The 70,959-nt window shown below is 50.3% G+C and overlaps 3 long non-coding RNA genes across 5 annotated transcripts; 1 reads left to right on the top strand and 2 right to left on the bottom strand.

The window, feature by feature from the left end:
- The first annotated feature begins 24,637 nt into the window (after nucleotides 1-24,637).
- On the top strand, nucleotides 24,638-51,512 carry LOC135988026 (uncharacterized). Of its 2 annotated transcripts, none has more exons than XR_010606102.1 (3): nucleotides 24,638-24,934; nucleotides 44,734-44,857; nucleotides 49,578-51,512. It is a non-coding gene; the product is annotated as an uncharacterized LOC135988026 (long non-coding RNA). The 2 variants fall into 2 exon arrangements; XR_010606103.1 differs by having other exon boundaries at nucleotides 44,731-44,857.
- LOC135988022 (uncharacterized) lies at nucleotides 27,669-41,023 on the bottom strand. The gene is made up of 4 exons (XR_010606101.1): nucleotides 40,896-41,023; nucleotides 39,625-39,737; nucleotides 36,992-37,160; nucleotides 27,669-29,590 (listed from the first exon to the last, which is right to left on the bottom strand). It is a non-coding gene; the product is annotated as an uncharacterized LOC135988022 (long non-coding RNA).
- Nucleotides 51,513-54,255: 2,743 nt separating the features above from the next.
- On the bottom strand, nucleotides 54,256-58,287 carry LOC135988032 (uncharacterized). Of its 2 annotated transcripts, none has more exons than XR_010606105.1 (3): nucleotides 58,151-58,287; nucleotides 56,880-56,992; nucleotides 54,256-54,415 (listed from the first exon to the last, which is right to left on the bottom strand). It is a non-coding gene; the product is annotated as an uncharacterized LOC135988032 (long non-coding RNA). The 2 variants fall into 2 exon arrangements; XR_010606104.1 differs by lacking the exon at nucleotides 54,256-54,415 and adding an exon at nucleotides 56,453-56,630.
- Between the last annotated feature and the right edge of the window lie 12,672 nt (nucleotides 58,288-70,959).

Here is a 70,959-nt window from a genome sequence, read left to right as displayed (position 1 = left end):
AGTTTCCTTCCAGGATTTGACCAGGACCCAATTTCCGGGCTGAAACTTGTGAGCTGCAAACTCTAATGGCAGAGTTTGTGCTAGAAGCCCTTGGTGCTTGAGAGAAGCTAGAAAAGAAGACAAGCCGAGCATATAGTTTTTGAGAAACATATCCTTAGTTTCGAACTGTGGGGGTCCAGTATTTCTGCCCAGGTATGGTAGCCCAAAGAGCATTTCAGAAGGCGAAACTCCTATATCCTTGTGAGAAGCAGTTCTGGTTCTCCCTAGGGCTAGAGGTAGACATCTAGTCCAGGGTAATCTAGTTTCTAATACTAATTTTGACAATTGCTTCTTTGAGATCTGGTAGAGGTGTTTCTACAAGAGCTTGGACCCATTCAGGGTCTACTAATTTTTCCTTTTAATATGAATCCTAAATATTTTATTTCTTTCTGACACAGCTGAAGCTTAGAAAAAGATTCACGCTGATCTTTTTTTTTGCTAAATGTAAGGAACATTTAACGAAGGAATGTTGTTTTTACAAAACTAAGGAGCTGGTGCCTGACCCCAGCTGGGGGGAAGGACCGAGACACATCTGGCTATGAATCCTTATTGTAAAACAAAGCCTCTTCAAACTAATCCCGCAATGCATGCTGATACCTGTATTTAATCTAGGGGGAAGGGTAGCCAAAGAGCCAGGAACCCATATTTTAATTAGATCGATAAGGGGAAGGGCACCGTTCGAATGAGATGAATGAAATATGTAAACTGAGGCAGGCGTCGGGTAGTCGGTAAACCCTGCAGTACCCAACCAATGGGGAACAGGGGAGGGAAACTGCGGCCGGGATTTGGGGGGATATAGGCAGGGGCTTTTTGCCTTATTATGTGTGCCTACCTTTAGGTAGAACACCCGACCTTGCAAAATCGTTATTAAAATATACTTTGCTGAGAGACCCTGCCTGGGCCCATTATACTTGCAAGGTAAGTGTTTCCTACACTGGGGCGATATATAGATAAACAGAGTATCCTTCAATCAATCTTTGTTTGGGTCAGCTGTCCCAGCTGTGTCCCCTCTGCCAGCTCCCTGGCCCCCCAGCCCACTTGCTGACAGGACGGTGTGAGAGGCAGAACTGGCCTCCACTCTTTGCAAACGTTGCTCAACAATAATGAAAACATCTCTGTATCTGTTTTTAGCATAAATCCAAAAGCTAGTCCCATACTAGCTACCATAAAGAGAATTAACTCCAGCCCAGCCAAACCCAACACAAACTTCTTGGTAATGCCTTTCAAATTTTCTCCTTGTCACCCCTCCCCCCCAGGCAATAACTGTGTTTCCACACCTAGAGCCCGTAAAAGATCTCTCCCTAATAAATATGCTGGGGACTCTTCCACTAATACAAACCTTCCCCATACACTTTTAATTCCTATAGTCACAAACAGGAGTTTATTCAGAATTCTCTCTCCTTCCCTCTGCTACCCACTTAATTACAACTCTACCTCGGTCGGTCTTAGATCTCTTTAGGATAAAATTTAAAAGGGATAGGGTAGTTTCCATATCTACTAAAAATTCGGCGTCATGGCCTCCTGCTTTACCAGTTATGTGCCCTTTTGCCGTTTAAACAAGTTTCCCCACATGAAAAAAAAAAAAACAAAACACAAACAAAACCCACGAAACACACAAGCAAAAAAAAACCCCAAACCACAACCCACAAACATTTTCAGCCCCTCTGATTTTCCAAAGTCTATTGAGTTTTCCTCCTTCAGTCATTGCGAATGGTTGCCACCTTAGGGGTAAATATTCCAGATTTCCACAAAAATAGCATTCTGTTTTCTCTCAATCTTTCCCTTTTATCACCTGTCTTCACTCTAAATCCTCCAGGTTTTCTTTTCTTTTTTTTTTTTTTTTTAATTTTCCCCTCCAATCTTTGTCTCTCACATGCAAATTTCTAGCTAAAGCTGCTGCTACAAACCAATCTCCTGTTCCATCTTTCTTTCATTAGTTCAACTTTTTGCTTCTCTTCCGAACCATCATAAACAAACACAGCCACACTCAGAATTTTTGCAAATTCCTCTTGCCAGCCTGGCACATGCTCACTGAAATACTTCCATAGACCCACAACCACACTTGCTACCAGTTCATTACAAAGCCTTCCAAAATCTTCCCCAGTCGACGCTGGGGTGCTGCTCTGGCTTCTGTCTACATTCCCGCGCTTCCATTCAATTTACTCTGATCTCCTCAAAAGCTCTAATCACTTTTATCAGATTTTTTTTTTAACTACTGTTTGGCAATTTTCTCCATTTGTTTGATTATTATCATCTCAATTAGAATCACCTTGAGGCCAGGCAGTCCAATCTCCCCCTGTCTGTAGGGCTAATTCCACATTCTGCTTAGTTATCTTTCTGGACCGGCCAACTCTCTCAATAAGAGGGTAACATCGGCACAGGATGGATTGTATCCCGAAAAAAAATATTAGAAAATAAAGATCCACATCAGTCCCCATCTTCCCTTAACGTACGGGTTTGATTTCCTTACAGAACCAAATCCCCAGGGTCCCAGAGCTGGTGGCTACATACATGTAACACTGGAGGGGAGAAGAGCATTTCATACCCCTATCCACAGAATCACAGAATGTTAGGGATTGGAAGGGACCTCAAAAGGTCATCTAGTCCAATCCCCCAATTCTTCCCCTACACAAACACACACACACGCTCCCCTGCCGGCTGCATTGGAAAATAACTTGGGCAGTCCCAGGGTATAGCCCAACAAAGGCAGTAAGGACAGCAAAGACAGTTGGGAAGGGAATCAAGAAGCGACACACAGGGAGGAGCGTAGGATGCTGCAGAGACCAGCTCCACAGGCGCCTTAGTTAACTTACACACAACTGCAGCTAAAATTCTTTCTCAAGGATTTCATACTCGTTTCCAACCATCCTCTTTATGGTGGTTTTTCCTTTATCCTCCCTAGGCCTAGCATTTTTCCTTTCTATTTCCCATTCTGAGTCCCGGGGCTTCTCCTTCAGCCTCGTCCCTCCTCTCAGAACGCCCCCGGCCACCAAGGTAGCACTTAACAGTCTGTTTTCTTACCTTGGTCCGTGCACAGAGCTGCCCGGTAGCTCGTATCGTGCCCCCCACTTTTTCCTTTATCCTTTCCCCTGTGGTTTTCAGGGATCCGCCTTCTTCCATACAGCCTCGGGCTTTCTGTCCGGCCCTGCTGGAGTCCCCACCGACCATTCAGAAGACCATTGAAATCAACGGGGCCCCCGCGCCTTCCCGTCCTTTGGCGATAGGGACCCCCGAGATGACGACGTCGAATCTCGGACGAGCCCCCAGACTTGTAGGAAACGACCATCTTGCCAATAGAATAGGCTCAGGCAGGATCTCTCAGCAAAGCATATTTTACTAACGCTTTTGCAAAACGGAGTGTTCTACCTAAAAGTTGGCAATAGGGCAAAAAGCCCTGCTTACATCCCCCACCAAATGCCGGCCGCGAATGCCCTGCCCTGTTCCCCACGAGCTGGGTACTGCAGGGTTTACGCACTGCCCGACGCCTGCCTCAGTTTCCACGATTCATTCATGTAATCCTAACAAGCCCCTTCCCCTGATCGATCTCTTTAAAAGATGGGCTCCTGGTTAGCCTTCCCTCTAGATTTACTTGTTTTTTAAATGCAGGAACCAGTTTGCATGGCAGGATTAGTTGGAAGAGAGTCGTTTTCTGTGAAGGATTCCTAGTGTGCTGTCTGTCGGTCCTTCCCCCCGCTGGGCTCAGGTGCCAGATGAGCTGCAAAAACAACATTCCTCCTTGAAGGGCTCCTTGCAGGGCTCCGGCAAAGGCGAGAGAGCGAGGCAGGGGCGCGGGGGGGCAGGAAAAGGGCGGGGTGGGGATCGAACCGGGTGCCCTGCGGACCAGCGTCCCGCGACCTGGCCGCTCCTCTACCGCGATCCCCACCGCCGGGGGGCGCCACAGCGCCCCCTACAAACCTCGACCCGCCCGCTCAGGCCCGAGCAGGCAGCTGGCAGCAGCGGGAGGTCTTGGGCTCGGGCAGGCGAGGCAGAGTTGGGCGCAGGGAGGGACGGAGGGAGGGAGGGAGGGGGAGCAGCGGGCAGGGGAGCGGGGAGGAAGGCTCGGGGCCGGGGGGGCGGGTGGGGGAGTGTGTGTTTGGGCGGGGGGGCAGGTGGGGTTGTAGCGGGGCTGCAGGTGGTGTGCAGAGGGGGAGGAAGGGGGGACAGGGCCGGGGGGCTCGAGGCTGTTGTTTGTGTGCGGGAGGAGCATTTGGGGCTGTGAGGCGGGCGGTGTCGGCGTGGCGCGCTGGTGGGAGGCAGCGAGGCGGTGGGTGCCCCCCGGACTGGGCGGGCGGGTCGAGGTTTGCAGGGGGCGCTGTGGCCCCTCCCGAGCTCTCCCACAGCCCCAGCCTCAGCACAGCAGCCCCGGGCCGGGCGGGCGGGCGCGCAGGGCGCTGTGAGGCCTATAGGGGGCGCCGTGCGTTCCCCGGCCGTGGGATCTCGCTGGAGGAGCGGCCAGGTCGCCGGAGAGCGGTCCGGAAGGTACCTGGTTCGATCCCCGCTTTTCCCACCCACAAACCCGCCGGCCCCGCGCACCTGCCTCGCTCTCTCGCCTTCGCCTGAGCCCTGCAAGGAGCTAGTGAGGGAGGAATGTTGCTTTGGCAACTGATTTGGCACCCGAGCCCCGCAGGGGGGAACGACTGAGAGACATCAGACTAGGAATCACAGAACGGCAGCGATTGGAAGGGACCTCGAAAGATCATCCAGTCCAATCCCCTCGCCGGAGCAGGAACACCCAGATGAGGCTACACAGGAAGGCGTCCAGGCGGGTTTGGAATGTCTCCAGAGAAGGAGACTCCACAACCTCCCTGGGCAGCCTGTTCCAGTGCCGTGTCCCCCTCATTGTGAAGAAGTTTCTTCTCATATTTAAGTGGAACCTCCTGTGTTCCAGTTTGCACCCATTGCCCCTTGTCTTATCACTGGTTGTCACCGAGAAGAGCCTGGCTCCATCCTCCTGACACTCACCCTTTACATATTTATAAACATTAATGAGGTCACCTCTCAGTCTCCTCCAAGCTCAAGAGACCCAGCTCCCTCAGCCTTTCCTCATAAGGCAGATGCTCTGCTCCCGTCATGATCTTCGTGGCTCTGCGCTGGACTCTCTCTAGCAGCTCCCTGTCCTTCTCGAGCTGAGGGGCCCAGAACCGGACACAATATTCCAGATGCAGTCTCACCATGGCAGAATAGAGGGGGAGGAGAACCTCTCTCGACCTGCTAACCACCCCCCTTCTCATACACCCCAGGATGCCATTGGCCTTCCTGGCCACAAGGGCACAGTGCTGGCTCATGGTCATCCTGCTGTCCACCAGGACCCCCAGGTCCCTTTTCCCTACACTGCTCTCTAACAGGTCCTTCCCCAACTTATACTGGAACCTGGGCTTGTTCCTGCCCACATGCAAGACTCTACACTTGCCCTTGTTACATTTCATTAAACTCTCCCCCGCCCAACTCTCCAGCCTGTCCAGGTCTCGCTGGATGGCAGCACAGCCTTCTGGCGTGTCGGCCACTCCTCCCAGTTTGGTGTCATCAGCAAACTTGCTGACAGTCACTCTATTCCCTCATCCAAGCCATTGATGAATATACTGTATAGTACTGGTCCCAGTACCGACCCTTGAGGGACTCCACTAGATACAGGCCTCCAGCTAGGCTCTGTCCCATTGACCACAACTCTCTGGCTTCTTTCCTTCAGCCAGTTCCCACTCCACATCACTACTCCATCATCCAGACCACACTTCCTCAGTTTAGCTGCGAGGATGCTGTCGGAGACTGTGCCAAATGCTTTACTGAAATCAAGAGACACCACATCCCCTGCTTTGCCATCATCTGTCCACCTGGTTATGTCCTCATAAAAGCCTATGAGGTTGGTTAAGCATGACTTCCCCTTGGTGAAGCCATGTTGACTGTCCCTAATGACCCACTTATCCTTGATATGCCTTCAGACGGCGCCAAGGATGAGTTGTTCCATCACCTTCCCGAGGATGGAGGTGAGGCTGACCGGTCTATAGTTACGCGGGTCCTCCTTCTTGCCCTTTTTGAAGACGGGAGTGACATTTGCTTTCCTCCAGTCCTCAGGCACCTCTCCCGTTCCCCACGACTTAGCAAAGATGATGGAGACTGGCCTAGCAATGACTTCAGCCTACTCCCTCAGCACCCATGGGTGCATCCCATCTGGACCCTTGGATTTATGGATGTCCAGATTGCTTAATCGGTCCTTCACCCAGGCCCTCAGCCTTCCCTAGCCTGGAAGCACCAACACCCATGAAGGAGTGAGCTGTGGGCAATGTCCTGCTTTGCCTTCAGTGTCTCTCCCAATTTTAACTTGCAAATTTGTAGTGGATGAGGGTGTGTAACTGCGAGCTGGGGATAACTGTTTTCCAGTGAACGTGAGAGACAAGGACATCGAACTGCTGCCCATGCAAGCTGGTCTCCGAGGACACCTAGCAACTATTCACCTCACACCTGTCAATGCAGTCGTTTTAAAAAAAAAACCCAAACCCACTAAGGCAGGGCTATATTTCTCACCTTCCTAGATGTCGTCCTTTCCTGACTTGAACCTTTGGCCTCTTTGTGAAGCCTTCGGTTTCATTACTGGGTAGCAGAGGTTTGTTATCGGTCCTTGATTTGGCTTTTCGTAAGTGTATATTGAATCCTGCAATATTCTGAAGATCCTCTTTGGAACACCTTCAGAAGTCTGCAATGAAAGGAAAGAAACGTTTGTCTGCAACTGCAAACACAGAAGAGCAGTTCAAAATCTGGGCTCAGGTGTGTTGAAGAGGGACGGCATTACCGACTTCCCCCTGGTGACAGAGCGCAGGGTTCTCTAGGAAATCTATTTTAGCCTTCTACTGCACCACACTAGTATGGATGTCAATGCCTAAAGTCTGTGTTGAACTTGTATAAGGAAAAATGGAAAAAAAGAATAAGCCAAGAAGTGCCATCATTATTTTAAAGAAAGATGAGAAAGTCATTTTGCTTATGTCTCCAATAGAAAAGAACCACGGGAAATTGACCCCCAACCCTTCTCTACTCAGTGCTCAGATCTGACAATAGCTCCTCCTTCCCCTTCCCCCTCCTTTCTTCCGAGGTAAACAGTGTCACATTCAGTGCCATGTAGATTACTTGGCATTTCTGAACTGAATCTTAAGTTACCTTTGCACTGATTCATGAAGAGAGAGGAACTGAGCAGCTCAGGCATGGATGTGTATGAGTATTCAAGGGTCCTGGCCTGGCATCAAGATCAGTGGCATTTTATCGATTTATCTTTTCATAGACTGAGCTCTTTGTCGGCCAAAGCTCAGGCAGCTTACCAAAAATCCAACTACAGTCCTCCTGTGTTAACAACATCCAGATTATCGAAGGAAGAACGCTCAAATGTTAAAGTCATCCTTCGTTTGCAGAGAACAGCTGCAGAAACGGAATGCCTGACACAAGCTAGTGCAACAACACAGAAACGTAGGGAAGGAAAGAGAACACCCAACCGCCTGTTCTACTGGTTATTTTCTCCAGTACAGGAGAAACAACCCCCAACTCCAGAGAACAAGCAGGTCGGGGTCATTGATCCCACAAAAACGAGCATAAGAAATACGAAGGTGATTCCCCCGAGTCCAGTAACTCTCTTGCCCTCAAGCCAGACTCGTGCCACAAAAACAAAACTCTTCCCAAAGATTTTATCTTAGTTTGAACGGGTAAGTTGTGATGACAGAGATTCGCCAGGAGTCCTAACCACGGTATCGTTACCTCGTGTTCTGTGGATTGACTGAAAAGTCCAGAAAGTCAAACAATGACTTTTTATTAAAGCATCCAGAAATTAGTTACAAGAATTTGGGGCTTGAGGGTGGGGTGCTTGGGGGACTCTATTTTGTTTCTGTGGCGGGAGGCGGGGGGGGTGTTTTGTTTTTTAACTAGGCACCATTCTGCCAAGCCAAGCAAAATTCAGATTGCAATCCCCATAGTGTGGGCGGTTTTTAACTCAGCACATCTGTAAAAAAAAGACTATCAGGCACCAGCACTATCAAAGGTCCTTTATCGCAGGTGCTTTTAAGAGTCACTAGATCTCTTACAAGGAGCCTTGCACAAAACTCATTTTAATCTAACATAAGTCTGTTCCTGATGACAAGCATGAATCTTCCCCTGCTGCTTCTCTTTGACAGCTCCCGGGGGCATGGGGGTGGGCTAAGAGGCAATTAATATCCAGTCACTCAAAGTCCCACAACCACTGCATTCGACAGGCTGTAACAACATGGTTTTCAAAGAAAAATCTCTGCTTACTTCGGAGTAAAAATGCCAAATTCATTCATAACGAATGTAATTTTAGGACTGTGTACATGTAGGAGTAGTCACATTTCTAGAGTCCTAAAATTACGTTTGGCCCTTTGAAGGCAACCGCAAGGCTGAAGTGTCCCTCGCTGAAAATGAGTTTGACACCCCTGGCTTAGAGGAAAACAAGTTTGCTGTAAAGACTGCCAACAGGTCTAATGCTAGATAAGTCTTTCATACAGCATACTTTCAGCACTCAATGTAATTGAGTTAATATAAAGTTATTATGCACAATTATGACAAAAATCACAGCACAGGATAGCACCTGAAACCAAATCTCATCATATAAACATGTGACATAAGAAATTAAAGGTCTTATAATTGGATCTACTTGGTGACTACAAAATCTCTCCCACTGACTGGCAAGTCACCTGGAGCCCTTAGTCTTCTCCTACTCCAGGTGCCTGGACAAATACACAAACTGTGACAAAAGTGTCCTTTACCGGATGCCTGACTCGTTTTCCACAGATCAAGGGCAACAGAACTGCTGGCAAATTCATTTTCTGTCTTACCTCCCTCTCAGAAAAGACATGCGACCACAGGCAGCCAGCAAGTACTTGCTGAAAGCTCAGAGCCCCATATGAGGAAACCCGTGCATATTAAAATACATTTGTTTCAATTAGAGCAGGTGAGAAGCTCAAGCACGATTAAAGAGAGAGTACAAAGAACTCTAAGCAGCATTAAAATGCTGTCCTACTAGCCGCGTCTAGCAAACAACACACACAGCTAAGACCAACACACTATTTCAGATGGAGCTTCTAAAGAGTTCTAACATGCATGCAGCATAATAGACACTACCTAAGAGCAGACAAACATAGTTAAGCACTAGTTCCTGTTACCTGTGATATGACTGGGCCACTGACATTAGTAGAGCTTCGATGAACCACTCCTGCCAGCACGCTGGTCAGATTGTAGGTATCCTGAAGAGCTTCTCTAGTCTCACTGTCTAAAGCTGGAATTTAAGAATTGTTAACAAAAACCCCTGTCAAACAGCAAAGGCAGCTGTTGTATTAGCTCCCAATCTAAGCAGAAGCCAAAGTCTTTGACCAGTTTTTCACGTCTGTTTCACAAACAGCTACAAATAAATCACAGCTCCTATGCACTTGCGTCTCTACCTTACTTCCCAGCTTGGGGTTAACTGAAACACTAATGCTTTTCCTCCAGAGGCTTGAACACTGAAGGAATGGCCTACCTCCTACCTACAAAGTTGTAGTTCTGTTTGAGACCACAAAACCTGCACTTGAAAGGCTTTAAAAGCTTAAAAACAATTCTCTCCCTTTCTTGCTTCACACTAGAGTGGGCAAGTAGACTAAAACTGACACCTTGATAGGGTTACGTAGGAAGAGTTAAATAAAAAAAGCCGATTCTGCTTAGGGAGCCCTGAAAAAGACGTAGCAAACAAGGATGACAGGTAAAGCGCCAGATCAGTTGGAGAGGGACTAATTCTTAAAACTTTCCCGACCCAGCAGGTTGGAGAAGGTAGTTACGGACCCCAGCAACCACTATAATTTAAAAAGTAACTGTTTCAAAAACCTGAAAGAAGCTCAAAGAGGCTAAAGTCTCCAGGAACCAGAGCAGATAAACAGGAGGTCATCAAAAAGGACTCAAATCTTGAATAAGCACTCATACATTATGAGAAACTAGACAGTGAAGCGATCAATTTTTCCCCTGTACGGGTAACCTACAGGTTCTTGTGAGCACAGAGCTCCCTAAACAATGAAGTCCCAATTCCGTGAAATGGGTACAAAATGCATCTCAGGAAACAAGTTAGAGGCACTACAAACTATTTCCGAATTGGGAAGCTTGATGCACACAGGCCCAGGCCACTGCAAAGCCCAAACTGCTGCCCGGCAAACACTCCAATGGGAGAGGTAACTGAGGCGATGACGCTTGTTGATGTAATGTGGCTCCTCCCTCTCTTTGCATCCCCTAGGCAGGTTCCTTCACTTCATTAAAACAGGTAGACCCTTCAAGCTCCAAAACTCAAGGAAAAGAGAATAATTCCTCACCCCACCCGGCGAGGAAGCAAATTCTGACAAGCACGATCGTTGCCATTTCACAGAGGCGACTTCAAATCTGCCTCTCACGGTGATTTCAGCATCTTATCTGGCCTTGTACGTACTGCCAGTTGGCTCGGCCGAGCACTCCTCTCCAAACACTCTGTCTGTCTCACCTGCTGCTTTTCCCAAGAGGTTCATCACCCGTTGCACAGAATCTGCACCTGTCTTGTCTTCCCTTTCCCTGACCAAAGAGAAAAAGTTCAGATGCAAACCTTACCCAGCTGTGGTAGCAAAGTAACCACAGACGAGGTGAGAGATGGGGCTGTACTGGCGTCCTCAGGGAGTTCTACCAGGCAACTGAGACATTCAGCAAATAATGGTGTAAGCTTCGGTCCAGAGATAACCTGGAGAGGAAGGGAGAAAAACAACCTTAATTATTCAACTGCAACAAAGTATTTAACACAGACAAAAATGTGTTGAAAAAAATCTGTTTTTCATGAATATATTGAACAGTATTGGTCCCAGTACTGGACCCAGTATTGGTCCCAATACTGTTCAATATATTCATCAATGACTTGGATGAGGGAATTGAGTGTACTATCAGCAAGTTTGCTGATGACACCAAGCTGGGAGGAGTGGCTGACACGCCAGAAGGCTGTGCTGCCATCCAGCGAGATCTGGACAGGCTAGAGAGTTGGGCGGGGAAAAATTTAATGAAATATAACAAGGGGAAACGTAGAGTCTTGCATCTGGGCAGGAACAACCCCAGGTTCCAGTACAGGTTGGGGAATGACCTATTAGAGAGCAGTGTAGGGGAAAGAGACCTGGGGGTCCTGGTGGACGGCAGGATGACCATGAGCCAGCACTGTGCCCTTGTGGCCAAGAAGGCCTATGGCATCCTGGGGTGTATTAGAAGGGGGGTGGTTAGTAGGTCCAGAGAGGTTCTCCTTCCCCTCTACTCTGCCCTGGTGAGACCTCATCTGGAATATTGTGTCCAGTTCTGGGCCCCTCAGTTCAAGAAGGACAGGGAACTGCTGGAGAGAGTCCAGCGCAGGGCCACAAAGATGATTAAGGGAGTGGAGCATCTCCCTTATGAGGAAAGGCTGAGGGAGCTGGGTCTCTTTAGCTTGGAGAAGAGGAGACTGAGGGGTGACCTCATTAATGTTTATAAATATATAAAGGGTGGGTGTCACGAGGATGGAGCTAGGCTCTTCTCGGTGACGACCAACAGTAAGACAAGGGGTAATGGGTTCAAGCTGGAACACAAGAGGTTCCACTTAAATGTGAGAAGAAACTTCTTCTCAGTGAGGGTGACAGAACACTGGAACAGGCTGCCCAGGGGGGTTGTGGATTCTCCTTCTCTGGAGACATTCAAAACCCGCCTGGACGCCTTCCTGTGTAACCTCACCTAAGTTTTCCTGCTCTGGCAGGGGGATTGGACTAGATGATCTTTTGAGGTCCCTTCCAATCCCTAACATTCTGAGATTCTGTGATTCTGTGATTCATTCCTGTGGATGCATTTCCCTTATTCTTGGAAAGTACCAAGTTTGCAGTGTGATCATTTATACCATATTGGAGCTGCCTTTGCTTGCTGACAGCATTCATAAGTAACAGCATTCTTCTTAATCTCATAGCTCTAGCAGAGGAACACCAAACGGATTTCTCAACACAAACATTTCACAATCAGCCTTCAGCTCCGCCCAACAGCCTGCTTTCCACAGACACGGACAGGAACCCAAAGGCGCACGAAGGACAGGCTGTAACAGGAGCTTTCAGAGCACTCTCTGCTTGAGACGAGAAGACAGAACCCGAGTTCAGGGAAGCCTCTGTAAGAAGATGCTGAAAATGATACACCCGCCCATCAGTACAGGGAGGCACGAGTTACACTTGCCTCGTAGAGGAACATCATGTTGATTTGGCGTATCCCTGTAGATCTCTTTACAACGGATACAGGAGAAAGCTCGGCCGAATACTAACTCTAATATGAATGTTTGAGCAATGAACAAGTAAATCCGTATCTGAACAAGGTACCTGGCAGATGAAGCCATTCAGTCCACGTGTCCATCCCTCACCGCACCGTGGTGCCCAGGCCGAGGTTGTACACAAGGCTCTACCTGGAGCTCAGACCCCCCTCAGCAGCAAACGCCTTTCATTACGTGTTGCATGAAACTGGCAAACGCCCAACACAAGACCAGCTCAAACTGCAGATTTAAAGGTGTGAAAGTAAAGGATCCTTGTGGGTCAGAAATCGGGAATACGAAGCAAAAAGTCCCCCAAAGGGGGAGCACACTGTGTGCTTTACCTACGTCCATCTGAACACATTGCACGTCTCCATGAGCACACACGAACACCAGAAACCACTCTAACAAACACAGAGTGCCAGTCCAGGGATAGGCCTAACACTGACCCGGCCACCAGCTCCCCTGCCAGCCGGGCACCGGGCCAGTGTCCCCGTCTGCAGGTGCTGGGCCCGGGGGAGGCCGCGGAGAGAAGCCAGCCGAGGCCGGGGCCCGAAAAAAGCCACCCGTGCCCACGGGCGCGAGGGGACACCACGGCATCCATGGCGCCCCAGCTCTGCTCTCAGGCCGGGCAGCCACAAACTCCACTCGCGTTTCCCGCCGCCGCTCTTTGGGTGGGAGCGTCCACGGAAAGGCAGCGGGGCCTGACGGGAGAGGCCGCGGCCGCCGTGTTGCTGAAGGGGGGGAGCCCCGGCGGATGGCGCTGGGCAGCCGGTACCCGCGCGTCTGGGCTGCGGAACAGGAGGAGCTGCTGCTTTCCCACCTGAACAACTCAGGATGTGCATCCGCTTGGGTGGGTGCCTCCGGCTTCAGGGCTCCCGTGGGGCCGAGGTAACGCAGGAACTTCGGGAGTGAGACCTTTGCCAGCTCTTTTCCACCTCTGGCAGACAACTTCAGGAGTGAAGATGCTGTGGATTCCATCTGCGCCCAGAGCCCTGATCTTCCTTGCTGCTGCTGCCTTTGTGGTGCAGGTCAGGGTTTCTGGGCGCACGCAGCATTTGGGGCGGGCTTGGGGGTGGGTTTAGGGGGGGGTGTGTTTAGGGGTGGGTTTAAGGGGGGGTGGGTTTAGTGGGGGGCGGGAGGGCAGCGGCCCAGAGGGCTCCCCTCCTGCGGTGCTGCCGGGGTGTCCCTGGCTGTGTGGCTGCCGGGGGCCGGGGAGGCGAGAGCAAGAGGGCCAAGCGGGCGGCAGCCAGTGCAGGCTGGTGAGCGGCAAGGAGGAGAGGCGAAGGGCTTTGGGCGCTTGGTGGCGGGCCAGGGGGGGCTGAGGCGAGAGCGAGAGAGCGAGGCAGGGGCGCGGGGGGGCAGGAAAAGGGCGGGGTGGGGATCGAACCGGGTGCCCTGCGGACCAGCGTCCCGCGACCTGGCCGCTCCTCTACCGCGATCCCCACCGCCGGGGGGCACCACAGCGCCCCCTACAAACCTCGACCCCCCGCCCAAACACCCCCACACACCCCCACCCACACCCACCCCCACTCAGCCCACCACAGCCCCGAGCCTTCCTGCCCGCTGCTCCCCCTCCCTCCCTGTGCCCAACTCTGCCTCGCCTGCCCGAGCCCAAGACTTTATACTCATTTGCCACCATCCTCTTGATGCTGCTCGTATGCCCAATCTTCCTGTACATACCAGGAATTCATTTGTCCAGGACATCTGCTTTCTAGCTGAGTTTTAGTTACAATTTGCCAATCTTCTCCACATAAGATCATTGCATGCTTTTCTTGACAAACTTGCTGGATCTTTTCCCAATTTTGCAATACCTTGGCCAAGGGCGTCCCCTTTTCTATACCGAGTTTATTTCACATCACTCAGAAAAATCACTCAGGGAGACCCTCCCGTTGAGTCACGAGGTTCAGAAAGGACCCCCTTGCTTTCTAAACTCCTTCAGAGAGGAGTTCAGGTGCGGCTGGATCCAATCCTACTCTCACCCTTGGTCAACGGTTTATGCCTAAAGGATATTTTCCCATTCCCAATAGCGGACTCAAACCCCACTTATGTGCGGTTTCAGCTGATCAGGCCACGCGCTTTGTACTCATACATTAAGGATTCATAGTCCCATGTCTCTCAATCATTCCCCCCTGCTGGGGTCAGGTGCCAGATCAGTTGTAAGAACAACGTTCCTCCTTCAGTGGCTCCTCCTTACAATTTCCTCTACTCCTTGTTTTTACTTTTGTTGTTTTGGAATTATTTTATGATACGGTCTCGTAGGTGGCTTCAGGCCTAGACAATATGATTTCGCACTTTTCTTCGTGAGTTACGTATTTAGTATTGTTCTCCCTGTTCTTTTAGCAGCATCATTTTATCAGAGTACAGCGGTGGCCCTAAAGGCATTTTCTTTGCTAGAGCCGTCTCGATAGCGCATGGAACACGTCCTCGGACACAGAATGCCCCCGACCACCAAATCTGGCCGAAGCTTAGTTTCCTTCCAGGATTTGACCGGGACCCAATTTCCGGGCTGAAACTTGTGAGCTGCAAACTCTAATGGCAGAGTTTGTGCTAGAAGCCCTTGGTGCTTGAGAGAAGCTAGAAAAGAAGACAAGCCGAGCATATAGTTTTTGAGAAACATATCCTTAGTTTCGAACTGTGGGGGTCCAGTATTTCTGCCCAGGTATGGTAGCCCAAAGAGCATTTCATAAGGTGAAACTCCTATATCCTTGTGAGAAGCAGTTCTGGTTCTCCCTAGGACTATAGGTAGACATCTAGTCCAGGGTAATCTAGTTTCTAATACTAATTTTGACAATTGCTTCTTTGAGATCTGGTTGAGATGTTTCTACAAGAGCTTGGACCCATTCAGGGTCTACTAATTTTTCCTTTTAATATGAATCCTAAATATTTTATTTCTTTCTGACACAGCCGAAGCTTAGAAAAAGATTCACGCTGATCTTTTTTTTGCTAAATGTAAGGAACATTTAACGAAGGAATGTTGTTTTTACAAAACTAAGGAGCTGGTGCCTGACCCCAGCTGGGGGGAAGGACCGAGACACATCTGGCTATGAATCCTTATTGTAAAACAAAGCCTCTTCAAACTAATCCCGCAATGCATGCTGATACCTGTATTTAATCTAGGGGGAAGGGTAGCCAAAGAGCCAGGAACCCATATTTTAATTAGATCGATAAGGGGAAGGGTACCGTTTGAATCAGATGAATGAAATATGTAAACTGAGGCAGGCGTCGGGTAGTCGGTAAACCCTGCAGTACCCAACCAATGGGGAACAGGGGAGCGAAACTGCGGCCGGGATTTGGGGGGATATAGGCAGGGGCTTTTTGCCTTATTATGTGTGCCTACCTTTAGGTAGAACACCCGACCTTGCAAAATCGTTATTAAAATATACTTTGCTGAGAGACCCTGCCTGGGCCCATTATACTTGCAAGGTAAGTGTTTCCTACACTGGGGCGATACATAGATAAACAGAGTATCCTTCAATCAATCTTTGTTTGGGTCAGCTGTCCCAGCTGTGTCCCCTCTGCCAGCTCCCTGGCCCCCCAGCCCACTTGCTGACAGGACGGTGTGAGAGGCAGAACTGGCCTCCACTCTTTGCAAACGTTGCTCAACAATAATGAAAACATCTCTGTATCTGTTTTTAGCATAAATCCAAAACATAGTCCCATACTAGCTACCATAAAGAGAATTAACTCCACCCCAGCCAAACCCAACACAAACTTCTTGGTAATGTCTTTCAAATTTTCTCCTTGTCACCCCTCCCCCCCAGGCAATAACTGTGTTTCCACACCTAGAGCCCATAAAGGATCTCTCCCTAATAAATAAGCTGGGGACTCTTCCACTAATACAAACCTTCCCCATACACTTTTAATTCCTGTAGTCACAAACAGGAGTTTATTCAGAATTCTCTCTCCTTCCCTCTGCTACCCACTTAATTACAACTCTACCTTCGGTCGGTCTTAGATCTCTTTAGGATAACATTTAAAAGGGATAGGGTAGTTTCCGTATCTACTAAAAATTCGGCGTCATGGCCTCCTGCTTTACCAGTTATGTGCCCTTTTGCCGTTTAAACAAGTTTCCCCACATGAAAAAAAAAAAAACACAAACAAAACCCACAAAACATACAAACAAAAAAAAACCCCAAACCACAACCCACAAACATTTTCAGCCCCTCTGATTTTCCAAAGTCTATTGAGTTTTCCTCCTTCAGTCATTGCGAATGGTTGCCACCTTAGGGGTAAATATTCCAGATTTCCACAAAAATAGCATTCTGTTTTCTCTCAATCTTTCCCTTTTATCACCTGTCTTCACTCTAAATCCTCCAGGTTTTCTTTTCTTTTTTTTGTTTTTTTTTAAATTTTCCCCTCCAATCTTTGTCTCTCACTTGCAAATTTCTAGCTAAAGCTGCTGCTACAAACCAATCTCCTGTTCCATCTTTCTTTCATTAGTTCAACTTTTTGCTTCTCTTCCGGACCATCATAAACAAACACAGCCACACTCAGAATTTTTGCAAATTCCTCTTGCCAGCCTGGCACATGCTCACTGAAATACTTCCATAGACCCACAACCACACTTGCTACCAGTTCATTACAAAGCCTTCCAAAATCTTCCCCAGTCGATGCTGGGGTGCTGCTCTGGCTTCTGTCTACATTCCCGCGCTTCCGTTCAATTTACTCTGATCTCCTCAAAAGCTCTAATCACTTTTATCAGATTTTTTTTTAACCACTGTTTGGCAATTTTCTCCATTTGTTTGATTATTATAATCTCAATTACAATCACCTTGAGGCCAGGCAGTCCAATCTCCCCCTGTCTGTAGGGCTAATTCCACATTCTGCTTAATTATCTTTCTGGACCGGCCACCTCTCTCAGTAAGAGGTTAACATCGGCTCAGGATGGATTGTATCCCGAAAAAAAATATTAGAAAATAAAGATCCACATCAGTCCCCATCTTCCCTTAACGTACGGGAATAGGCTCAGGCAGGATCTCTCAGCAAAGCATATTTTACTAACGCTTTTGCAAAACGGAGTGTTCTACCTAAAAGTTAGCAATAGGGCAAAAAGCCCTGCTTACATCCCCCCCCAAATGCCGGCCGCAAATGCCCTGCCCTGTTCCCCACGAGCTGGGTACTGCAGGGTTTACGCACTGCCCGACGCCTGCCTCAGTTTCCACGATTCATTCATGTAATCCTAACAAGCCCCTTCCCCTGATCGATCTCTTTAAAAGATGGGCTCCTGGCTAGCCTTCCCTCTAGATTTACTTGTTTTTTAAATGCAGGAACCAGTTTGCATGGCAGGATTAGCTGGAAGAGATTTGGTTTCTGTGAAGGATTCCTAGTGTGCTGTCTCTCGGTCCTTCCCCCCGCTGGGCTCAGGTGCCAGATGAGCTGCAAAAACAACATTCCTCCTGGAAGGGCTCCTTGCAGGGCTCCGGCAAAGGCGAGAGAGCGAGGCAGGGGCGCGGGGGGGCAGGAAAAGGGCGGGGTGGGGATCGAACCGGGTGCCCTGCGGACCAGCGTCCCGCGACCTGGCCGCTCCTCTACCGCGATCCCCACCGCCGGGGGGCGCCACAGCGCCCCCTACAAACCTCGACCCGCCCGCTCAGGCCCGAGCAGGCAGCTGGCAGCAGCGGGAGGTCTTGGGCTCGGGCAGGCGAGGCAGAGTTGGGCGCAGGGAGGGACGGAGGGAGGGGGAGCAGCGGGCAGGGGAGCGGGGAGGAAGGCTCGGGGCCGGGGGGGGGCGGGTGGGGGAGTGTGTGTTTGGGCGGGGGGGCAGGTGGGGTTGTAGCGGGGCTGCAGGTGGTGTGCAGAGGGGGAGGAAGGGGGGACAGGGCCGGGGGGCTCGAGGCTGTTGTTTGTGTGCGGGAGGAGCATTTGGGGCTGTGAGGCGGGCGGTGTCGGCGTGGCGCGCTGGTGGGAGGCAGCGAGGCGGTGGGTGCCCCCCGGGCTGGGCGGGCGGGTCGAGGTTTGCAGGGGGCGCTGTGGCCCCTCCCGAGCTCTCCCACAGCCCCAGCCTCAGCACAGCAGCCCCGGGCCGGGCGGGCGGGCGCGCAGGGCGCTGTGAGGCCTATAGGGGGCGCCGTGCGTTCCCCGGCCGTGGGATCTCGCTGGAGGAGCGGCCAGGTCGCCGGAGAGCGGTCCGGAAGGTACCTGGTTCGATCCCCGCTTTTCCCACCGCCCTCAGCGCCCCCCACCCAAAGGTATCACTAGGAAAGGCTGACCTGCACCGCAAAGGCAGCAGCAAGGGTCGCCAGGCCTGTGGGCGCAGGTGGAATCCCACAGCATCTTCACTCCTCAAGTTCTCGCCAGAGGTGGCGGCTGGAAGAAGGTCCCGCTTCCCAATTTCCGGCGTTACCTCGGCCCCGCGTGAGCCCCGAAGCCGCAGCCACCACCGGAGTTGATGCAAATCCTGCATTTTTCACGCGGTAAAGCAGCAGCTCCTCCCGTTCCGCGGTGCCGGTTGCCGAGCGGCATCCGCCGGGCTCCGACCCCGCAGCGACGCGGCGGCCGCGGCCTCTCAGTGGCTGCTCCCGGCAAAGCGGCGGCGGCGGGACGCCCGAGCGGAGTTTGTGGCTGCGCGGTCTGAGAGCGGAGCTGGGGCGCCGCGGCTGCCTCGGGCCGCACGAAGTCCCTGCTCCCGGCAGCCACGCAGTCCCGGGCGGCCAAGACCCGCCCAACGCGGCGCTGCCGCAGCGCGGGCTGGAGGTGCGAGCGGCGCCGGGTCGGGTCGGGGTTCCCGGGCCGCAGCGGCAGCGGGCCGGCGCGGCGGGGCCTGTGCGGGCAGCCGTGGTGTCCCCTCGGGCCTGTGGGCACGGGTGGCCTTTTCGGGCCCCGGCCTCGGCTGGCTTCTCGCCACCCCGCCGCTGGCTGCGACTTGCAGTGACTTGCACCTGTCTGTAGAAGAAGCACATACATCACACTAATTGTTCTACTGACCTTGTGTGCTTGGTGAGTAGAACCTCTGTGTTAGATAACACAGGCCTGTGAGAAACTCCAGGCACCGTATCCCTATGTCTGAGATTCCTGCTTTGTTGTGGGAAAGAGCGGGAGGCTGCGCCGGCCTGAAGCCTTGAAATGCAGGCGAGCTCAGCAGGCCCAGCGATCTTCCAGCAGGGCTGAACTCACCAGCGCCTGCGTCCCCGCTTGTGTCACCTCTGCCTGGCAGCTCAGGTGCGACTTCGGAGACCCCCCAGTGGAGAGGTAACTGAAACAAAACTTGCTCTTTGCAATGCATTCGTGGCCTCTGGCTCTTCTTGCGACGTGCCTGCGTATGTGTACACGGGGACACTGGCCCGGTGCCGGCGGGCAGGGGAGCTGGTGGCCGTTTCGGTATCTAGCCGCATCCCCAGAGTATCACTGTGTACTTCGTTGTAGTGGTTTACGGTGTTTGTGTGCGCTCATGGAGGTGTGCAACGTGTTTACATGGACGTAGGCGAAGCACATAGTGTGCCCTTTGGGGAACTTTTTCCATCTTCCCGAAATTCTGACCGACCAGGATCATCTCCTTCCACATCTTTAACAATGGAGCTTGACCCGTCAGCTGGTCTTGTGTTGGGCGTTTGCCAGTTTCATGCAACACGTAATGAAAGGCGTTTGCTGCTGAGGGGGGTCTGAGCTCCAGGTAGAGCCTTGTGTACAACCTCGGCCTGGGCACCACGGTGCGGTGAGGGATGGACACGTGGACTGAATGGCTTCATCTGCCAGGTACCTTGTTCAGATGCAGATTTACTTGTTCATTGCTCAAACATCAATATTAGAGTTAGTGTTCAGCTGAGCTTTCTCCTGTGTCCATTGTAAAGAGATCTACAGGGAAATGCAAAACCAACATGATGTTCCCCTATTATGCAAGTGTAACTCGTGCCTGCCTGTACTGATGGGCAGGTGTATAATTTTCAGCATCTTCTTACAGAGGCTTCCCTGAACTCGGGTTCTATCTTCTCGTCTCAAGCAGAGAGTGCTCTGAAAGCTCCTGTTACAGCCTGTCCTTCGTGCGCCTTTGGGTTCCTGTCCGTGTCTGTGGAAAGCAGGCTGTTGGGCGGAGCTCAAGGCTGATTGTGAAATGTTTGTGTTGAGAAATCCGTTTGGTTGTTCTTTCAAAATAAACAAATCCTATCATTTACCTATACTATATGTAGGAAGAGTAACCTGATATTAATTCTGTTCAGTGTGTGAAGAAATACAAAGTGTTCCTCTGCTAGAGCTATGAGATCAAGAAGAATGCTTTTACTATGGATGCTGTCAGCAAGCAAGCAAAGGCAGCTCCAGTATGTTATAAATGATCACAAGGTAAACTTGGTACTTTCCGAGAGAAAGGGAAATACATCCACGGGAATGAAAACCAGATTTTTTCAACATTTTTTTTTGTAGTGCATGTCCTTTTAGAGTGGCACTTAACATGCTCAGTTTGTCCAACAGGGCAAAATCTGTTTAATATGACTCTGTGCTTGGATGTTTTTGGTAAATGCTTTGTTGCAGTTGAGTAATTAAGGTTGTTTTTCTCCCCTCATCTCCAGGTTATCTCTGGACTGAAGCTTACACCATTATTTGCTTCAAACCAGATTCTACCAAGTGAATGTCTCAGTTGCCTGGTAGAACTCCTTGAGGACACCAATACAAACCCATCTCTCACCTCGTCTGTGGTTACTTTGCTACCACAGCTGGGTAAGGTTTGCATCTGAACTTTTTATCTTTGGTCAGGGAAAGGGAAGACAAGACAGGTGCAGATTCTGTGCAATGGGTGATGAACCTCTTGGGAAAAGCAGCAGGTGAGACAGACAGAGTGTTTGGAGCGGAGTGCTTGGCCGAGCCAACTGGCAGTATGTACAAGGCCAGATAAGATGTTGAGTCACCGTGAGAGGCAGATTTGAAGTCGCCTCTGTGAAATGGCAACGATCGTGCTTGTCAGAATTTGCTTCCTTGCCGGGTGGGGTGAGGAATTATTCTCTTTTCCTTGAGTTTTGGAGCTTGAAGGGTCTACCTGTTTTAATGAAGTGAAGAAACCTGCCTAGGGGATGCAAAGAGAGGGAGGAGCCACGTTACATCAACAAGCGTCATCGCCTCAGTTACCTCTCCCATTGGAGTGTTTGCTGGGCAGCAGTTTGGGCTTTGCAGTGGCCTGGGCCTGTGTGCATCAAGCTTCCCAATTCTGAAATAGTTTGTAGTGCCTCTAACTTGTTTCCTGAGATGCATTTTGTACCCATTTCACGGAATTGGGACTTCATTGTTTAGGGAGCTCTGTGCTCACAAGAACCTACCTATGTAGGTTACCCGTACAGGGGAAAAATTGATCGCTTCACTGTCTAGTTTCTCATAATGTGTGAGTGCTTATTCAAGATTTGAGTCCTTTTTGATGACCTCCTGTTTATCTGCTCTGGTTCCTGGAGACTTTAGCCTCTTTGAGCTTCTTTCAGGTTTTTGAAACAGTTACTTTTTAAATTATAGTGGTTGCTGGGGTCCGTAACTACCTTCTCCAACCTGCTGGGTCGGGAAAGTTTTAAGAATTAGTCCCTCTCCAACTGATCTGGCGCTTTACCTGTCATCCTTGTTTGCTATGTCTTTTTCAGGGCTCCCTAAGCAGAACCGGCTTTTTTTATTTAACTCTTCCTACATACCCCTATCAAGGTGTCAGTTTTAGTCTACTTGCCCACTCTAGTGTGAAGCAAGAAAGGGAGAGAATTGATTTTAAGCTTTTAAAGACTTTCAAGTGCAAGTTTTGTGGTCTCAAACAGAACTACAACTTTGTAGGTAGGAGGTAGGCCATTCCTTCGGTGTTCAAGCCTCTGGAGGAAAAGCATTAGTGTTTCAGTTAACCCCAAGTTCAGAAGTAAGGTAGAGATGCAAGTGCATAGGAGCTGTGATTTATTTGTAGCTGTTTGTGAAACAGACGTGAAAAACTGGTCAAAGACTTTGGCTTCTGCTTAGATTGGGAGCTAATACAACAGCTGCCTTTGCTGTTTGACAGGGGTTTTTGTTAACAATTCTTAAATTCCAGCTTTAGACAGTGAGACTAGAGAAGCTCTTCAGGATACCTACAATCTGACCAGCGTGCTGGCAGGAGTGGTTCATCGAAGCTCTACTAATATCAGTGGCCCAGTCATATCACAGGTAACAGGAACTAATGCTTAGCTATGTTTGCTTAACTATGTAGGACAGCATTTTAATGCTGCTTAGAGTTCTTTGTACTCTCTCTTTAATCGTGCTTGAGCTTCTCACCTGCTCTAATTGAAACAAATGTATTTTAATATGCACGGGTTTCCTCATATGGGGCTCTGAGCTTTCAGCAAGTACTTGCTGGCTGCCTGTGGTCGCATGTCTTTTCTGAGAGGGAGGGAAGACAGAAAATGAATTTGCCAGCAGTTCTGTTGCCCTTGATCTGTGGAAAACGAGTCAGGCATCCGGTAAAGGACACTTTTGTCACAGTTTGTGTATTTCTCCAGGCACCTGGAGTAGGAGAAGACTAAGGGCTCCAGGTGACTTGCCAGTCAGTGGGAGAGATTTTGTAGTCACCAAGTAGATCCAATTATAAGACCTTTAATTTCTTATGTCACATGTTTATATGATGAGATTTGGTTTCAGCTGCTATCCTGTGCTGTGATTTTTGTCATAATTGTGCATATTAACTTTATATTAACTCAATTATGTTGAGTGCTGAAAGTATGCTATATGAAAGACTTATCTAGCATTAGACCTGTTGGCAGTCTTTACAGCAAACTTGTTTTCCTCTAAGCCAGGGGTGTCAAACTCATTTTCAGCGAGGGACACTTCAGCCTTGCGGTTGCCTTCAAAGGGCCAAATGTAATTTTAGGACTCTAGAAATGTGACTACTCCTACATGTACACAGTCCTAAAATTACATTCGCTATGAATGAGTTTGGCATTTTTACTCCGAAGTAAACAGAGATTTTTCTTTGAAAACCATGTTGTTACAGCCTGTCGAATGCAGTGGTTGTGGGACTTTGAGTGACTGGATATTAATTGCCTCTTAGCCCACCCCCATGCCCCCGGGAGCTGTCAAAGAGAAGCAGCAGGGGAAGATTCATGCTTGTCATCAGGAACAGACTTATGTTAGATTAAAATGAGTTTTGTGCAAGGCTCCTTGTAAGAGATCTAGTGACTCTTAAAAGCACCTGCGATAAAGGACCTTTGATAGTGCTGGTGCCTGATAGTCTTTTTTTTACAGATGTGCTCAGTTAAAAACCGCCCACACTATGGGGATTGCAATCTGAATTTTGCTTGGCTTGGCAGAATGGTGCCTAGTTAAAAAACAAAACAACTCCCCCCTCCCGCCACAGAAACAAAATAGAGTCCCCCAAGCACCCCACTCTCAAGCCCCAAATTCTTGTAACTAATTTCTGGATGCTTTAATAAAAAGTCTTTGTTTGACTTTCTGGACTTTTCAGTCAATCCACAGAACACGAGGTAACGATACCGTGGTTAGGACTCCTGGCGAATCTCTGTCATCACAACTTACCCGTTCAAACTAAGATAAAATCTTTGGGAAGAGTTTTGTTTTTGTGGCACGAGTCTGGCTTGAGGGCAAGAGAGTATACTGGACTCGGGGGAATCACCTTCGTATTTCTTATGCTCGTTTTTGTGGGATCAATGACCCCGACCTGCTTGTTCTCTGGAGTTGGGGGTTGTTTCTCCTGTACTGGAGAAAATAACCAGTAGAACAGGCGGTTGGGTGTTCTCTTTCCTTCCCTACGTTTCTGTGTTGTTGCACTAGCTTGTGTCAGGCATTCCGTTTCTGCAGCTGTTCTCTGCAAACGAAGGATGACTTTAACATTTGAGCGTTCTTCCTTCGATAATCTGGATGTTGTTAACACAGGAGGACTGTAGTTGGATTTTTGGTAAGCTGCCTGAGCTTTGGCCGACAAAGAGCTCAGTCTATGAAAAGACAAATCGATAAAATGCCACTGATCTTGATGCCAGGCCAGGACCCTTGAATACTCATACACATCCATGCCTGAGCTGCTCAGGTCCTCTCTCTTCATGAATCAGTGCAAAGGTAACTTAAGATTCAGTTCAGAAATGCCAAGTAATCTACATGGCACTGAATGTGACACTGTTTACCTCGGAAGAAAGGAGGGGGACGGGGAAGGAGGAGCTATTGTCAGATCTGAGCACTGAGTAGAGAAGGGTTGGGGGTCAATTTCCCGTGGTTCTTTTCTATTGGAGACATAAGCAAAATGACTTTCTCATCTTTCTTTAAAATAATGATGGCACTTCTTGGCTTATTCTTTTTTTCCATTTTTCCTTATACAAGTTCAACACAGACTTTAGGCATTGACATCCACACCAGTGTGGTGCAGTAGAAGGCTAAAATAGATTTCCTAGAGAACCCTGCGCTCTGTCACCAGGGGGAAGTCGGTAATGCCGTCCCTCTTCAACACACCTGAGCCCAGATTTTGAACTGCTCTTCTGTGTTTGCAGTTGCAGACAAACGTTTCTTTCCTTTCATTGCAGACTTCTGAAGGTGTTCCAAAGAGGATCTTCAGAAAATTGCAGGATTCAATATACACTTAGGAAAAGCCAAATCAAGGACCGATAACAAACCTCTGCTACCCAGTAATGAAACCGAAGGCCTCACAAAGAGGCCAAAGGTTCAAGTCAGGAAAGGACGACATCTAGGAAGGTGAGAAATATAGCCCTGCCTTAGTGGGTTTGGGTTTTTTTTTTTGAAACGACTGCATTGACAGGTGTGAGGTGAATAGTTGCTAGGTGTCCTCGGAGACCAGCTTGCATGGGCAGCAGTTCGATGTCCTTGTCTCTCACGTTCACTGGAAAACAGTTATCCCCAGCTCGCAGTTATACACCCTCATCCACTACAAATTTGCAAGTTAAAATTGGGAGAGACACTGAAGGCAAAGCAGGACATTGCTCACAGCTCACTCCTTCATGGGTGTTGGTGCTTCCAGGCTAGGGAAGGCTGAGGGCCTGGGTGAAGGACCGATTAAGCAATCTGGACATCCATAAATCCAAGGGTCATGATGGGATGCACCCGCGGGTGCTGAGGGAGTAGGCTGAAGTCATTGCTAGGCCAGTCTCCATCATCTTTGCTAAGTCGTGGGGAACGGGAGAGGTGCCTGAGGACTGGAGGAAAGCAAATGTCACTCCCGTCTTCAAAAAGGGCAAGAAGGAGGACCCGCGTAACTATAGACCGGTCAGCCTCACCTCCATCCTCGGGAAGGTGATGGAACAACTCATCCTTGGCGCCGTCTGAAGGCATATCAAGGATAAGTGGGTCATTAGGGACAGTCAACATGGCTTCACCAAGGGGAAGTCATGCTTAACCAACCTCATAGGCTTTTATGAGGACATAACCAGGTGGACAGATGATGGCAAAGCAGGGGATGTGGTCTCTCTTGATTTCAGTAAAGCATTTGGCACAGTCTCCGACAGCATCCTCGCAGCTAAACTGAGGAAGTGTGGTCTGGATGATGGAGTAGTGATGTGGAGTGGGAACTGGCTGAAGGAAAGAAGCCAGAGAGTTGTGGTCAATGGGACAGAGCCTAGCTGGAGGCCTGTATCTAGTGGAGTCCCTCAAGGGTCGGTACTGGGACCAGTACTATACAGTATATTCATCAATGGCTTGGATGAGGGAATAGAGTGACTGTCAGCAAGTTTGCTGATGACACCAAACTGGGAGGAGTGGCTGACGCCCCAGAAGGCTGTGCTGCCATCCAGCGAGACCTGGACAGGCTGGAGAGTTGGGCGGGGGAGAGTTTAATGAAATGTAACAAGGGCAAGTGTAGAGTCTTGCATGTGGGCAGGAACAAGCCCAGGTTCCAGTATAAGTTGGGGAAGGACCTGTTAGAGAGCAGTGTAGGGAAAAGGGACCTGGGGGTCCTGGTGGACAGCAGGATGACCATGAGCCAGCACTGTGCCCTTGTGGCCAGGAAGGCCAATGGCATCCTGGGGTGTATGAGAAGGGGGGTGGTTAGCAGGTCGAGAGAGGTTCTCCTCCCCCTCTATTGTGCCATGGTGAGACCGCATCTGGAATATTGTGTCCGGTTCTGGGCCCCTCAGCTCGAGAAGGACAGGGAGCTGTTGGAGAGAGTCCAGCGCAGAGCCACGAAGATCATGAAGGGAGCAGAGCATCTGCCTTATGAGGAAAGGCTGAGGGAGCTGGGTCTCTTGAGCTTGGAGGAGACTGAGGGGTGACCTCATTAATGTTTATAAATATGTAAAGGGTGAGTGTCAGGAGGATGGAGCCAGGCTCTTCTCGGTGACAACCAGTGATAAGACAAGGGGCAATGGGTGCAAAGTGGAACACAGGAGGTTCCACTTAAATTTGAGAAGAAACTTCTTCACAATGAGGGGGACGCGGCACTGGAACAGGCTGCCCAGGGAGGTTGTGGAGTCTCCTCTGGAGACATTCCAAACCCGCCTGGACGCCTTCCTGTGTAGCCTCATCTGGGTGTTCCTGCTCCGGCGAGGGGATTGGACTGGATGACCTTTCGAGGTCCCTTCCAATCGCTGCCATTCTGTGATTCCTAGTCTGATGTCTCTCAGTCGTTCCCCCCTGCGGGGCTCGGGTGCCAAATCAGTTGCCAAAGCAACATTCCTCCCTCACTAGCTCCTTGCAGGGCTCAGGCGAAGGCGAGAGAGCGAGGCAGGTGCGCGGGGCCGGCGGGTTTGTGGGTTGGAAAAGCGGGGATCGAACCAGGTACGTTCCGGACCGCTCTCCGGCGACCTGGCCGCTCCTCCAGCGAGATCCCACGGCCGGGGAACGCACGGCGCCCCCTATAGGCCTCACAGCGCCCTGCGCGCCCGCCCGCCCGGCCCGGGGCTGCTGTGCTGAGGCTGGGGCTGTGGGAGAGCTCGGGAGGGGCCACAGCGCCCCCTGCAAACCTCGACCCGCCCGCCCAGCCCGGGGGGCACCCACCGCCTCGCTGCCTCACACCAGCGCGCCACGCCGACACCGCCCGCCTCACAGCCCCAAATGCTCCTCCCGCACACAAACAACAGCCTCTCGTCCCCGTTTTTCCCCACTTCCTCCCCCTCTGCACACCACCTGCAGCCCCGCTACAACCCCACCTGCCCCCCCGCCCAAACACACACTCCCCCACCCGCCCCCCCCCGGCCCCGAGCCTTCCTCCCCGCTCCCCTGCCCGCTGCTCCCCCTCCCTCCGTCCCTCCCTGCGCCCAACTCTGCCTCGCCTGCCCGAGCCCAAGACCTCCCGCTGCTGCCAGCTGCCTGCTCGGGCCTCGGAGCAAGTGATACCGAAAAGTCGGCAAAAAGACTCCTTAACACTGTTTTGAAAGTGTTAAAAAGCAGGCACTCCTATTGCAGCGCATTGGATACTCGGAGGATCGTTCCTCTAATCAGGCATGCGCATGATTTGCACTTCTTGGTATTTATTACTTATACCTACTGCATATTCTTTTGTTTCCACTGCTTATTTAATGCATTAAGCATACATTATTTGATAACCCCGCCTTTAGCCAAAGTCCAACTTTGGTATTTGAGGCTCTCCCTCAGGGGTGTCTAGTGGTCCCCAATGTTCTTCGCAGCCTGGTGCACCCCCTGTCAGCTTCTTGACCTCATTTCTTGAGCATGCACATTGTCATTTTGTGCTGCTACTCAGCAAACGTCACGTAGCTCTTTCTTCATTTAGTGGAACATTGCGCTTTCCCAGCTTGCAAGCGGAGGACATCCTGCTTTGCCTCATGTCCAGTCGCTATCGAGCTATCGTTTCTCTGTTAGGTTTCTGTTACATTAGGCCTAGTCTTGCTACATTAGGCCAAGGGGTTTCTAAAAGATTTTCGCTGCTCTTATCAAGTCCTCCCTTTTCTTGAAACTTGTTCATGTAGAACATGTCTCATAATTATTAGTTTCTATAATTTCTGTACTGGAGTTGGAAACAGTTATCACTGCACCACCTAAAACAGTGAGCTGCAAGGCAGGCTAGAATGCGAACTGCAAGAATGTGTATCGTGATTGCAAATAGATATTTAACCAATTTAAGTTTCGTAGCTACGAATTTGTTGTCTTCTAAATTTCCTCAGATCCTTTGATGGTGTCATCTGGGTTAACTTTGTGCAAAATTTGTGTTTGCTGCCGTATTTGCTGTACATCAGGAGAAACTCTTGCACTGTGGTCTGTGTGTGCACAACAGCTGGTGTTAATGACTGTGCATACTCCTCCTTGTGAGGCTGAAGGTAGATCTGGAGCCATCCTGTTTTGCATAACTACTTGTGATAAGCTGGTGGCTTCTTCTTGTACAGCTAAGAGAGCATCTACAGCTCGATTGTCTGTGCTTTCTGTGGTGGCTGAGATATTGACTTATGTTTTCTCTAATTCATTTACTCTAAGCCAAGGTAAAAACTTCTTACAAAACTATGAAATCTGGTGGGTTGCTCAGCTATGGCATTTATGACTCATTTGGCATGTGTCACCTAGGTTCTTAAACATGAGCCCAACGGGCTCCAATTTTTGCCAATTCCTCCGATATCCGGTACTAAAGCTCGCAGGGTAAAAGACCCTTCCATCCGTAAGGCAGCACCTTCTGCGCAGCTTGTCCACAGAGTCAATACCGCCATACTGTGCTATTAGGGACCGGCCATCTGAAATTTTGAGCCATGGATCCGACAGTAAAATTTTTGCACAATTTGTTGTATTGCCGACTTCTGCTGAGCAGTTTAGGCCTGTGGTATCTCCGCTCACACACTCTGTACACAGGAATAGTTATAGGGTAATTCCACAGGTACTTGCACACTGATTGGTAGGTCATCTTTCTCTGGATTATTTCTCAAGGAAGTTACGCTTTTTATCCAGTCTCCTGTTTCCCTTACATCTGAGAAGGGCATTCCAATTGTATCTATCCCTGTCTCTTTACTAGCATACTCTGGCATGTGCCTGCAGATCCAGCAATGACATCTATTGCTTGGGAGATAGTTTGGACCAACTTTAAATGTGTGTTCTTATCCCAAGGTGCTATCCAAACCCCCCAACTCTCTAGAGAAACAATGCTAATAATAAGATAATCTCTCGCTTTCATTTTGGTAGAAGACCCTCTTTGTCAATCGAAGCTTGAAGGGATGTGTGTTCTCTGAGACCCAACGGGCTACTGCATTGTTTGCTCTCGAATAATGAACCCAAGATTTTATACTATCCAGCTTCAATGCTGTGAAAGTTGGTCAGGAGCACTTCATATGATCCTTTCCACTCAGGCTGCAAAGTTTCGGGGTCCCAGCCTCTGAGGTACGTCCAGTCTCCTGGCTTGAAATGGTGAGCCGGAACTTTGAGTCCAGTTGGTCTCGAGGTCGTGACGAGCCGCTGCAGATCCTGTAGAGTTTTACTCAAAGACAGAAGACAGAGATTGAGGTCAACACCCCCTTTAACATGCATGTCTCCAGGGACATGTGCTATTTGGTAAGGTCGCTCACACAGCAGTTCAGAGGGCTAACTTGAAGGATGCCCCTGGGCTGGATTCTTATTCTGAGAAGGGCTGTTGGGAGGACTTGCGCCCAGGTCAGGGAAGTTTCTTGACATATCTTAACTGTAGCTTGAAAGCCTAATTCATTCATTGCACCTTGCCACTTGGCTGTGCTGGGTATGGAGTATGCAATTCCCATTGTATCCCTAGGGCTCTACTCACTTGATTGACCACATCTGCAACACATTGTGATGCATGGTCTGAGGACAGCCCTACTCTGCCTTGCTGCTGCCTTTGTGGCCCAGGTCAGGCTTTCCTAGCGCATGCAAGATTTGGATGGACTTGGGGGTGGGCAGGAGGGCAGCGGCCCAGAGGGCTCCCCTCCTGCGGTGCTGCCGGGGTGTCCCTGGCTGTGTGGCTGCCGGGGGCCGGGGAGGCGAGAGCAAGAGGGCCAAGCGGGCGGCAGCCAGTGCAGGCTGGTGAGCGGCAAGGAGGAGAGGCGAAGGGCTTTGGGCGCTTGGTGGCGGGCCAGGGGGGGCTGAGGCGAGAGCGAGAGAGCGAGGCAGGGGCGCGGGGGGGCAGGAAAAGGGCGGGGTGGGGATCGAACCGGGTGCCCTGCGGACCAGCGTCCCGCGACCTGGCCGCTCCTCTACCGCGATCCCCACCGCCGGGGGGCGCCACAGCGCCCCCTACAAACCTCGACCCGCCCGCCCAACCCGGGGGGCACCCACCGCCTCGCTGCCTCCCACCAGCACGCCACGCCGACACCGCCCGCCTCACAGCCCCAAATGCTCCTCCCGCACACAAACAACATCCTCGAGCCCCCCGGCCCTGTCCCCGCTTCCTCCCCCTCTGCACACCACCTGAGCCCCGCTACAACCCCACCTGCCCCCCCGCCCAAACACACGCACGCACACACCCACACACACGCACCCACTGAGTGGGTGTCTACCCACTCAGCCCACCGCAGCCCCGAGCCTTCCTGCCTGCTGCTCCCCCTCCCTCCCTGTGCCCAACTCTGCCTCGCCTGCCCGAGCCCAAGACTTTATACTCATTTGCCACCATCCTCTTGATGCTGCTCGTATGCCCAATCATCCTGTACATACCAGGAATTCATTTGTCCAGGACATCTGCTTTCTAGCAGAGTTTTAGTTACAATTTGCCTATCTTCTCCACATAAGATCATTGCATGCTTTTCTTGACAAACTTGCTGGATCTTTTCCCAATTTTGCAATACCTTGGCCAAGGGCGTCCCCTTTTCTATACCGAGTTTATTTCACATCACTCAGAAAAATCACTCAGGGAGACCCTCCCGTTGAGTCACGAGGTTCAGAAAGGACCCCCTTGCTTTCTAAACTCGAACCCCACTTATGTGTGGTTTCAGCTGATCAGGCCACGCGCTTTGTACTCATACATTAAGGATTCATAGTCCCATGTCTCTCAATCATTCCCCCCTGCTGGGGTCAGGTGCCAGATCAGTTGTAAGAACAACGTTCCTCCTTCAGTGGCTCCTCCTTTCAATTTCCTCCACTCCTTGTTTTTACTTTTGTTGTTTTGGAATTATTTTATGATACGGTCTCGTAGGTGGCTTCAAGCCTAGACAATATGATTTCGCACTTTTGTTCGTGACTTACGTATTTAGTATTGTTCTCCCTGTTCTTTTAGCAGCATCATTTTATCAGAGTACAGCGGTGGCCCTAAAGGCATTTTCTTTGCTAGAGCCGTCTCGATAGCGCATGGAACACGTCCTCGGACACAGAATGCCCCCGACCACCAAATCTGGCTGAAGCTTAGTTTCCTTCCAGGATTTGACCAGGACCCAATTTCCGGGCTGAAACTTGTGAGCTGCACACTCTAATGGCAGAGTTTGTGCTAGAAGCCCTTGGTGCTTGAGAGAAGCTAGAAAAGAAGACAAGCCGAGCATATAGTTTTTGAGAAACATATCCTTAGTTTCGAACTGTGGGGGTCCAGTATTTCTGCCCAGGTATGGTAGCCCAAAGAGCATTTCAGAAGGCGAAACTCCTATATCCTTGTGAGAAGCAGTTCTGGTTCTCCCTAGGGCTAGAGGTAGACATCTAGTCCAGGGTAATCTAGTTTCTAATACTAATTTTGACAATTGCTTCTTTGAGATCTGGTTGAGGTGTTTCTACAAGAGCTTGGACCCATTCAGGGTCTACTAATTTTTCCTTTTAATATGAATCCTAAATATTTTATTTCTTTCTGACACAGCTGAAGCTTAGAAAAAGATTCACGCTGATCTTTTTTTTTGCTAAATGTAAGGAACATTTAACGAAGGAATGTTGTTTTTACAAAACTAAGGAGCTGGTGCCTGACCCCAGCTGGGGGGAAGGACCGAGACACATCTGGCTATGAATCCTTAGTGTAAAACAAAGCCTCTTCAAACTCATCCCGGAATGCATGCTGATACCTGTATTTAATCTAGGGGGAAGGGTAGCCAAAGAGCCAGGAACCCATATTTTAATTAGATCGATAAGGGGAAGGGCACCGTTCGAATGAGATGAATGAAATATGTAAACTGAGGCAGGCGTCGGGTAGTCGGTAAACCCTGCAGTACCCAACCAATGGGGAACAGGGGAGCGAAACTGCGGCCGGGATTTGGGGGGATATAGGCAGGGGCTTTTTGCCTTATTATGTGTGGCTACCTTCAGGTAGAACACCCGACCTTGCAAAATCGTTATTAAAATATACTTTGCTGAGAGACCCTGCCTGGGCCCATTATATTTGCAAGGTAAGTGTTTCCTACACTAGAGCGATACATAGATAAACAGAGTATCCTTCAATCAATCTTTGTTTGGGTCAGCTGTCCCAGCTGTGTCCCCTCTGCCAGCTCCCTGGCCCCCCAGCCCACTTGCTGACAGGACGGTGTGAGAGGCAGAACTGGCCTCCACTCTTTGCAAACGTTGCTCAACAATAATGAAAACATCTCTGTATCTGTTTTTAGCATAAATCCAAAACATAGTCCCATACTAGCTACCATAAAGAGAATTAACTCCACCCCAGCCAAACCCAACACAAACTTCTTGGTAATGTCTTTCAAATTTTCTCCTTGTCACCCCTCCCCCCCAGGCAATAACTGTGTTTCCACACCTAGAGCCCGTAAAAGATCTCTCCCTAATAAATAAGCTGGGGACTCTTCCACTAATACAAACCTTCCCCATACACTTTTAATTCTATAGTCACAAACAGGAGTTTATTCAGAATTCTCTCTCCTTCCCTCTGCTACCCACTTAATTACAACTCTACCTTCGGTCGGTCTTAGATCTCTTTAGGATAACATTTAAAAGGGATAGGGTAGTTTCCGTATCTACTAAAAATTCGGTGTCATGGCCTCCTGCTTTACCAGTTATGTGCCCTTTTGCCGTTTAAACAAGTTTCCCCACATGAAAAAAAAAACCCACAAGCAAAACACACAAGCAAAAAAAAACCCCAAACCACAACCCACAAACATTTTCAGCCCCTCTGATTTTCCAAAGTCTATTAATAGAGTTTTCCTCCTTCAGTCATTGTGAATGGTTGCCACCTTAGGGGTAAATATTCCAGATTTCCACAAAAATAGCATTCTGTTTTCTCTCAATCTTTCCCTTTTATCACCTGTCTTCACTCTAAATCCTCCAGGTTTTCTTTTCTTTTTTTTTTTTTTTAAATTTTCCCCTCCAATCTTTGTCTCTCACTTGCAAATTTCTAGCTAAAGCTGCTGTTACAAACCAATCTCCTGTTCCATCTTTCTTTCATTAGTTCAACTTTTTGCTTCTCTTCCGGACCATCATAAACAAACACAGCCACACTCAGAATTTTTGCAAATTCCTCTTCCCAGCCTGGCACATGCTCACTGAAATACTTCCATAGACCCACAACCACACTTGCTACGAGTTCATTACAAAGCCTTCCAAAATCTTCCCCGGTCGACGCTGGGGTGCTGCTCTGGCTTCTGTCTACATTCCCGCGCTTCCGTTCAATTTACTATTATCTCCTCAAAAGCTCTAATCACTTTTATCAGATTTTTTTTTAACCACTGTTTGGCAATTTTCTCCATTTGTTTGATTATTATAATCTCAATTACAATCACCTTGAGGCCAGGCAGTCCAATCTCCCCCTGCCTGTGGGGCTAATTCCACATTCTGCTTAATTATCTTTCTGGACCGGCCACCTCTCTCAGTAAGAGGTTAACATCGGCTCAGGATGGATTGTATCCCGAAAAAAAATATTAGAAAATAAAGATCCACATCAGTCCCCATCTTCCCTTATCGTACGGGAATAGGCTCAGGCAGGATCTCTCAGCAAAGCATATTTTACTAACGCTTTTGCAAAACGGAGTGTTCTACCTAAAAGTTAGCAATAGGGCAAAAAGCCCTGCTTACATCCCCCCCCAAATGCCGGCCGCAAATGCCCTGCCCTGTTCCCCACGAGCTGGGTACTGCAGGGTTTACGCACTGCCCGACGCATGCCTCAGTTTCCATGATTCATTCATGTAATCCTAACAAGCCCCTTCCCCTGATCGATCTCTTTAAAAGATGGGCTCCTGGTTAGCCTTCCGTCTAGATTAACTTGTTTTTTAAATGCAGGAACCAGTTTGCATGGCAGGATTAGCTGGAAGAGAGTTGGTTTCTGTGAAGGATTCCTAGTGTGCTGTCTCTCAGTCCTTCCCCCCGCTGGGCTCAGGTGCCAGATGAGCTGCAAAAACAACATTCCTCCTGGAAGGGCTCCTTGCAGGGCTCCGGCAAAGGCGAGAGAGCGAGGCAGGGGCGCGGGGGGGCAGGAAAAGGGCGGGGTGGGGATCGAACCGGGTGCCCTGCGGACCAGCGTCCCGCGACCTGGCCGCTCCTCTACCGCGATCCCCACCGCCGGGGGGCGCCACAGCGCCCCCTACAAACCTCGACCCGCCCGCTCAGGCCCGAGCAGGCAGCTGGCAGCAGCGGGAGGTCTTGGGCTCGGGCAGGCGAGGCAGAGTTGGGCGCAGGGAGGGACGGAGGGAGGGGGAGCAGCGGGCAGGGGAGCGGGGAGGAAGGCTCGGGGCCGGGGGGGGGCGGGTGGGGGAGTGTGTGTTTGGGCGGGGGGGCAGGTGGGGTTGTAGCGGGGCTGCAGGTGGTGTGCAGAGGGGGAGGAAGGGGGGACAGGGCCGGGGGGCTCGAGGCTGTTGTTTGTGTGCGGGAGGAGCATTTGGGGCTGTGAGGCGGGCGGTGTCGGCGTGGCGCGCTGGTGGGAGGCAGCGAGGCGGTGGGTGCCCCCCGGGCTGGGCGGGCGGGTCGAGGTTTGCAGGGGGCGCTGTGGCCCCTCCCGAGCTCTCCCACAGCCCCAGCCTCAGCACAGCAGCCCCGGGCCGGGCGGGCGGGCGCGCAGGGCGCTGTGAGGCCTATAGGGGGCGCCGTGCGTTCCCCGGCCGTGGGATCTCGCTGGAGGAGCGGCCAGGTCGCCGGAGAGCGGTCCGGAACGTACCTGGTTCGATCCCCGCTTTTCCCACCCACAAACCCGTGCCGCACACCTGTATTCTTCTCTTCCCTTCCCCTGTGCACTGTAAGGCATCACTGAATGAAGAATGTTGTTTTTGCAACTCATTTGGCACCTGAGCCCATCGCGGGGGAAGGACTGAGAGACATCAGATTAAGAAACACAATCACAGAATGCTGGGGATTGGAAGAGACCTCGAAAGATCATCCAGTCCAATCCCCCCGCCGGAGCAGGAACACCCAGATGAGGCTACACAGGAAGGCGTCCAGGCGGGTTTGGAATGTCTCCAGAGAAGGAGACTCCACAACCTCCCTGGGCAGCCTGTTCCAGTGCCGCGTCCCCCTCATTATAAAGAAGTTTCTTCTCAAATTTAAGTGGAACTTCCTGTGTTCCACTTTGCACCCATTGCCCCTTGTCTTATCACTGGCTGTCACCGAGAACAGCCTGGCTCCATCCTCCTGACACTCACCCTTTACATATTTATAAACATTAATGAGGTCACCCCTCAGTCTCCTCCAAGCTCAAGAGACCCAGCTCCCTCAGCCTTTCCTCATAAGGCAGATGCTCCCCTCCCTTCATGATCTTCGTGGCTCTGCGCTGGACTCTCTCTAACAGCTCCCTGTCCTTCTCGAGCTGAGGGGCCCAGAACCGGACACAATATTCCAGATGCGGTCTCACCAGGGCAGAATAGAGGGGGAGGAGAACCTCTCTCGACCTGCTAACCACCCCCCTTCTCATACACCCCAGGATGCCGTTGGCCTTCCTGGCCACAAGGGCACAGTGCTGGCTCATGGTCATCCTGCTGTCCACCAGGACCCCCAGGTCCCTTTTCCCTACACTGCTCTCTAACAGGTCCTTCCCCAACTTATACTGGAACCTGGGCTTGTTCCTGCCCACATGGAAGACTCTACACTTGCCTTTGTTACATTTCATTAAACTCTCCCCCGCCCAACTCTCCAGCCTGTCCAGGTCTCGCTGGATGGCAGCACAGCCTTCTGGCGCGTTGGCCACTCCTCCCAGTTGGGTGTCATCAGCAAACTTGCTGACAGTCACTCTATTCCCTCATCCAAGCCATTGATGAATATACTGTATAGTACTGGTCCCAGTACCGACCCTTGAGGGACTCCACTAGATACAGGCCTCCAGCTAGGCTCTGTCCCATTGACCACAACTCTCTGGCTTCTTTCCTTCAGCCAGTTCCCAGTCCACCTCACTACTCCATCATCCAGACCACACTTCCTCAATTTAGCTGCGAGGATGCTGTCGGAGACTGTGCCAAATGCTTTACTGAAATCAAGATAGACCACATCCCCTGCTTTGCCATCATCTGTCTACCTGGTTATGTCCTCATAAAAGCCTATGAGGTTGGTTAAGCATGACTTCCCCTTGGTGAAGCCATGTTGACTGTCCCTAATGACCCACTTATCCTTGATATGCCTTCAGACGGCGCCAAGGATGAGTTGTTCCATCACCTTCCCGAGGATGGAGGTGAGGCTGACCGGTCTATAGTTACGCGGGTCCTCCTTCTTGCCCTTTTTGAAGATGGGAGTGACATTTGCTTTCCTCCAGTCCTCAGGCACCTCTCCCGTTCCCCACAACTTAGCAAAGATGATGGAGACTGGCCTAGCAATGACTTCAGCCTACTCCCTCAGCACCCACGGGTGCATCCCATCTGGACCCTTGGATTTATGGATGTCCAGTGAACGTGAGAGACAAGGACATCGAACTGCTGCCCATGCAAGCTGGTCTCTGAGGACACCTAGCAACTATTCACCTCACACCTGTCAATGCAGTCGTTTCAAAAAAAAACCCCAAACCCACTAAGGCAGGGCTATATTTCTCACCTTCCTAGATGTCGTCCTTTCCTGACTTGAACCTTTGGCCTCTTTGTGAAGTCTTCGGTTTCATTACTGGGTAGCGGAGGTTTGTTATCCGTCCTTGATTTGGCTTTTCGTAAGTGTATATTGAATCCTGCAATTTTCTGAAGATCCTCTTTGGAACACCTTCAGAAGTCTGCAATGAAAGGAAAGAAACGTTTGTCTGCAACTGCAAACACAGAAGAGCAGTTCAAAATCTGGGCTCAGGTGTGTTGAAGAGGGACGGCATTACCGACTTCCCCCTGGTGACAGAGCGCAGGGTTCTCTAGGAAATCTATTTTAGCCTTCTACTGCACCACACTGGTGTGGATGTCAGTGCCTAAAGTCTGTGTTGAACTTGTATAAGGAAAAATGGAAAAAAAGAATAAGCCAAGAAGTGCCATCATTATTTTAAAGAAAGATGAGAAAGTCATTTTGCTTATGTCTCCAATAGAAAAGAACCACGGGAAATTGACCCCCAACCCTTCTCTACTCAGTGCTCAGGTCTGACAATAGCTCCTCCTTCCCCTTCCCCCTCCTTTCTTCCGAGGTAAACAGTGTCACATTCAGTGCCGTGTAGATTACTTGGCATTTCTGAATTGAATCTTAAGTTACCTTTGCACTGATTCATGAGGAGAGAGGAACTGAGCAGCTCAGGCATGGATGTCTATGAGTATTCAAGGGTCCTGGCCTGGCATCAAGATCAGTGGCACTTTATCGATTTATCTTTTCATAGACTGAGCTCTTTGTCGGCCAAAGCTCAGGCAGCTTACCAAAAATCCAACTACAGTCCTCCTGTGTTAACAACATCCAGATTATCGAAGGAAGAACGCTCAAATGTTAAAGTCATCCTTCGTTTGCAGAGAACAGCTGCAGAAACGGAATGCCTGACACAAGCTAGTGCAACAACACAGAAACGTAGAGAAGGAAAGAGAACACCCAACCGCCTGTTCTACTGGTTATTTTCTCCAGTACAGGAGAAACAACCCCCAACTCTGGAGAACACGCAGGTCGGGGTTATTGGTCCCACGGAAACGAGCATAAGAAATACGAAGGTGATTCCCCTGAGTCCAGTGACTCTCTTGCCCTCAAGCCAGACTCGTGCCACAAAACCAAAACTCTTCCCAAAGATTTTATCTTAGTTTGAACGGGTAAGTTGTGATGACAAGAGATTCGCCAGGAGTCCTAACCACGGTATCATTACCTCGTGTTCTGTGGATTGAATCAAAAAGTCCAGAAAGTCAAACAAAGACTTTTTATTAAAGCATCCAGAAATTAGTTACAAGAATTTGGGGCTTGAGGGTGGGGTGCTTGGGGGACTCCATTTTGTTTCTGTGGTGGGAGGGGGGAGTTGTTTTGTTTTTTAACTAGGCACCATTCTGCCAAGCCAGGCAAAATTCAGATTGCAATCCCCATAGTGTGGGCGGTTTTTAACTGAGCACATCTGTAAAAAAAAGTCTATCAGGCACCAGCACTATCAAAGGTCCTTTATCGCAGGTGCTTTTAAGAGTCACTAGATCTCTTACAAGGAGCCTTGCACAAAACTCATTTTAATCTAACATAAGTCTGTTCCTGATGACAAGCATGAATCTTCCCCTGCTGCTTCTCTTTGACAGCTCCCGGGGGCATGGGGGTGGGCTAAGAGGCAATTAATATCCAGTCACTGATAGTCCCACAACCACTGCATTCGACAGGCTGTAACAACATGGTTTTCAAAGAAAAATCTCTGTTTACTTTGGAGTAAAAATGCCAAACTCATTCATAGCAAATGTAATTTTAGGACTGTGTACATGTAGGAGTAGTCACATTTCTAGAGTCCTAAAATTACGTTTGGCCCTTTGAAGGCAACCGCAAGGCTGAAGTGTCCCTCACTGAAAATGAGTTTGACACCCCTGGCTTAGAGGAAAACAAGTTTGCTGTAAAGACTGCCAACAGGTCTAATGCTAGATAAGTCTTTCATACAGCATACTTTCAGCACTCAACGTAATTGAGTTAATATAAAGTTAATATGCACAATTATGACAAAAATCACAGCACAGGATAGCAGCTGAAACCAAATCTCATCATATAAACATGTGACATAAGAAATTAAAGGTCTTATAATTGGATCTACTTGGTGACTACAAAATCTCTCCCACTGACTGGCAAGTCACCTGGAGCCCTTAGTCTTCTCCTACTCCAGGTGCCTGGACAAATACACAAACTGTGACAAAAGTGTCCTTTACCGGATGCCTGACTCGTTTTCCACAGATCAAGGGCAACAGAACTGCTGGCAAATTCATTTTCTGTCTTCCCTCCCTCTCAGAAAAGAGATGCGACCACAGGCAGCCAGCAAGTACTTGCTGAAAGCTCAGAGCCCCATATGAGGAAACCTGTGCATATTAAAATACATTCGTTTCAATTAGAGCAGGTGAGAAGCTCAAGCACGATTAAAGAAAGAGTACAAAGAACTCTATGCAGCATTAAAATGCTGTCCTACTAGCCGCGTCTAGCAAACAACATACACAGCTAAGACCAACACACTATTTCAGATGGAGCTTCTAAAGGGTTCTAACATGCATGCAGCATAATAGACACTACCTAAGAGTAGACAAACATAGTTAAGCATTAGTTCCTGTTACCTGTGATACGACTGGGCCACTGACATTAGTAGAGCTTCGATGAACCACTCCTGCCAGCACGCTGGTCAGATTGTAGGTATCCTGAAGAGCTTCTCTAGTCTCACTGTCTAAAGCTGGAATTTAAGAATTGGTAACAAAAATCCCTGTCAAACAGCAAAGGCAGCTGTTGTATTAGCTCCCAATCTAAGCAGAAGCCAAAGTCTTTGACCAGTTTTTCACGTCTGTTTCACAAACAGCTACAAATAAATCACAGCTCCTATGCACTTGCATCTCTACCTTACTTCCCAACTTGGGGTTAACTGAAACACTAATGCTTTTCCTCCAGAGGCTTGAACACCGAAGGAATGGCCTACCTCCTACCTACAAAGTTGTAGTTCTGTTTGAGACCACAAAACCTGCACTTGAAAGGCTTTAAAAGCTTAAAATCAATTCTCTCCCTTTCTTGCTTCACACTAGAGTGGGCAAGTAGACTAAAACTGACACCTTGATAGGGTTATGTAGGAAGAGTTAAACAAAAAAAGCCGGTTCTGCTTAGGGAGCCCTGAAAAAGACGTAGCAAACAAGGATGACAGGTAAAGCGCCAGATCAGTTGGAGAGGGACTAATTCTTAAAACTTTCCCGACCCAGCAGGTTGGAGAAGGTAGTTACGGACCCCAGCAACCACTATAATTTAAAAAGTAACTGTTTCAAAAACCTGAAAGAAGCTCAAAGAGGCTAAAGTCTCCAGGAACCAGAGCAGATAAACAGGAGGTCATCAAAAAGGACTCAAATCTTGAATAAGCACTCACACATTATGAGAAACTAGACAGTGAAGCGATCAATTTTTCCCCTGTACGGGTAACCTACATATGTAGGTTCTTGTGAGCACAGAGCTCCCTAAACAATGAAGTCCCAATTCCGTGAAATGGGTACAAAATGCATCTCAGGAAACAAGTTAGAGGCACTACAAACTATTTCCGAATTGGGAAGCTTGATGCACACAGGCCCAGGCCACTGCAAAGCCCAAACTGCTGCCCAGCAAACACTCGTGACAAGCACGATCGTTGCCATTTCACAGAGGCGACTTCAAATCTGCCTCTCACGGTGACTCAACATCTTATCTGGCCTTGTACGTACTGCCAGTTGGCTCGGCCGAGCACTCCGCTCCAAACACTCTGTCTGTCTCACCTGCTGCTTTTCCCAAGAGGTTCATCACCCATGCCACAGAATCTGCACCTGTCTTGTCTTCCCTTTCCCTGACCAAAGATAAAAAGTTCAGATGCAAACCTTACCCAGCTGTGGTAGCAAAGTAGCCACAGACAAGGCGAGAGATGGGGTTATATTGGTGTCCCCAAGGAGTTCTACCAGGCAACTGAGACATTCACTTGGTAGAATCTGGTTTGAAGCAAATAATGGTGTAAGCTTCAGTCCAGAGATAACCTGGAGATGAGGGGAGAAAAACAACCTTAATTACTCAACTGCAACAAAGCATTTAACAAAAACATCCAAGCACAGAGTCATATTAAATAGATTTTGCCCTGTTGGACAAACTGAGGATGTGCCACTCTAAAAGGACATGCACTACAAAAAAAAAAGTTGAAAAAATCTGGTTTTCATTCCCGTGGATGTATTTCCCTTTCTCTCGGAAAGTACCAAGTTTACCTTGTGATCATTTATAACATACTGGAGCTGCCTTTGCTTGCTTGCTGACAGCATCCATAGTAAAAGCATTCTTCTTGATCTCATAGCTCTAGCAGAGGAACACTTTGTATTTCTTCACACACTGAACAGAATTAATATCAGGTTACTCTTCCTACATATAGTATAGGTAAATGATAGGATTTGTTTATTTTGAAAGAACAACCAAACGGATTTCTCACACACAAACATTTCACAATGAGCCTTCAGCTCCGCCCAACAGCCTGCTTTCCACAGACACGGACAGGAACCCAAAGGCGCACGAAGGACAGGCTGTAACAGGAGCTTTCGGAGCACTCTCTGCTTGAGACGAGAAGATAGAACCCAAGTTCAGGGAAGCCTCTGTAAGAAGATGCTGAAAATGACACACCTGCCCATCAGTACAGGCAGGCACGAGTTACACTTGCATAATAGAGGAACATAATGTTGTTTTGCATTTCCCTGTAGATCTCTTTACAATGGACACAGGAGAAAACTCAGCTGAACACTAACTCTAATATTGATGTTTGAGCAATGAACAAGTAAATCTGCATCTGAACAAGGTACCTGGCAGATGAAGCCATTCAGTCCACGTGTCCATCCCTCACCGCACCGTGGTGCCCAGGCCGAGGTTGTACACAAGGCTCTACCTGGAGCTCAGACCCCCCTCAGCAGCAAACGCCTTTCATTACGTGTTGCATGAAACTGGCAAACGCCCAACACAAGACCAGCTGACGGGTCAAGCTCCATTGTTAAAGATGTGGAAGGAGATGATCCTGGTCGGTCAGAATTTCGGGAAGATGGAAAAAGTTCCCCAAAGGGCACACTATGTGCTTCGCCTACGTCCATGTAAACACGTTGCACACCTCCATGAGCGCACACAAACACCGTAAACCACTACAACGAAGTACACAGTGATACTCTGGGGATGCGGCTAGATACCGAAACGGCCACCAGCTCCCCTGCCCGCCGGCACCGGGCCAGTGTCCCCGTGTACACATACGCAGGCACGTCGCAAGAAGAGCCAGAGGCCACGAATGCATTGCAAAGAGCAAGTTTTGTTTCAGTTACCTCTCCACTGGGGGGTCTCCGAAGTCGCACCTGAGCTGCCAGGCAGAGGTGACACAAGCGGGGACGCAGGCGCTGGTGAGTTCAGCCCTGCTGGAAGATCGCTGGGCCTGCTGAGCTCGCCTGCATTTCAAGGCTTCAGGCCGGCGCAGCCTCCCGCTCTTTCCCACAACAAAGCAGGAATCTCAGACATAGGGATACGGTGCCTGGAGTTTCTCACAGGCCTGTGTTATCTAACACAGAGGTTCTACTCACCAAGCACACAAGGTCAGTAGAACAATTAGTGTGATGTATGTGCTTCTTCTACAGACAGGTGCAAGTCACTGCAAGTCGCAGCCAGCGGCGGGGTGGCGAGAAGCCAGCCGAGGCCGGGGCCCGAAAAGGCCACCCGTGCCCACAGGCCCGAGGGGACACCACGGCTGCCCGCACAGGCCCCGCCGCGCCGGCCCGCTGCCGCTGCGGCCCGGGAACCCCGACCCGACCCGGCGCCGCTCGCACCTCCAGCCCGCGCTGCGGCAGCGCCGCGTTGGGCGGGTCTTGGCCGCCCGGGACTGCGTGGCTGCCGGGAGCAGGGACTTCGTGCGGCCCGAGGCAGCCGCGGCGCCCCAGCTCCGCTCTCAGACCGCGCAGCCACAAACTCCGCTCGGGCGTCCCGCCGCCGCCGCTTTGCCGGGAGCAGCCACTGAGAGGCCGCGGCCGCCGCGTCGCTGCGGGGTCGGAGCCCGGCGGATGCCGCTCGGCAACCGGCACCGCGGAACGGGAGGAGCTGCTGCTTTACCGCGTGAAAAATGCAGGATTTGCATCAACTCCGGTGGTGGCTGCGGCTTCGGGGCTCACGCGGGGCCGAGGTAACGCCGGAAATTGGGAAGCGGGACCTTCTTCCAGCCGCCACCTCTGGCGAGAACTTGAGGAGTGAAGATGCTGTGGGATTCCACCTGCGCCCACAGGCCTGGCGACCCTTGCTGCTGCCTTTGCGGTGCAGGTCAGCCTTTCCTAGTGATACCTTTGGGTGGGGGGCGCTGAGGGCGGTGGGAAAAGCGGGGATCGAACCAGGTACCTTCCGGACCGCTCTCCGGCGACCTGGCCGCTCCTCCAGCGAGATCCCACGGCCGGGGAACGCACGGCGCCCCCTATAGGCCTCACAGCGCCCTGCGCGCCCGCCCGCCCGGCCCGGGGCTGCTGTGCTGAGGCTGGGGCTGTGGGAGAGCTCGGGAGGGGCCACAGCGCCCCCTGCAAACCTCGACCCGCCCGCCCAGCCCGGGGGGCACCCACCGCCTCGCTGCCTCCCACCAGCGCGCCACGCCGACACCGCCCGCCTCACAGCCCCAAATGCTCCTCCCGCACACAAACAACAGCCTCGAGCCCCCCGGCCCTGTCCCCCCTTCCTCCCCCTCTGCACACCACCTGCAGCCCCGCTACAACCCCACCTGCCCCCCCGCCCAAACACACACTCCCCCACCCGCCCCCCCCCGGCCCCGAGCCTTCCTCCCCGCTCCCCTGCCCGCTGCTCCCCCTCCCTCCGTCCCTCCCTGCGCCCAACTCTGCCTCGCCTGCCCGAGCCCAAGACCTCCCGCTGCTGCCAGCTGCCTGCTCGGGCCTGAGCGGGCGGGTCGAGGTTTGTAGGGGGCGCTGTGGCGCCCCCCGGCGGTGGGGATCGCGGTAGAGGAGCGGCCAGGTCGCGGGACGCTGGTCCGCAGGGCACCCGGTTCGATCCCCACCCCGCCCTTTTCCTGCCCCCCCGCGCCCCTGCCTCGCTCTCTCGCCTTTGCCGGAGCCCTGCAAGGAGCCCTTCCAGGAGGAATGTTGTTTTTGCAGCTCATCTGGCACCTGAGCCCAGCGGGGGGAAGGACCGAGAGACAGCACACTAGGAATCCTTCACAGAAACCAAATCTCTTCCAGCTAATCCTGCCATGCAAACTGGTTCCTGCATTTAAAAAACAAGTAAATCTAGAGGGAAGGCTAGCCAGGAGCCCATCTTTTAAAGAGATCGATCAGGGGAAGGGGCTTGTTAGGATTACATGAATGAATCGTGGAAACTGAGGCAGGCGTCGGGCAGTGCGTAAACCCTGCAGTACCCAGCTCGTGGGGAACAGGGCAGGGCATTTGCGGCCGGCATTTGGGGGGGGATGTAAGCAGGGCTTTTTGCCCTATTGCTAACTTTTAGGTAGAACACTCCGTTTTGCAAAAGCGTTAGTAAAATATGCTTTGCTGAGAGATCCTGCCTGAGCCTATTCTATTGGCAACATGGTCGTTTCCTACAAGTCTGGGGGCTCGTCCGAGATTCGACGTCGTCATCTCGGGGGTCCCTATCGCCAAAGGACGGGAAGGCGCGGGGGCCCCGTTGATTTCAATGGTCTTCTGAATGGTCGGTGGGGACTCCAGCAGGGCCGGACAGAAAGCCCGAGGCTGTATGGAAGAAGGCGGATCCCTGCAAACCACAGGGGAGAGGATAAAGGAAAAAGTGGGGGGCACGATACGAGCGACCGGGCAGCTCTGTGCACGGACCAAGGTAAGAAAACAGACTGTTAAGTGCTACCTTGGTGGCCGGGGGCGTTCTGAGAGGAGGGACGAGGCGGAAGGAGAAGCCTCAGGACTCAGAATGGGAAATAGAAAGGAAAAATGCCAGGCCTAGGGAGGATAAAGGAAAAACCACCATAAAGAGGATGGTTGGAAACGAGTATGAAATCCTTGAGAAAGAATTTTAGCTGCAGTTGTGTGTAAGTTAACTAAGGCGCCTGTGGAGCTGGTCTCTGCAGCATCCTACGCTCCTCCCTGTGTGTCGCTTCTTGATTCCCTTCCCAACTGTCTTTGCTGTCCTTACTGCCTTTGTTGGGCTTTACCCTGGGATTGCCCAAGTTGTTTTCCAATGCAGCCGGCAGGGGAGCGTGTGTGTGTGTTTGTGTAGGGGAAGAATTGGGGGATTGGACTAGATGACCTTTTGAGGTCCCTTCCAATCCCTAACATTCTGTGATTCTGTGGATAGGGGTATGAAATGCTCTTCTCCCCTCCAGTGTTACATGTATGTAGCCACCAGCTCTGGGACCCTGGGGATTTGGTTCTGTGAGGAAATCAAACCCGTACGTTAAGGGAAGATGGGGACTGATGTGGATCTTTATTTTCTAATATTTTTTTTCGGGATACAATCCATCCTGAGCCGATGTTATCCTCTTATTGAGAGAGTTGGCCGGTCCAGAAAGATAACTAAGCAGAATGTGGAATTAGCCCTACAGACAGGGGGAGATTGGACTGCCTGGCCTCAAGGTGATTCTAATTGAGATGATAATAATCAAACAAATGGAGAAAATTGCCAAACAGTGGTTAAAAAAAAATCTGATAAAAGTGATTAGAGCTTTTGAGGAGATCAGAGTAAATTGAACGGAAGCGCGGGAATGTAGACAGAAGCCAGAGCAGCACCCCAGCGTCGACTGGGGAAGATTTTGGAAGGCTTTGTAATGAACTGGTAGCAAGTGTGGTTGTGGGTCTATGGAAGTATTTCAGTGAGCATGTGCCAGGCTGGGAAGAGGAATTTGCAAAAATTCTGAGTGTGGCTGTGTTTGTTTATGATGGTCCGGAAGAGAAGCAAAAAGTTGAACTAATGAAAGAAAGATGGAACAGGAGATTGGTTTGTAGCAGCAGCTTTAGCTAGAAATTTGCACGTGAGAGACAAAGATTGGAGGGGAAAATTAAAAAAAAAAAAAAGAAAAGAAAAGAAAATCTGGAGGATTTAGAGTGAAGACAGGTGATAAAAGGGAAAGATTGAGAGAAAACAGAATGCTATTTTTGTGGAAATCTGGAATATTTACCCCTAAGGTGGCAACCATTCGCAATGACTGAAGGAGGAAAACTCAATAGACCTTGGAAAATCAGAGGGGCTGAAAATGTTTGTGGGTTGTGGTTTGGGGGTTTTTTTTGTTTGTGTGTTTTGTGGGTTTTGTTTGTGGGTTTTTTTTTTTTCATGTGGGGAAACTTGTTTAAATGGCAAAAGGGCACATAACTGGTAAAGCAGGAGGCCATGACACCGAATTTTTAGTAGATACGGAAACTACCCTATCCCTTTTAAATTTTATCCTAAAGAGATCTAAGACCGACCGAAGGTAGAGTTGTAATTAAGTGGGTAGCAGAGGGAAGGAGAGAGAATTCTGAATAAACTCCTGTTTGTGACTATAGGAATTAAAAGTGTATGGGGAAGGTTGGTATTAGTGGAAGAGTCCCCAGCATATTTATTAGGGAGAGATCTTTTACGGGCTCTAGGTGTGGAAACACAGTTATTGCCTGGGGGGGAGGGGTGACAAGGAGAAAATTTGAAAGACATTACCAAGAAGTTTGTGTTGGGTTTGGCTGGGGTGGAGTTAATTCTCTTTATGGTAGCTAGTATGGGACTATGTTTTGGATTTATGCTAAAAACAGATCAGAGATGTTTTCATTATTGTTGAGCAACGTTTGCAAAGAGTGGAGGCCAGTTCTGCCTCTCACACCGTCCTGTCAGCAAGTGGGCTGGGGGGCCAGGGAGCTGGCAGAGGGGACACAGCTGGGACAGCTGACTCAAACAAAGATTGATTGAAGGATACTCTGTTTATCTATGTATCGCCCCAGTGTAGGAAACACTTACCTTGCAAGTATAATGGGCCCAGGCAGGGTCTCTCAGCAAAGTATATTTTAATAACGATTTTGCAAGGTCGGGTGTTCTACCTGAAGGTAGGCACACATAATAAGGCAAAAAGCCCCTGCCTATATCCCCCCAAATCCCGGCCGCAGTTTCGCTCCCCTGTTCCCCATTGGTTGGGTACTGCAGGGTTTACCGACTACCCGACGCCTGCCTCAGTTTACGTATTTCATTCATCTCATTCGAACGGTGCCCTTCCCCTTATCGATCTAATTAAAATATGGGTTCCTGGCTCTTTGGCTACCCTTCCCCCTAGATTAAATACAGGTATCAGCATGCATTGCGGGATGAGTTTGAAGAGGCTTTGTTTTACAATAAGGATTCATAGCCAGATGTGTCTCGGTCCTTCCCCCCAGCTGGGGTCAGGCACCAGCTCCTTAGTTTTGTAAAAACAACATTCCTTCATTAAATGTTCCTTACATTTAGCAAAAAAAAAGATCAGCGTGAATCTTTTTCTAAGCTTCAGCTGTGTCAGAAAGAAATAAAATATTTAGGATTCATATTAAAAGGAAAAATTAGTAGACCCTGAATGGGTCCAAGCTCTTGTAGAAACACCTCGACCAGATCTCAAAGAAGCAATTGTCAAAATTAGTATTAGAAACTAGATTACCCTGGACTAGATGTCTACCTCTAGCCCTAGGGAGAACCAGAACTGCTTCTCACAAGGATATAGGAGTTTCGCCTTATGAAATGCTCTTTGGGCTACCATACCTGGGCAGAAATACTGGACCCCCACAGTTCGAAACTAAGGATATGTTTCTCAAAAAATATATCTGCTCGGCTTGTCTTCTTTTCTAGCTTCTCTCAAGCACCAAGGGCTTCTAGCACAATCTCTGCCATTAGAGTCTGCAGCTCCCAAGTTTCAGCCCAGAAATTGGGTCCTGGTCAAATCCTGGAAGGAAACTAAGCTTCAGCCAGATTTGGTGGTCGGGGGCATTCTGTGTCCGAGGACGTGTTCCATGCGCTATCGAGACGGCTCTAGCAAAGAAAATGCCTTTAGGGCCACCGCTGTACTCTGATAAAATGATGCTGCTAAAAGAACAGGGAGAACAATACTAAATACGTAAGTCACGAACAAAAGTGCGAAATCATATTGTCTAGGCTTGAAGCCACCTACGAGACCGTATCATAAAATAATTCCAAAACAACAAAAGTAAAAACAAGGAGTGGAGGAAATTGAAAGGAGGAGCCACTGAAGGAGGAACGTTGTTCTTACAACTGATCTGGCACCTGACCCCAGCAGGGGGGAATGATTGAGAGACATGGGACTATGAATCCTTAATGTATGAGTACAAAGCGCGTGGCCTGATCAGCTGAAACCGCACATAAGTGGGGGTCGAGTTTAGAAAGCAAGGGGGTCCTTTCTGAACCTCGTGACTCAACGGGAGGGTCTCCCTGAGTGATTTTTCTGAGTGATGTGAAATAAACTCGGTATAGAAAAGGGGACGCCCTTGGCCAAGGTATTGCAAAATTGGGAAAAGATCCAGCAAGTTTGTCAAGAAAAGCAAGCAATGATCTTATGTGGAGAAGATTGGCAAATTGTAACTAAAACTCAGCTAGAAAGCAGATGTCCTGGACAAATGAATTCCTGGTATGTACAGGATGATTGGGCATACGAGCAGCATCAAGAGGATGGTGGCAAATGAGTATAAAGTCTTGGGCTCGGGCAGGCGAGGCAGAGTTGGGCACAGGGAGGGAGGGGAAGCAGCGGGCAGGAAGGCTCGGGGCTGCGGTGGGCTGAGTGGGGGTGGGTGTGTGTGTGTGTGTGTGTGTTTGGGCGGGCGGGTCGAGGTTTGTAGGGGGCGCTGTGGCGCCCCCCGGCGGTGGGGATCGCGGTAGAGGAGCGGCCAGGTCGCGGGACGCTGGTCCGCAGGGCACCCGGTTCGATCCCCACCCCGCCCTTTTCCTGCCCCCCCGCGCCCCTGCCTCGCTCTCTCGCCCTCGCCTCAGCCCCCCCTGGCCCGCCACCAAGCGCCCAAAGCCCTTCGCCTCTCCTCCTTGCCGCTCACCAGCCTGCACTGGCTGCCGCCCGCTTGGCCCTCTTGCTCTCGCCTCCCCGGCCCCCGGCAGCCACACAGCCAGGGACACCCCGGCAGCACCGCAGGAGGGGAGCCCTCTGGGCCGCTGCCCTCCTGCCCACCCCCAAGTCCATCCAAATCTTGCATGCGCTAGGAAAGCCTGACCTGGGCCACAAAGGCAGCAGCAAGGCAGAGTAGGGCTGTCCTCAGACCATGCATCACAATGTGTTGCAGATGTGGTCAATCAAGTGAGTAGAGCCCTAGGGATACAATGGGAATTGCATACTCCATACCCAGCACAGCCAAGTGGCAAGGTGCAACGAATGAATTAGGCTTTCAAGCTACAGTTAAGATATGTCAAGAAACTTCCCTGACCTGGGCGCAAGTCCTCCCAACAGCTCTTCTCAGAATAAGAATCCAGCCCAGGGGCATCCTTCAAGTTAGCCCTCTGAACTGCTGTGTGAGCGACCTTACCAAATAGCACATGTCCCTGGAGACATGCATGTTAAAGGGGGTGTTGACCTCAATCTCTGTCTTCTGTCTTTGAGTAAAACACTACAGGATCTGCAGCGGCTCGTCACGACCTCGAGACCAACTGGACTCAAAGTTCCGGCTCACCATTTCAAGCCAGGAGACTGGACGTACCTCAGAGGCTGGGACCCCGAAACTTTGCAGCCTGAGTGGAAAGGATCATATGAAGTGCTCCTGACCAACTTTCACAGCATTGAAGCTGGATAGTATAAAATCTTGGGTTCATTATTCGAGAGCAAACAATGCAGTAGCCCGTTGGGTCTCAGAGAACACACATCCCTTCAAGCTTCGATTGACAAAGAGGGTCTTCTACCAAAATGAAAGCGAGAGATTATCTTATTATTAGCATTGTTTCTCTAGAGAGTTGGGGGGTTTGGATAGCACCTTGGGATAAGAACACACATTTAAAGTTGGTCCAAACTATCTCCCAAGCAATAGATGTCATTGCTGGATCTGCAGGCACATGCCAGAGTATGCTAGTAAAGAGACAGGGATAGATACAATTGGAATGCCCTTCTCAGATGTAAGGGAAACAGGAGACTGGATAAAAAGCGTAACTTCCTTGAGAAATAATCCAGAGAAAGATGACCTACCAATCAGTGTGCAAGTACCTGTGGAATTACCCTATAACTATTCCTGTGTACAGAGTGTGTGAGCGGAGATACCACAGGCCTAAACTGCTCAGCAGAAGTCGGCAATACAACAAATTGTGCAAAAATTTTACTGTCGGATCCATGGCTCAAAATTTCAGATGGCCGGTCCCTAATAGCACAGTATGGCGGTATTGACTCTGTGGACAAGCTGCGCAGAAGGTGCTGCCTTACGGATGGAAGGGTCTTTTACCCTGCGAGCTTTAGTACCGGATATCGGAGGAATTGGCAAAAATTGGAGCCCGTTGGGCTCATGTTTAAGAACCTAGGTGACACATGCCAAATGAGTCATAAATGCCATAGCTGAGCAACCCACCAGATTTCATAGTTTTGTAAGAAGTTTTTACCTTGGCTTAGAGTAAATGAATTAGAGAAAACATAAGTCAATATCTCAGCCACCACAGAAAGCACAGACAATCGAGCTGTAGATGCTCTCTTAGCTGTACAAGAAGAAGCCACCAGCTTATCACAAGTAGTTATGCAAAACAGGATGGCTCCAGATCTACCTTCAGCCTCACAAGGAGGAGTATGCACAGTCATTAACACCAGCTGTTGTGCACACACAGACCACAGTGCAAGAGTTTCTCCTGATGTACAGCAAATACGGCAGCAAACACAAATTTTGCACAAAGTTAACCCAGATGACACCATCAAAGGATCTGAGGAAATTTAGAAGACAACAAATTCGTAGCTACGAAACTTAAATTGGTTAAATATCTATTTGCAATCACGATACACATTCTTGCAGTTCGCATTCTAGCCTGCCTTGCAGCTCACTGTTTTAGGTGGTGCAGTGATAACTGTTTCCAACTCCAGTACAGAAATTATAGAAACTAATAATTATGAGACATGTTCTACATGAACAAGTTTCAAGAAAAGGGAGGACTTGATAAGAGCAGCGAAAATCTTTTAGAAACCCCTTGGCCTAATGTAGCAAGACTAGGCCTAATGTAACAGAAACCTAACAGAGAAACGATAGCTCGATAGCGACTGGACATGAGGCAAAGCAGGATGTCCTCGGCTTGCAAGCTGGGAAAGCGCAATGTTCCACTAAATGAAGAAAGAGCTACGTGACGTTTGCTGAGTAGCAGCACAAAATGACAATGTGCATGCTCAAGAAATGAGGTCAAGAAGCTGACAGGGGGTGCACCAGGCTGCGAAGAACATTGGGGACCACTAGACACCCCTGAGGGAGAGCCTCAAATACCAAAGTTGGACTTTGGCTAAAGGCGGGGTTATCAAATAATGTATGCTTAATGCATTAAATAAGCAGTGGAAACAAAAGAATATGCAGTAGGTATAAGTAATAAATACCAAGAAGTGCAAATCATGCGCATGCCTGATTAGAGGAACGATCCTCCGAGTATCCAATGCGCTGCAATAGGAGTGCCTGCTTTTTAACACTTTCAAAACAGTGTTAAGGAGTCTTTTTGCCGACTTTTCGGTATCACTTGCTCCGAGGCCCGAGCAGGCAGCTGGCAGCAGCGGGAGGTCTTGGGCTCGGGCAGGCGAGGCAGAGTTGGGCGCAGGGAGGGACGGAGGGAGGGGGAGCAGCGGGCAGGGGAGCGGGGAGGAAGGCTCGGGGCCGGGGGGGGCAGGTGGGGGAGTGTGTGTTTGGGCGGGGGTGCAGGTGGGGTTGTAGCGGGGCTGCAGGTGGTGTGCAGAGGGGGAGGAAGTGGGGAAAAACGGGGACGAGAGGCTGTTGTTTGTGTGCGGGAGGAGCATTTGAGGCTGTGAGGCGGGCGGTGTCGGCGTGGCGCGCTGGTGGGAGGCAGCGAGGCGGTGGGTGCCCCCCGGGCTGGGCGGGCGGGTCGAGGTTTGCAGGGGGCGCTGTGGCCCCTCCCGAGCTCTCCCACAGCCCCAGCCTCAGCACAGCAGCCCCGGGCCGGGCGGGCGGGCGCGCAGGGCGCTGTGAGGCCTATAGGGGGCGCCGTGCGTTCCCCGGCCGTGGGATCTCGCTGGAGGAGCGGCCAGGTCGCCGGAGAGCGGTCCGGAAGGTACCTGGTTCGATCCCCGCTTTTCCCACCCACAAACCCGCCGGCCCCGCGCACCTGCCTCGCTCTCTCGCCTTCGCCTGAGCCCTGCAAGGAGCTAGTGAGGGAGGAATGTTGCTTTGGCAACTGATTTGGCACCCGAGCCCCGCAGGGGGGAACGACTGAGAGACATCAGACTAGGAATCACAGAATGGCAGCGATTGGAAGGGACCTCGAAAGGTCATCCAGTCCAATCCCCTCGCCGGAGCAGGAACACCCAGATGAGGCTACACAGGAAGGCGTCCAGGCGGGTTTGGAATGTCTCCAGAGAAGGAGACTCCACAACCTCCCTGGGCAGCCTGTTCCAGTGCCGCGTCCCCCTCATTGTGAAGAAGTTTCTTCTCAAATTTAAGTGGAACCTCCTGTGTTCCACTTTGCACCCATTGCCCCTTGTCTTATCACTGGTTGTCACCGAGAAGAGCCTGGCTCCATCCTCCTGACACTCACCCTTTACATATTTATAAACATTAATGAGGTCACCCCTCAGTCTCCTCCAAGCTCAAGAGACCCAGCTCCCTCAGCCTTTCCTCATAAGGCAGATGCTCTGCTCCCTTCATGATCTTCGTGGCTCTGCGCTGGACTCTCTCCAACAGCTCCCTGTCCTTCTCGAGCTGAGGGGCCCAGAACCGGACACAATATTCCAGATGCGGTCTCACCATGGCAGAATAGAGGGGGAGGAGAACCTCTCTCGACCTACTAACCACCCCCCTTCTCATACACCCCAGGATGCCATTGGCCTTCCTGGCCACAAGGGCACAGTGCTGGCTCATGGTCATCCTGCTGTCCACCAGGACCCCCAGGTCCCTTTTCCCTACAGTGCTCTCTAACAGGTCCTTCCCCAACTTATACTGGAACCTGGGCTTGTTCCTGCCCACATGCAAGACTCTACACTTGCCCTTGTTACATTTCATTAAACTCTCCCCCGCCCAACTCTCCAGCCTGTCCAGGTCTCGCTGGATGGCAGCACAGCCTTCTGGCGCGTTGGCCACTCCTCCCAGTTTGGTGTCATCAGCAAACTTGCTGACAGTCACTCTATTCCCTCATCCAAGCCATTGATGAATATACTGTATAGTACTGGTCCCAGTACCGACCCTTGAGGGACTCCACTAGATACAGGCCTCCAGCTAGGCTCTGTCCCATTGACCACAACTCTCTGGCTTCTTTCCTTCAGCCAGTTCCCACTCCACATCACTACTCCATCATCCAGACCACACTTCCTCAGTTTAGCTGCGAGGATGCTGTCGGAGACTGTGCCAAATGCTTTACTGAAATCAAGAGAGACCACATCCCCTGCTTTGCCATCATCTGTCCACCTGGTTATGTCCTCATAAAAGCCTATGAGGTTGGTTAAGCATGACTTCCCCTTGGTGAAGCCATGTTGACTGTCCCTAATGACCCACTTATCCTTGATATGCCTTCAGACGGCGCCAAGGATGAGTTGTTCCATCACCTTCCCGAGGATGGAGGTGAGGCTGACCGGTCTATAGTTACGCGGGTCCTCCTTCTTGCCCTTTTTGAAGACGGGAGTGACATTTGCTTTCCTCCAGTCCTCAGGCACCTCTCCCGTTCCCCACGACTTAGCAAAGATGATGGAGACTGGCCTAGCAATGACTTCAGCCTACTCCCTCAGCACCCGCGGGTGCATCCCATCATGACCCTTGGATTTATGGATGTCCAGATTGCTTAATCGGTCCTTCACCCAGGCCCTCAGCCTTCCCTAGCCTGGAAGCACCAACACCCATGAAGGAGTGAGCTGTGAGCAATGTCCTGCTTTGCCTTCAGTGTCTCTCCCAATTTTAACTTGCAAATTTGTAGTGGATAAGGGTGTGTAACTGCGAGCTGGGGATAACCGTTTTCCAGTGAACGTGAGAGACAAGGACATCGAACTGCTGCCCATGCAAGCTGGTCTCCGAGGACACCTAGCAACTGTTCACCTCACACCTGTCAATGCAGTCGTTTTAAAAAAAAACCCAAACCCACTAAGGCAGGGCTATATTTCTCACCTTCCTAGATGTCGTCCTTTCTCGACTTGAACCTTTGGCCTCTTTGTGAGGCCTTCGGTTTCATTACTGGGTAGCGGAGGTTTGTTATCGGTCCTTGATTTGGCTTTTCGTAAGTGTATATTGAATCCTGCAATTTTCTGAAGATCCTCTTTGGAACACCTTCAGAAGTCTGCAATGAAAGGAAAGAAACGTTTGTCTGCAACTGCAAACACAGAAGAGCAGTTCAAAATCTGGGCTCAGGTGTGTTGAAGAGGGACGGCATTACCGACTTCCCCCTGGTGACAGAGCGCAGGGTTCTCTAGGAAATCTATTTTAGCCTTCTACTGCACCACACTGGTGTGGATGTCAGTGCCTAAAGTCTGTGTTGAACTTGTATAAGGAAAAATGGAAAAAAAGAATAAGCCAAGAAGTGCCATCATTATTTTAAAGAAAGATGAGAAAGTCATTTTGCTTATGTCTCCAATAGAAAAGAACCACGGGAAATTGACCCCCAACCCTTCTCTACTCAGTGCTCAGGTCTGACAATAGCTCCTCCTTCCCCTTCCCCCTCCTTTCTTCCGAGGTAAACAGTGTCACATTCAGTGCCGTGTAGATTACTTGGCATTTCTGAATTGAATCTTAAGTTACCTTTGCACTGATTCATGAGGAGAGAGGAACTGAGCAGCTCAGGCATGGATGTCTATGAGTATTCAAGGGTCCTGGCCTGGCATCAAGATCAGTGGCACTTTATCGATTTATCTTTTCATAGACTGAGCTCTTTGTCGGCCAAAGCTCAGGCAGCTTACCAAAAATCCAACTACAGTCCTCCTGTGTTAACAACATCCAGATTATCGAAGGAAGAACGCTCAAATGTTAAAGTCATCCTTCGTTTGCAGAGAACAGCTGCAGAAACGGAATGCCTGACACAAGCTAGTGCAACAACACAGAAACGTAGAGAAGGAAAGAGAACACCCAACCGCCTGTTCTACTGGTTATTTTCTCCAGTACAGGAGAAACAACCCCCAACTCTGGAGAACACGCAGGTCGGGGTTATTGGTCCCACGGAAACGAGCATAAGAAATACGAAGGTGATTCCCCTGAGTCCAGTGACTCTCTTGCCCTCAAGCCAGACTCGTGCCACAAAACCAAAACTCTTCCCAAAGATTTTATCTTAGTTTGAACGGGTAAGTTGTGATGACAAGAGATTCGCCAGGAGTCCTAACCACGGTATCATTACCTCGTGTTCTGTGGATTGAATCAAAAAGTCCAGAAAGTCAAACAAAGACTTTTTATTAAAGCATCCAGAAATTAGTTACAAGAATTTGGGGCTTGAGGGTGGGGTGCTTGGGGGACTCCATTTTGTTTCTGTGGTGGGAGGGGGGAGTTGTTTTGTTTTTTAACTAGGCACCATTCTGCCAAGCCAGGCAAAATTCAGATTGCAATCCCCATAGTGTGGGCGGTTTTTAACTGAGCACATCTGTAAAAAAAAGTCTATCAGGCACCAGCACTATCAAAGGTCCTTTATCGCAGGTGCTTTTAAGAGTCACTAGATCTCTTACAAGGAGCCTTGCACAAAACTCATTTTAATCTAACATAAGTCTGTTCCTGATGACAAGCATGAATCTTCCCCTGCTGCTTCTCTTTGACAGCTCCCGGGGGCATGGGGGTGGGCTAAGAGGCAATTAATATCCAGTCACTGATAGTCCCACAACCACTGCATTCGACAGGCTGTAACAACATGGTTTTCAAAGAAAAATCTCTGTTTACTTTGGAGTAAAAATGCCAAACTCATTCATAGCAAATGTAATTTTAGGACTGTGTACATGTAGGAGTAGTCACATTTCTAGAGTCCTAAAATTACGTTTGGCCCTTTGAAGGCAACCGCAAGGCTGAAGTGTCCCTCACTGAAAATGAGTTTGACACCCCTGGCTTAGAGGAAAACAAGTTTGCTGTAAAGACTGCCAACAGGTCTAATGCTAGATAAGTCTTTCATACAGCATACTTTCAGCACTCAACGTAATTGAGTTAATATAAAGTTAATATGCACAATTATGACAAAAATCACAGCACAGGATAGCAGCTGAAACCAAATCTCATCATATAAACATGTGACATAAGAAATTAAAGGTCTTATAATTGGATCTACTTGGTGACTACAAAATCTCTCCCACTGACTGGCAAGTCACCTGGAGCCCTTAGTCTTCTCCTACTCCAGGTGCCTGGACAAATACACAAACTGTGACAAAAGTGTCCTTTACCGGATGCCTGACTCGTTTTCCACAGATCAAGGGCAACAGAACTGCTGGCAAATTCATTTTCTGTCTTCCCTCCCTCTCAGAAAAGAGATGCGACCACAGGCAGCCAGCAAGTACTTGCTGAAAGCTCAGAGCCCCATATGAGGAAACCTGTGCATATTAAAATACATTCGTTTCAATTAGAGCAGGTGAGAAGCTCAAGCACGATTAAAGAAAGAGTACAAAGAACTCTATGCAGCATTAAAATGCTGTCCTACTAGCCGCGTCTAGCAAACAACATACACAGCTAAGACCAACACACTATTTCAGATGGAGCTTCTAAAGGGTTCTAACATGCATGCAGCATAATAGACACTACCTAAGAGTAGACAAACATAGTTAAGCATTAGTTCCTGTTACCTGTGATACGACTGGGCCACTGACATTAGTAGAGCTTCGATGAACCACTCCTGCCAGCACGCTGGTCAGATTGTAGGTATCCTGAAGAGCTTCTCTAGTCTCACTGTCTAAAGCTGGAATTTCAGAATTGGTAACAAAAATCCCTGTCAAACAGCAAAGGCAGCTGTTGTATTAGCTCCCAATCTAAGCAGAAGCCAAAGTCTTTGACCAGTTTTTCACGTCTGTTTCACAAACAGCTACAAATAAATCACAGCTCCTATGCACTTGCATCTCTACCTTACTTCCCAACTTGGGGTTAACTGAAACACTAATGCTTTTCCTCCAGAGGCTTGAACACCGAAGGAATGGCCTACCTCCTACCTACAAAGTTGTAGTTCTGTTTGAGACCACAAAACCTGCACTTGAAAGGCTTTAAAAGCTTAAAATCAATTCTCTCCCTTTCTTGCTTCACACTAGAGTGGGCAAGTAGACTAAAACTGACACCTTGATAGGGTTATGTAGGAAGAGTTAAACAAAAAAAGCCGGTTCTGCTTAGGGAGCCCTGAAAAAGACGTAGCAAACAAGGATGACAGGTAAAGCGCCAGATCAGTTGGAGAGGGACTAATTCTTAAAACTTTCCCGACCCAGCAGGTTGGAGAAGGTAGTTACGGACCCCAGCAACCACTATAATTTAAAAAGTAACTGTTTCAAAAACCTGAAAGAAGCTCAAAGAGGCTAAAGTCTCCAGGAACCAGAGCAGATAAACAGGAGGTCATCAAAAAGGACTCAAATCTTGAATAAGCACTCACACATTATGAGAAACTAGACAGTGAAGCGATCAATTTTTCCCCTGTACGGGTAACCTACATATGTAGGTTCTTGTGAGCACAGAGCTCCCTAAACAATGAAGTCCCAATTCCGTGAAATGGGTACAAAATGCATCTCAGGAAACAAGTTAGAGGCACTACAAACTATTTCCGAATTGGGAAGCTTGATGCACACAGGCCCAGGCCACTGCAAAGCCCAAACTGCTGCCCAGCAAACACTCGTGACAAGCACGATCGTTGCCATTTCACAGAGGCGACTTCAAATCTGCCTCTCACGGTGACTCAACATCTTATCTGGCCTTGTACGTACTGCCAGTTGGCTCGGCCGAGCACTCCGCTCCAAACACTCTGTCTGTCTCACCTGCTGCTTTTCCCAAGAGGTTCATCACCCATGCCACAGAATCTGCACCTGTCTTGTCTTCCCTTTCCCTGACCAAAGATAAAAAGTTCAGATGCAAACCTTACCCAGCTGTGGTAGCAAAGTAGCCACAGACAAGGCGAGAGATGGGGTTATATTGGTGTCCCCAAGGAGTTCTACCAGGCAACTGAGACATTCACTTGGTAGAATCTGGTTTGAAGCAAATAATGGTGTAAGCTTCAGTCCAGAGATAACCTGGAGATGAGGGGAGAAAAACAACCTTAATTACTCAACTGCAACAAAGCATTTAACAAAAACATCCAAGCACAGAGTCGTATTAAATAGATTTTGCCCTGTTGGACAAACTGAGGATGTGCCACTCTAAAAGGACATGCACTACAAAAAAAAAAGTTGAAAAAATCTGGTTTTCATTCCCGTGGATGTATTTCCCTTTCTCTCGGAAAGTACCAAGTTTACCTTGTGATCATTTATAACATACTGGAGCTGCCTTTGCTTGCTTGCTGACAGCATCCATAGTAAAAGCATTCTTCTTGATCTCATAGCTCTAGCAGAGGAACACTTTGTATTTCTTCACACACTGAACAGAATTAATATCAGGTTACTCTTCCTACATATAGTATAGGTAAATGATAGGATTTGTTTATTTTGAAAGAACAACCAAACGGATTTCTCACACACAAACATTTCACAATGAGCCTTCAGCTCCGCCCAACAGCCTGCTTTCCACAGACACGGACAGGAACCCAAAGGCGCACGAAGGACAGGCTGTAACAGGAGCTTTCGGAGCACTCTCTGCTTGAGACGAGAAGATAGAACCCAAGTTCAGGGAAGCCTCTGTAAGAAGATGCTGAAAATGACACACCTGCCCATCAGTACAGGCAGGCACGAGTTACACTTGCATAATAGAGGAACATAATGTTGTTTTGCATTTCCCTGTAGATCTCTTTACAATGGACACAGGAGAAAACTCAGCTGAACACTAACTCTAATATTGATGTTTGAGCAATGAACAAGTAAATCTGCATCTGAACAAGGTACCTGGCAGATGAAGCCATTCAGTCCACGTGTCCATCCCTCACCGCACCGTGGTGCCCAGGCCGAGGTTGTACACAAGGCTCTACCTGGAGCTCAGACCCCCCTCAGCAGCAAACGCCTTTCATTACGTGTTGCATGAAACTGGCAAACGCCCAACACAAGACCAGCTGACGGGTCAAGCTCCATTGTTAAAGATGTGGAAGGAGATGATCCTGGTCGGTCAGAATTTCGGGAAGATGGAAAAAGTTCCCCAAAGGGCACACTATGTGCTTCGCCTATGTCCATGTAAACACGTTGCACACCTCCATGAGCGCACACAAACACCGTAAACCACTACAACGAAGTACACAGTGATACTCTGGGGATGCGGCTAGATACCGAAACGGCCACCAGCTCCCCTGCCCGCCGGCACCGGGCCAGTGTCCCCGTGTACACATACGCAGGCACGTCGCAAGAAGAGCCAGAGGCCACGAATGCATTGCAAAGAGCAAGTTTTGTTTCAGTTACCTCTCCACTGGGGGGTCTCCGAAGTCGCACCTGAGCTGCCAGGCAGAGGTGACAAAAGCGGGGACGCAGGCGCTGGTGAGTTCAGCCCTGCTGGAAGATCGCTGGGCCTGCTGAGCTCGCCTGCATTTCAAGGCTTCAGGCCGGCGCAGCCTCCCGCTCTTTCCCACAACAAAGCAGGAATCTCAGACATAGGGATACGGTGCCTGGAGTTTCTCACAGGCCTGTGTTATCTAACACAGAGGTTCTACTCACCAAGCACACAAGGTCAGTAGAACAATTAGTGTGATGTATGTGCTTCTTCTACAGACAGGTGCAAGTCACTGCAAGTCGCAGCCAGCGGCGGGGTGGCGAGAAGCCAGCCGAGGCCGGGGCCCGAAAAGGCCACCCGTGCCCACAGGCCCGAGGGGACACCACGGCCGCCCGCACAGGCCCCGCCGCGCCGGCCCGCTGCCGCTGCGGCCCGGGAACCCCGACCCGACCCGGCGCCGCTCGCACCTCCAGCCCGCGCTGCGGCAGCGCCGCGTTGGGCGGGTCTTGGCCGCCCGGGACTGCGTGGCTGCCGGGAGCAGGGACTTCGTGCGGCCCGAGGCAGCCGCGGCGCCCCAGCTCCGCTCTCAGACCGCGCAGCCACGAACTCCGCTCGGGCGTCCCGCCGCCGCCGCTTTGCCGGGAGCAGCCACTGAGAGGCCGCGGCCGCCGCGTCGCTGCGGGGTCGGAGCCCGGCGGATGCCGCTCGGCAACCGGCACCGCGGAACGGGAGGAGCTGCTGCTTTACCGCGTGAAAAATGCAGGATTTGCATCAACTCCGGTGGTGGCTGCGGCTTCGGGGCTCACGCGGGGCCGAGGTAACGCCGGAAATTGGGAAGCGGGACCTTCTTCCAGCCGCCACCTCTGGCGAGAACTTGAGGAGTGAAGATGCTGTGGGATTCCACCTGCGCCCACAGGCCTGGCGACCCTTGCTGCTGCCTTTGCGGTGCAGGTCAGCCTTTCCTAGTGATACCTTTGGGTGGGGGGCGCTGAGGGCGGTGGGAAAAGCGGGGATCGAACCAGGTACCTTCCGGACCGCTCTCCGGCGACCTGGCCGCTCCTCCAGCGAGATCCCACGGCCGGGGAACGCACGGCGCCCCCTATAGGCCTCACAGCGCCCTGCGCGCCCGCCCGCCCGGCCCGGGGCTGCTGTGCTGAGGCTGGGGCTGTGGGAGAGCTCGGGAGGGGCCACAGCGCCCCCTGCAAACCTCGACCCGCCCGCCCAGCCCGGGGGGCACCCACCGCCTCGCTGCCTCCCACCAGCGCGCCACGCCGACACCGCCCGCCTCACAGCCCCAAATGCTCCTCCCGCACACAAACAACAGCCTCGAGCCCCCCGGCCCTGTCCCCCCTTCCTCCCCCTCTGCACACCACCTGCAGCCCCGCTACAACCCCACCTGCCCCCCCGCCCAAACACACACTCCCCCACCCGCCCCCCCCCGGCCCCGAGCCTTCCTCCCCGCTCCCCTGCCCGCTGCTCCCCCTCCCTCCGTCCCTCCCTGCGCCCAACTCTGCCTCGCCTGCCCGAGCCCAAGACCTCCCGCTGCTGCCAGCTGCCTGCTCGGGCCTGAGCGGGCGGGTCGAGGTTTGTAGGGGGCGCTGTGGCGCCCCCCGGCGGTGGGGATCGCGGTAGAGGAGCGGCCAGGTCGCGGGACGCTGGTCCGCAGGGCACCCGGTTCGATCCCCACCCCGCCCTTTTCCTGCCCCCCCGCGCCCCTGCCTCGCTCTCTCGCCTTTGCCGGAGCCCTGCAAGGAGCCCTTCCAGGAGGAATGTTGTTTTTGCAGCTCATCTGGCACCTGAGCCCAGCGGGGGGAAGGACCGAGAGACAGCACACTAGGAATCCTTCACAGAAACCAAATCTCTTCCAGCTAATCCTGCCATGCAAACTGGTTCCTGCATTTAAAAAACAAGTAAATCTAGAGGGAAGGCTAGCCAGGAGCCCATCTTTTAAAGAGATCGATCAGGGGAAGGGGCTTGTTAGGATTACATGAATGAATCGTGGAAACTGAGGCAGGCGTCGGGCAGTGCGTAAACCCTGCAGTACCCAGCTCGTGGGGAACAGGGCAGGGCATTTGCGGCCGGCATTTGGGGGGGGATGTAAGCAGGGCTTTTTGCCCTATTGCTAACTTTTAGGTAGAACACTCCGTTTTGCAAAAGCGTTAGTAAAATATGCTTTGCTGAGAGATCCTGCCTGAGCCTATTCTATTGGCAACATGGTCGTTTCCTACAAGTCTGGGGGCTCGTCCGAGATTCGACGTCGTCATCTCGGGGGTCCCTATCGCCAAAGGACGGGAAGGCGCGGGGGCCCCGTTGATTTCAATGGTCTTCTGAATGGTCGGTGGGGACTCCAGCAGGGCCGGACAGAAAGCCCGAGGCTGTATGGAAGAAGGCGGATCCCTGCAAACCACAGGGGAGAGGATAAAGGAAAAAGTGGGGGGCACGATACGAGCGACCGGGCAGCTCTGTGCACGGACCAAGGTAAGAAAACAGACTGTTAAGTGCTACCTTGGTGGCCGGGGGCGTTCTGAGAGGAGGGACGAGGCGGAAGGAGAAGCCTCAGGACTCAGAATGGGAAATAGAAAGGAAAAATGCCAGGCCTAGGGAGGATAAAGGAAAAACCACCATAAAGAGGATGGTTGGAAACGAGTATGAAATCCTTGAGAAAGAATTTTAGCTGCAGTTGTGTGTAAGTTAACTAAGGCGCCTGTGGAGCTGGTCTCTGCAGCATCCTACGCTCCTCCCTGTGTGTCGCTTCTTGATTCCCTTCCCAACTGTCTTTGCTGTCCTTACTGCCTTTGTTGGGCTTTACCCTGGGATTGCCCAAGTTGTTTTCCAGTGCAGCCGGCAGGGGAGCGTGTGTGTGTGTTTGTGTAGGGGAAGAATTGGGGGATTGGACTAGATGACCTTTTGAGGTCCCTTCCAATCCCTAACATTCTGTGATTCTGTGGATAGGGGTATGAAATGCTCTTCTCCCCTCCAGTGTTACATGTATGTAGCCACCAGCTCTGGGACCCTGGGGATTTGGTTCTGTGAGGAAATCAAACCCGTACGTTAAGGGAAGATGGGGACTGATGTGGATCTTTATTTTCTAATATTTTTTTTCGGGATACAATCCATCCTGAGCCGATGTTATCCTCTTATTGAGAGAGTTGGCCGGTCCAGAAAGATAACTAAGCAGAATGTGGAATTAGCCCTACAGACAGGGGGAGATTGGACTGCCTGGCCTCAAGGTGATTCTAATTGAGATGATAATAATCAAACAAATGGAGAAAATTGCCAAACAGTGGTTAAAAAAAAATCTGATAAAAGTGATTAGAGCTTTTGAGGAGATCAGAGTAAATTGAACGGAAGCGCGGGAATGTAGACAGAAGCCAGAGCAGCACCCCAGCGTCGACTGGGGAAGATTTTGGAAGGCTTTGTAATGAACTGGTAGCAAGTGTGGTTGTGGGTCTATGGAAGTATTTCAGTGAGCATGTGCCAGGCTGGGAAGAGGAATTTGCAAAAATCCTGAGTGTGGCTGTGTTTGTTTATGATGGTCCGGAAGAGAAGCAAAAAGTTGAACTAATGAAAGAAAGATGGAACAGGAGATTGGTTTGTAGCAGCAGCTTTAGCTAGAAATTTGCACGTGAGAGACAAAGATTGGAGGGGAAAATTAAAAAAAAAAAAAAGAAAAGAAAAGAAAATCTGGAGGATTTAGAGTGAAGACAGGTGATAAAAGGGAAAGATTGAGAGAAAACAGAATGCTATTTTTGTGGAAATCTGGAATATTTACCCCTAAGGTGGCAACCATTCGCAATGACTGAAGGAGGAAAACTCAATAGACCTTGGAAAATCAGAGGGGCTGAAAATGTTTGTGGGTTGTGGTTTGGGGGTTTTTTTTGTTTGTGTGTTTTGTGGGTTTTGTTTGTGGGTTTTTTTTTTTTCATGTGGGGAAACTTGTTTAAATGGCAAAAGGGCACATAACTGGTAAAGCAGGAGGCCATGACACCGAATTTTTAGTAGATACGGAAACTACCCTATCCCTTTTAAATTTTATCCTAAAGAGATCTAAGACCGACCGAAGGTAGAGTTGTAATTAAGTGGGTAGCAGAGGGAAGGAGAGAGAATTCTGAATAAACTCCTGTTTGTGACTATAGGAATTAAAAGTGTATGGGGAAGGTTGGTATTAGTGGAAGAGTCCCCAGCATATTTATTAGGGAGAGATCTTTTACGGGCTCTAGGTGTGGAAACACAGTTATTGCCTTGGGGGGAGGGGTGACAAGGAGAAAATTTGAAAGACATTACCAAGAAGTTTGTGTTGGGTTTGGCTGGGGTGGAGTTAATTCTCTTTATGGTAGCTAGTATGGGACTATGTTTTGGATTTATGCTAAAAACAGATCAGAGATGTTTTCATTATTGTTGAGCAACGTTTGCAAAGAGTGGAGGCCAGTTCTGCCTCTCACACCGTCCTGTCAGCAAGTGGGCTGGGGGGCCAGGGAGCTGGCAGAGGGGACACAGCTGGGACAGCTGACTCAAACAAAGATTGATTGAAGGATACTCTGTTTATCTATGTATCGCCCCAGTGTAGGAAACACTTACCTTGCAAGTATAATGGGCCCAGGCAGGGTCTCTCAGCAAAGTATATTTTAATAACGATTTTGCAAGGTCGGGTGTTCTACCTGAAGGTAGGCACACATAATAAGGCAAAAAGCCCCTGCCTATATCCCCCCAAATCCCGGCCGCAGTTTCGCTCCCCTGTTCCCCATTGGTTGGGTACTGCAGGGTTTACCGACTACCCGACGCCTGCCTCAGTTTACGTATTTCATTCATCTCATTCGAACGGTGCCCTTCCCCTTATCGATCTAATTAAAATATGGGTTCCTGGCTCTTTGGCTACCCTTCCCCCTAGATTAAATACAGGTATCAGCATGCATTGCGGGATGAGTTTGAAGAGGCTTTGTTTTACAATAAGGATTCATAGCCAGATGTGTCTCGGTCCTTCCCCCCAGCTGGGGTCAGGCACCAGCTCCTTAGTTTTGTAAAAACAACATTCCTTCATTAAATGTTCCTTACATTTAGCAAAAAAAAAGATCAGCGTGAATCTTTTTCTAAGCTTCAGCTGTGTCAGAAAGAAATAAAATATTTAGGATTCATATTAAAAGGAAAAATTAGTAGACCCTGAATGGGTCCAAGCTCTTGTAGAAACACCTCGACCAGATCTCAAAGAAGCAATTGTCAAAATTAGTATTAGAAACTAGATTACCCTGGACTAGATGTCTACCTCTAGCCCTAGGGAGAACCAGAACTGCTTCTCACAAGGATATAGGAGTTTCGCCTTATGAAATGCTCTTTGGGCTACCATACCTGGGCAGAAATACTGGACCCCCACAGTTCGAAACTAAGGATATGTTTCTCAAAAAATATATCTGCTCGGCTTGTCTTCTTTTCTAGCTTCTCTCAAGCACCAAGGGCTTCTAGCACAATCTCTGCCATTAGAGTCTGCAGCTCCCAAGTTTCAGCCCAGAAATTGGGTCCTGGTCAAATCCTGGAAGGAAACTAAGCTTCAGCCAGATTTGGTGGTCGGGGGCATTCTGTGTCCGAGGACGTGTTCCATGCGCTATCGAGACGGCTCTAGCAAAGAAAATGCCTTTAGGGCCACCGCTGTACTCTGATAAAATGATGCTGCTAAAAGAACAGGGAGAACAATACTAAATACGTAAGTCACGAACAAAAGTGCGAAATCATATTGTCTAGGCTTGAAGCCACCTACGAGACCGTATCATAAAATAATTCCAAAACAACAAAAGTAAAAACAAGGAGTGGAGGAAATTGAAAGGAGGAGCCACTGAAGGAGGAACGTTGTTCTTACAACTGATCTGGCACCTGACCCCAGCAGGGGGGAATGATTGAGAGACATGGGACTATGAATCCTTAATGTATGAGTACAAAGCGCGTGGCCTGATCAGCTGAAACCGCACATAAGTGGGGTTCGAGTTTAGAAAGCAAGGGGGTCCTTTCTGAACCTCGTGACTCAACGGGAGGGTCTCCCTGAGTGATTTTTCTGAGTGATGTGAAATAAACTCGGTATAGAAAAGGGGACGCCCTTGGCCAAGGTATTGCAAAATTGGGAAAAGATCCAGCAAGTTTGTCAAGAAAAGCAAGCAATGATCTTATGTGGAGAAGATTGGCAAATTGTAACTAAAACTCAGCTAGAAAGCAGATGTCCTGGACAAATGAATTCCTGGTATGTACAGGATGATTGGGCATACGAGCAGCATCAAGAGGATGGTGGCAAATGCGTATAAAGTCTTGGGCTCGGGCAGGCGAGGCAGAGTTGGGCACAGGGAGGGAGGGGAAGCAGCGGGCAGGAAGGCTCGGGGCTGCGGTGGGCTGAGTGGGGGTGGGTGTGTGTGTGTGTGTGTGTGTTTGGGCGGGCGGGTCGAGGTTTGTAGGGGGCGCTGTGGCGCCCCCCGGCGGTGGGGATCGCGGTAGAGGAGCGGCCAGGTCGCGGGACGCTGGTCCGCAGGGCACCCGGTTCGATCCCCACCCCGCCCTTTTCCTGCCCCCCCGCGCCCCTGCCTCGCTCTCTCGCCCTCGCCTCAGCCCCCCCTGGCCCGCCACCAAGCGCCCAAAGCCCTTCGCCTCTCCTCCTTGCCGCTCACCAGCCTGCACTGGCTGCCGCCCGCTTGGCCCTCTTGCTCTCGCCTCCCCGGCCCCCGGCAGCCACACAGCCAGGGACACCCCGGCAGCACCGCAGGAGGGGAGCCCTCTGGGCCGCTGCCCTCCTGCCCACCCCCAAGTCCATCCAAATCTTGCATGCGCTAGGAAAGCCTGACCTGGGCCACAAAGGCAGCAGCAAGGCAGAGTAGGGCTGTCCTCAGACCATGCATCACAATGTGTTGCAGATGTGGTCAATCAAGTGAGTAGAGCCCTAGGGATACAATGGGAATTGCATACTCCATACCCAGCACAGCCAAGTGGCAAGGTGCAACGAATGAATTAGGCTTTCAAGCTACAGTTAAGATATGTCAAGAAACTTCCCTGACCTGGGCGCAAGTCCTCCCAACAGCCCTTCTCAGAATAAGAATCCAGCCCAGGGGCATCCTTCAAGTTAGCCCTCTGAACTGCTGTGTGAGCGACCTTACCAAATAGCACATGTCCCTGGAGACATGCATGTTAAAGGGGGTGTTGACCTCAATCTCTGTCTTCTGTCTTTGAGTAAAACACTACAGGATCTGCAGCGGCTCGTCACGACCTCGAGACCAACTGGACTCAAAGTTCCGGCTCACCATTTCAAGCCAGGAGACTGGACGTACCTCAGAGGCTGGGACCCCGAAACTTTGCAGCCTGAGTGGAAAGGATCATATGAAGTGCTCCTGACCAACTTTCACAGCATTGAAGCTGGATAGTATAAAATCTTGGGTTCATTATTCGAGAGCAAACAATGCAGTAGCCCGTTGGGTCTCAGAGAACACACATCCCTTCAAGCTTCGATTGACAAAGAGGGTCTTCTACCAAAATGAAAGCGAGAGATTATCTTATTATTAGCATTGTTTCTCTAGAGAGTTGGGGGGTTTGGATAGCACCTTGGGATAAGAACACACATTTAAAGTTGGTCCAAACTATCTCCCAAGCAATAGATGTCATTGCTGGATCTGCAGGCACATGCCAGAGTATGCTAGTAAAGAGACAGGGATAGATACAATTGGAATGCCCTTCTCAGATGTAAGGGAAACAGGAGACTGGATAAAAAGCGTAACTTCCTTGAGAAATAATCCAGAGAAAGATGACCTACCAATCAGTGTGCAAGTACCTGTGGAATTACCCTATAACTATTCCTGTGTACAGAGTGTGTGAGTGGAGATACCACAGGCCTAAACTGCTCAGCAGAAGTCGGCAATACAACAAATTGTGCAAAAATTTTACTGTCGGATCCATGGCTCAAAATTTCAGATGGCCGGTCCCTAATAGCACAGTATGGCGGTATTGACTCTGTGGACAAGCTGCGCAGAAGGTGCTGCCTTACGGATGGAAGGGTCTTTTACCCTGCGAGCTTTAGTACCGGATATCGGAGGAATTGGCAAAAATTGGAGCCCGTTGGGCTCATGTTTAAGAACCTAGGTGACACATGCCAAATGAGTCATAAATGCCATAGCTGAGCAACCCACCAGATTTCATAGTTTTGTAAGAAGTTTTTACCTTGGCTTAGAGTAAATGAATTAGAGAAAACATAAGTCAATATCTCAGCCACCACAGAAAGCACAGACAATCGAGCTGTAGATGCTCTCTTAGCTGTACAAGAAGAAGCCACCAGCTTATCACAAGTAGTTATGCAAAACAGGATGGCTCCAGATCTACCTTCAGCCTCACAAGGAGGAGTATGCACAGTCATTAACACCAGCTGTTGTGCACACACAGACCACAGTGCAAGAGTTTCTCCTGATGTACAGCAAATACGGCAGCAAACACAAATTTTGCACAAAGTTAACCCAGATGACACCATCAAAGGATCTGAGGAAATTTAGAAGACAACAAATTCGTAGCTACGAAACTTAAATTGGTTAAATATCTATTTGCAATCACGATACACGTTCTTGCAGTTCGCATTCTAGCCTGCCTTGCAGCTCACTGTTTTAGGTGGTGCAGTGATAACTGTTTCCAACTCCAGTACAGAAATTATAGAAACTAATAATTATGAGACATGTTCTACATGAACAAGTTTCAAGAAAACGGAGGACTTGATAAGAGCAGCGAAAATCTTTTAGAAACCCCTTGGCCTAATGTAGCAAGACTAGGCCTAATGTAACAGAAACCTAACAGAGAAACGATAGCTCGATAGCGACTGGACATGAGGCAAAGCAGGATGTCCTCGGCTTGCAAGCTGGGAAAGCGCAATGTTCCACTAAATGAAGAAAGAGCTACGTGACGTTTGCTGAGTAGCAGCACAAAATGACAATGTGCATGCTCAAGAAATGAGGTCAAGAAGCTGACAGGGGGTGCACCAGGCTGCGAAGAACATTGGGGACCACTAGACACCCCTGAGGGAGAGCCTCAAATACCAAAGTTGGACTTTGGCTAAAGGCGGGGTTATCAAATAATGTATGCTTAATGCATTAAATAAGCAGTGGAAACAAAAGAATATGCAGTAGGTATAAGTAATAAATACCAAGAAGTGCAAATCATGCGCATGCCTGATTAGAGGAACGATCCTCCGAGTATCCAATGCGCTGCAATAGGAGTGCCTGCTTTTTAACACTTTCAAAACAGTGTTAAGGAGTCTTTTTGCCGACTTTTCGGTATCACTTGCTCCGAGGCCCGAGCAGGCAGCTGGCAGCAGCGGGAGGTCTTGGGCTCGGGCAGGCGAGGCAGAGTTGGGCGCAGGGAGGGACGGAGGGAGGGGGAGCAGCGGGCAGGGGAGCGGGGAGGAAGACTCGGGGCCGGGGGGGGCGGGTGGGGGAGTGTGTGTTTGGGCGGGGGTGCAGGTGGGGTTGTAGCGGGGCTGCAGGTGGTGTGCAGAGGGGGAGGAAGTGGGGAAAAACGGGGACGAGAGGCTGTTGTTTGTGTGCGGGAGGAGCATTTGGGGCTGTGAGGCGGGCGGTGTCGGCGTGGCGCGCTGGTGGGAGGCAGCGAGGCGGTGGGTGCCCCCCGGGCTGGGCGGGCGGGTCGAGGTTTGCAGGGGGCGCTGTGGCCCCTCCCGAGCTCTCCCACAGCCCCAGCCTCAGCACAGCAGCCCCGGGCCGGGCGGGCGGGCGCGCAGGGCGCTGTAAGGCCTATAGGGGGCGCCGTGCGTTCCCCGGCCGTGGGATCTCGCTGGAGGAGCGGCCAGGTCGCCGGAGAGCGGTCCGGAACGTACCTGGTTCGATCCCCGCTTTTCCCACCCACAAACCCGCCGGCCCCGCGCACCTGCCTCGCTCTCTCGCCTTCGCCTGAGCCCTGCAAGGAGCTAGTGAGGGAGGAATGTTGCTTTGGCAACTGATTTGGCACCCGAGCCCCGCAGGGGGGAACGACTGAGAGACATCAGACTAGGAATCACAGAATGGCAGCGATTGGAAGGGACCTCGAAAGGTCATCCAGTCCAATCCCCTCGCCGGAGCAGGAACACCCAGATGAGGCTACACAGGAAGGCGTCCAGGCGGGTTTGGAATGTCTCCAGAGGAGACTCCACAACCTCCCTGGGCAGCCTGTTCCAGTGCCGCGTCCCCCTCATTGTGAAGAAGTTTCTTCTCAAATTTAAGTGGAACCTCCTGTGTTCCACTTTGCACCCATTGCCCCTTGTCTTATCACTGGTTGTCACCGAGAAGAGCCTGGCTCCATCCTCCTGACACTCACCCTTTACATATTTATAAACATTAATGAGGTCACCCCTCAGTCTCCTCCAAGCTCAAGAGACCCAGCTCCCTCAGCCTTTCCTCATAAGGCAGATGCTCTGCTCCCTTCATGATCTTCGTGGCTCTGCGCTGGACTCTCTCCAACAGCTCCCTGTCCTTCTCGAGCTGAGGGGCCCAGAACCGGACACAATATTCCAGATGCGGTCTCACCATGGCAGAATAGAGGGGGAGGAGAACCTCTCTCGACCTGCTAACCACCCCCCTTCTCATACACCCCAGGATGCCATTGGCCTTCCTGGCCACAAGGGCACAGTGCTGGCTCATGGTCATCCTGCTGTCCACCAGGACCCCCAGGTCCCTTTTCCCTACACTGCTCTCTAACAGGTCCTTCCCCAACTTATACTGGAACCTGGGCTTGTTCCTGCCCACATGCAAGACTCTACACTTGCCCTTGTTACATTTCATTAAACTCTCCCCCGCCCAACTCTCCAGCCTGTCCAGGTCTCGCTGGATGGCAGCACAGCCTTCTGGGGCGTCAGCCACTCCTCCCAGTTTGGTGTCATCAGCAAACTTGCTGACAGTCACTCTATTCCCTCATCCAAGCCATTGATGAATATACTGTATAGTACTGGTCCCAGTACCGACCCTTGAGGGACTCCACTAGATACAGGCCTCCAGCTAGGCTCTGTCCCATTGACCACAACTCTCTGGCTTCTTTCCTTCAGCCAGTTCCCACTCCACATCACTACTCCATCATCCAGACCACACTTCCTCAGTTTAGCTGCGAGGATGCTGTCGGAGACTGTGCCAAATGCTTTACTGAAATCAAGATAGACCACATCCCCTGCTTTGCCATCATCTGTCCACCTGGTTATGTCCTCATAAAAGCCTATGAGGTTGGTTAAGCATGACTTCCCCTTGGTGAAGCCATGTTGACTGTCCCTAATGACCCACTTATCCTTGATATGCCTTCAGACGGCGCCAAGGATGAGTTGTTCCATCACCTTCCCGAGGATGG

This window comes from Caloenas nicobarica, chromosome 1, assembly GCF_036013445.1.
Source record: "Caloenas nicobarica isolate bCalNic1 chromosome 1, bCalNic1.hap1, whole genome shotgun sequence".
Classification (NCBI taxonomy): Eukaryota; Metazoa; Chordata; class Aves; order Columbiformes; family Columbidae; genus Caloenas; species Caloenas nicobarica.
The sequence above is the reverse complement of the archived record's forward strand: the minus strand, read 5'-3'. Positions and strand labels throughout refer to the sequence as shown.